The following is a 72,089-nucleotide window of genomic DNA, read 5'->3' on the forward strand; positions in this document are numbered from 1 at the left end:
GGCACAGAAATTTGACTTTCACGTTGCTTTCCACAGTCACTGAACCGGATTTGGCCTCTGCCCTGTAGCGGACTGACCCCTAGACTATATGAGGGTGGCAGACAAGAAGGGAGTGGAGAAGAACCGAGATTCTGCAGCCAGATATTGGGGATCAGATGGCTGCTGCGTGAGACTGTCTCAACCTCCCTGGGCGCCAACGACCTCTACAATGGGGCTGCGGCCCCCATGTCTGGGGTTTGTGATGAGGGTTAGAAGTGACACGCAGGGGAAGCTCGGTGCTTGGAATGAGGCGCCCATTACCAGCGTCGCCCTCTCTGCAGTGACCTGGGAGCAACCGGGTTTCGGGCGGAACCGACTCCGAAGCCCCAGCCTCGAGGTGCGGGAGGAGGGGCGGAGCCCACCCGGGGCGGCGGCACCGCGGGGCGAGGGCGGGCCGGCCGGGCTGGGCGGCGCGAGTCGGGGGCGGGGCGGCGGCGCAGCGTCGTCGTCGTCGTCGTCGTCCCCGCCTCCTCCCCAGGGCCCGCGTCGGAACCTCGGTAGCCGCGGCGCTCACAGCCCGAGAAGAGCGGCGGGCCTGGCAGCGGCGGCGGCCACCGAGACCCACCCGAGGCGCGTCCCCGTCAGCCTCCCGGCGCCCCCAGGCCGCAGCGCCCGCGCACCTTCAGCTCGCTCGCTCGCCCTCCTTCCCTGCGGCCGGCTGCGCCATGGCGTTGGCGTTGGCGGCGCTGGCGGCGGTGGAGCCGGCCTGCGGCAGCCGGTACCAGCAGGTAAACAGCGCCCAGTGTCTCCCCGGCCCTGCCCTACCCGCTGGCCTCTTCAGGCCTCCTCTCCGGCCCCGCCTGTGGCCAACTCGATGCCGCGGCTTGGCAGGCCGCGCTGGGCCTGGGCGGGCCGGGCGGGCCCCGGGCTCGAATTCGAGGCGGCCGCGAGCTGGGCCTGTCCCTCCGCCACCCGGGCCGGGACTCGGGCGGTGGAAAAACCTCCGCCCCGCAGTGTTTCTCGCATTTCCCATGGCGGGCGGGTCCCCGGTTCGGAACCCGCGACCCTCCGGAGGCGTCTACCGGGGGGCATTCAGTTTTCCTTTTTCCACCTTGAATTTGATGTCACTGGAAAGAAAAAAAAAAAGCGTGAGATGGAAAAGGAAACTGGGTGGAGAGAAAAGATTAAAATCGCTGCTACTGTTGCCGACAGCTCTCCGCAGCGAGATGCGATTACTCAGGGTTTCAGAGCCTAGTCTGTTCGTCGAAACCCATCCCCCTCGCTTGCGTTTTAAGACAAAAGTCAGAATGAGACGAGGAACAAGTCCGCAGTTCGCAGTAGATTTGGAAAAGGCGATTAACTGGCGATGTCCCTAAAATGTCGAGCTACGTTGCAGGCTGCAGGGCGTGTGCCTGAGTGTGTGTTTTCAGAGATTGGAAATGACGTTTAAAGAGATTGAATAGCATAGCTGGGGAGAAAATGTATAGGAGATGATTGGATTATTATCTCGGGTACGATTTCTAAGTTGAGGCCCTAGGGAAAAGAGCTGCTTCGTTTACTCGCCTGTCTGTAGCCGGGTTTCCCTCGGAAATTCGGGAAGACATTTTGCAGGGTTTTTAGAGGTATTTAATCTAAGACATCGTAATTGTGGGAACTGAGCCAGGTGGTAACTGATGTTGATTGGAACCGCAGGTAACTGCTTACATTTTGTTTCAGATGCTTTCACTGTAATTTGCATACAAATGGCAATAGTGCTTTTATGAAATTACATGTCCTATCATAGATGATCTACAGTTTTATATTTTAGAAGTGAGGAAAACCAGTATGATTAAAACATGTAGATTAACCCTGGTGGGTGGGGCCAATTACTGGGTTGTTTTGCTGTCGTCAGCCCTCTGTTGTAATTTCCTCCCTCCTACAGCCCGACTCCTGATATGACTGATTTTAAGAATTTAGCTTTTTGGTTTCATAAGCACGCCCAAATTGTGGCAATGCAGTCTAGTCCTTAGATCTCTCACAGCCTGGGGTACATGCTTTTTTGTATGACCTTGGGCAAGGCCCTGGGTTCCTCGCTGCTTTAGTAAAATACGATTGACAGGTATCACTTAACTGTCACCAAGGTGTTCACAAATCACATGTACCCCATGGTGTGATTTAATTCATTCTTTTCATCCTGCCTTGGATAAGGCAAAGAAGCAAAAAGCTGTGGCTTTTCTTTGTACTGCCATCTTCTTGAGCTATTAGGTAATGCTGACATAACGCTAGAATACAAAAAATTTGATGGAGTAACAAAATTACGTATTTCTCAGCGTAGTGTTTAATAGCTTTTAATATGCAGAACAGAGGTATGTTAAGGACAGGCCATCTTTTTTATTTTTTAAAACTTACTATTTTGAAGAAATCTTCAAAAAAAAAAAAGAATGAAAGACCTAATCTTCCTAGAAAAATTGCAAAATATGAAAGCCAAAAAAAAGCCAAAACCCCACACCAAAAACCTATCACATATAGATAACCAAAGTTAATATTTTGTGTATTCTTGTGGACTCATAGCTGTGTAAGTATACATGAGTGTAGATAAGTGTACATGTACAGATAAGGAAAGTTAATATTTATTGAGCATTTATTATGTGCCAGTCATGGTACTAAGTGCTTTATATCCGTTATTTCACTTAATCCTCACAAAACCCCTTCGAGGCAGTGTTTGGTGTTGTATAGATGACAAGTCAAGACTCCCTAGAAGCTCAGTAACTTGCTCAAGGTCACAGCTTCTAAGTAGTGATTACAAGGATAAATACATGCTCACCTACTTGAAACACAGGCTTATGGCCCAAATATAAGCATATGCATTAGCAGATATATACATGTGCATATGTATTTTCTTATGTACCCATACATACATATACAGGCACATCTTTGTACATACGTGCAGTTCCATGGGCCCCTGATTATACTTGCACATACTTTACATATGTGCACATGTATGTTTACATACCCACATGTTCTCAAACACATGTGCATTCACAAATTTGCACGTGTATGTATTGTGCACGTATATGTACAAAGGCACACAATATAGCTATATAATAAAATGGGTTCATATTTTAATGTCTGCAGAGCATGCAGTTGTATGGCGAACCATAATTTAATTAATTGGCTATTGTTGGTCTCTAAGGGTGTTTATAATTTTTTTCTGTCACTGAAGTTTCTTTTATATACATCTTCAACTATTTCCTTAGTATAAATTTCTAGGCGTGTAAATGCTTGGTCAGAGAATATACATATTTAAAAGGCTTTTGAATTATGGAATGTGATGAATTGTCCAGGCAACTTGATGGGAGCATGATACTCTTTGGCTGTCACAAAGGGCCGTTCTGACTTCTATTTCGTCTGGTTAGTCAAATTGAGTTGGTCCTCTAGTGAAGTAAGTGTAATGGAAAACTATATGATTCATTCATAAATGCAAACAGTGGTTTTGCCTTTATGGTATTTTGATTGGTAGAGCAATATGTGCACAACTTAGCATTACCACAGACTATACGGATAGGCTGGTCTCATAGGTTTCCTGTCGCTTTATTTATTTTTCTCTTTTTGCATTTTGAAACTGAGATTGTGTGTCCAAACATTCTGAAGCACTGTTTCAGGAAGCTCTAGGTAGGCCCAGTGTTGGGAAACCTGTTGTGTTTTCATCTCTCTGAGGATGTTTACCCTGTTCATCCATTCCAAGCCTTCTTTGCCTCACTGTAATAGATCTTTGGCTATATCATGCATTTTGCCAAATACTTCCTGAAATGTTTTGAGATATTTGGATTTAAATCCATTGACAGTAGGCAATGATGACACTGCCATATAGGGTTAAAAATAGACTGTAGAGGGCTTCCCTGGTGGCGCAGTGGTTAAGAATCCGCCTGCCAGTGCAGGGGACACGGGTTTGAACCCTGGTCTGGGAAGATCCCACATGCCGCAGAGCAACTAAGCCCGGGCGCCACAACTACTGAGCCTGTGCTCTAGAGCCCACGAGCCACAACTACTGAAGCCCGTGCACCTAGAGCCCGTGTTCCACAAGAGAAGCCACTGTGATGAGAAGCCTGTGCTCTGCAACGAAGAGTAGCCCCCACTCGCCACAACTAGAAGAAGCCCGTGCGCTGCAACGAAGACCCAGTGCAGCCAAAAAAAAAAAAAAAAGATTGCAGAATGTTTACTTTTAGATCTGACTCCCTGTCAGCTAAAGAAGTTGCTCGCTTGTGGACATCACTAATAAGTTTGTATTGTAGTCTGGTGACATTGTAAAGCAGTTTTGGGTAAGTTCTTTCAGGATTGTGAAGGAAGGTTTTGATAGATGAGGGAAAGAATTTCATCTCCGGCAGGCCAAACTTTTTCATGTTCAAGTGTTAGATGATGTCATGATCCTAGAGGAAGGAGTGAGTGGTGCCCATGTGGTTTTATTTTTTTATTTTTTTTAGTTTCAGAAGACATTATAATTATATCATGGAATGCCCCTTAGAATGTCATGTCAAGATTTTGAGGTAATTTGGTGTATTTGTGGCCTGTATTGCCAATGATCAAAGAAAACTTTTATAAAAATACTGAGAAGATGGGTAGAATTATTTCTTAGAAGAATTTTTTTAGTTGTGGTAAAATATATATGAAGTTTTACCATTTTAACTGTACACTGTTTTTAAGTGTACAGTTAGTTCAGTAGTTTTTTTTTTTTTTTTTTTTTTTGGCTGCATTGGGTCTTCGTTACTGCGCTCGGGCTTTCTTTAGTTGCGGCGAGCGGGGGCTCCTCTTCGTGGCAGTGCGCGGGCTTCTCATTGCGGTGGCTCCTCATTGCAGAGCATGGGCTCTAGGCCGCGGGCTGCAGTAGTTGTGGCAGGCAGGCTCAGTAGTTGTGGCTCACGGGCTTAGTTGCTCCGTGGCATGTGAGATCTTCCCGGACCAGGGATCGAACCTGTGTCCCCTGTATTGGCAGGCGGATTCTTAACCAACCACTGTGCTACCAGGGAAGTCCCAGTTCAGTTGTATTAAGTACATTCACATTGTTGGGCAGTCTTCACCACCATCCATTTCCAGAAATTCCATACCCCTTAAACAATAACTCTCTATTTCCCCCTTCCAAGCCCCTGACAGCCAACATTCTGCTTTCTGTCCATGAATTTGATTACTCTAAGTACCTCATATAAGTGGAATCATATAGTATTTGTTCCTTCTGACTGGCTTATTTCACTCAGCATAATGTCCTCCAGGTTCATCCATGTTGTGGCATGTGTCAGAATTTCCTTCCATTTTAAGGCTAAATAATATTCCATTGTATGTGTATACTATATTTTGTTTATCTACTTTTCGGCCATTGTGAATAATGCTGCCGTAAATATGGGTGAACAGGTATCAAAAGAGTCCCAGCTTTCAATTCTTTTGGATATATTGTTGAATTTGTATAATTTGTAGGTTTTACCATATGAACCAACAATTTGTAGAATTGTTGGTTCATATGGTATTGCTATTTTTAATTTTTTGAGGAACTGCCATACTGTTTTCCATAGCAATGCACTATTTTATATTCCTACCAGCAGTGCATAGGGATTCCAAATTTGTCACATCCTCATCAACACTTGTTATTTTCTGTTTTGTTTTTGATAAAGCTATCTTAATGGGTGTGAAGTGGCATCTCATAATGGTTTTGGTTTGCATTTCCCTAATGATTAGTGATATTGAGCATCTTTTTATGTGCTGGTTGGCCATTTGAATATCGTTGGAAAAATGTGTATTCAAGTCCTTTGCCAATTTTTGAATTGGGCAAATTCAAAAATTCAAATTTTTGAATTGTTTGCTTTTTGTTGTTGAGTTGTAGGTATAATTTCTTTTTTTTTTAATTGAAGTATAGTCGATTTACAATATTGTGTTAGTTTCAGGTGTACAACATAGTGATTCAGTATTTTCGCACTATATTCCACTATAGGTTATTACAAGATAATGGGTATAATTCCCTTTATGTGTATATTCTTGTTGCTTATCTATTTTATATGTAGTAGCTTGTATCTGTTAATCTCATACCCCTAGTTTGCCCCTCCCTCCTTCCCTCTCCCCTTTGGTAACCACAAGTTTGTTTTTTATATCTGTGGGTCTCTTTGTTTTGCACAAACATTCATTTGTATTATTTTTTAGATTCCACATATAAGTGATATCATACAGTATTTGTCTTTCTCTAACTTATTTCACTAAGCATAATCTCTAGGTCCACCCACTTGCTGCAGATGGCAGTATTTCATTCTTTTTTGTGGCTGAGTAATATTCCATTGTATGTATATATTAAGAAGATAATGGTGTGTGTGTTTGTGTGTGTGTATCTCACATCTTCTTTATGTGCATTTTCAACTTTTTACTATGAAAATTTCAAACATATACAAAAATTTAGTGTAATAAATCTTATGTACCCATCACTCAGCTTCAACAATTATCAAAAAATGGCTAATCTTGGGACTTCCCTGGTGGTCCAGTGGTTAAGAATCTGCTTTCCACATATACAATGGAGTATTACTCAGCCAAAAAAAGAAACGAAATTGAGTTATTTGCAGTGAGGTGGATGGACCTAGAGACTGTCATACAGAGTGAAGTAAGTCAGAAAGAGGAAAACAAATACCGTATGCTAACACATATATATGGAATCTAAAAAAAAAAAAAAAGGGTTCTGAAGAACCTAGGGGCAGGACAGGAATAAAGACGCAGACGTAGAGAATGGACTTGAGGACACGGGGAAGAGGAAGGGTAAGCTGGGACGAAGTGAGAGAGTGGCATGGACATATATACACTACCAAATGTAAAATAGATAGCTAGTGGGAAGCAGCCACATAGCACAGGGAGATCAGCTCGGTGCTCTGTGTCCACCTAGAGGGGTGGGATAGGGAGGGTGGGAGGGGGACGCAAGAGGAAGGGGATATGGAGATACATGTATGCATATAGCTGATTCACTTTGTTATACAGCAGAAACTAACACAACATTGTAAAGAAATTATACTGCAGTAAAGACATTAAAAAAAAAAAAAAAAAAAAAGAATCCACCTTCCAATGCAGGCGATGCAGGTTCGATCCCTGGTTGGGGAACTAAGGTCCCACATGCCATGGGGCAGCTAAGCCCGCACACCACAACTAGAGAGAAGCCCGCGTGCCTCAACGAAAGATCTTGCATGCCACAACAGAGATCCCACGTGCCACAAGTAAGAACCGACACAGCCAAATAAAAAAACAAACAAAACAAATGGCTCATCTTTTTCATTTATAGTCTCTACCATTATTTTGGAGCAAATCCTAGAAATCATGTCATTTCGTCCATAAATATTTCTGTGTGTAGCTCTAAAAGATAATGGTGTGATATTTTAAGCAGATATTATCACATGAGGAAATATGTCATGAGAGCACTTCTGTAATTTGTTATGAATATGGAACCAGGATTTGTGAGTGTCAGGAGCTGCAGATCTGCAGCTATCCGTTGTATTTGACTCACTCTCTATGAGGTGCTCTAGGAAATCCTGGCATCATCTCAACTGATGCCACCCACTGGTTTGCCTGCATATAACTTCAAATTACTTTATCCTGGACACCAGTTACATTACATTACTCACATTAAATTAGATTATAAAATAAATCCTACCATGAGAGTAATTTTGTATTTTGTTAATTAAAAAAAAAAAGAAAGATTTGAAGAAATTCAAGTGACATTCTCTGATTTACTCGTTCTTAGGGCTTTAAAATAGTTACTTTGGTTTCTTAATCATTTATTCTTACATTATCTTTGAACAAGTACAACCGTTTAGTGAAATCATATTCTTGTAGTAGTGGATAATGCCCATTTAGTTAAAGCAACTTTTAACACTTTAATTAGAGATTACTGCTGAGAATCAACTTGGTGATCTCATCTTTATTCTCAAGTCATTTTTGCCAGTATGCCAGGCAGTTGGTGAATATCATGTATTGAATCTGTTGACTTTTACACATTCCAGTTGTAATTGCTTCTTGTGGCTCTCTAGATAGAAGTACAGTGTATGTTGTTGCTTTCACCAAGTGTAGTAATGAAGCGAGTGTTATCAGACATCACTTTGCACATCCTTCTGTTACAATTAGGCTCATTTTTTCTGAATACCACAGTTTATATTAAAAGTTCTAATTACCAGCTCTAAATATTGATCCAATTTAAGAACATTTCTAGTGAAATATTTTCTTACTGATTAAAGCAGTTTCTTTCACGTGTATTATATATTTCTTCTCCCCTAGCAATTTAGTATAATCTTTGACAGTTTTTCTTTTAAATTTGTGTATTACAATAATATCAGTTAGTAGTAAATCAGAGGCTTGCATGTGATTTGGAGGTCTTTCTGGAGATTGGATATTTATGAATAGACATACACAGGTTTAGGGAGTGGTTTCTGTTTAATAACAATTTCATTTTATTTGTCATTCAGTGTTTAAATGTGGCATTAAATGTTAAACATTTCTTGTGATAAAATAGTACACAGATACATTCTTTGTATACTGGAGTCAAACAGTAACTTGTAAAGGAAAACTTGACTTCCCTTCTAGTCTCTCCCCAGAGGTGTAACTGCTTCTCAAGTTTGCTGTGCGTTCTTCAGGCTTTCTTCCTTTCCTTTAAAGAAAAAAATGTTAAAAGTGTTAAATATTTAAAAATAAACTTTACTTTTTGTAACATTTTTAGATTTTCAGAAACATTGAAGATAGTACAGTTTCTGTATACCCCAGACCCAGTTTCCCCTTTAACATCTTATATTAGTGTGGTACATTTGTGACAATTAATGAACCAGTATTGATATGTTATTATTAACTAAAGTCCATACTTTTTTCAGATTTTCAGTTTTTATCTATGTGTTTTTTCTGTTGCACATTACATTTGGTCATCGTATCTCCGTAGGCTCCTCTTGACTGTGACAGTTTCTCAAGTTTTCCATGTTTTTGATGACCTTTACAGTTTTGAGGAGTATTAGTTATTTGCAGGATGCCCCTGAATTGGGATTTGTTGGTTGCTTTTCTCATGATTAGACTGGGGTTGTGGGTTGGAGGGAGGAAGACCACAGAGGTAAAGTGCCATTTTACATCATGTCATATCAAGAATGAATACTGTCCCCATGACTTACCACTGTTGATGTTGACCATGATCATCTGACTGAAGTAGTGTTTGTCAGATCTCTCTATGTAAAATGACTCTTTCCCCCCTTTTGTACTGTGCTGTTTGGAAGGAAGTCACTGTGGTCACTGTGCACAGCCTATACTTAAGGTTTGGGGAGTTAAGTTCCACCACCTCATTGGGGGCAGTGTATCTACATAAATTATTTGGAATTTTCTGCATGGGACATTTGTCTCTTCTCCATTAATTTATTTATTCAGTGATACTAGTATGAACTCATTAATTTTATTCTTTGGGTTATAAGCCAACACTATTTTATTTTGTTGCTCAAATTGTTCCAGCTTTGGCCATTGGGATCTCTTTCAGTTGGCACTTGTATCCCTTTGACAGAGCTCCATCTTTGTGGATTTTTAAAGCACTTCCTTACTTTTTGGCACCAGGCTCACCATGTATATTTTCTGTGCCATCCTAGAATCAGCCATTTCTCCAAGGAACCCTGGTTCCTTTTATTGGAGAATGATGTTAGAAACCAAGATCTGTGCTCATTGCTGCTGGTGTGTCATTGCTTCTAGGCCTTCTAGGCTGACAGAGTAAAGAAATACACGTGTGTGTGTACATCCATAAACATTTCATAAGTAACCGTCTGTCTATATTAAACTGACTCTAATCCATTACTACATGATCACTCTAGCCTCCTCCCCTCTCATCTTTAAACTTCTGCTCCAACAATGAGAGACCTGGCTCCTCCCATCCGCCATCCGTTTACTTAGTTTAACTTCAGTTCTAATGTACATGTGTAGCAGTATCAGGTGGGAAACAGTTTTATCAACTAGAGGACAAGGCATATGTACAGTTTCTTTTGCCTTTAGTCTTATAAAGACTACTCATTTCCAGAGTTACTTAGGTACTTATGTCAGCACCTTTTCATCTCACCCTCTTTAATGAGGTTTTCATAAATTTATAATACAGTTAGATTGTTTTGTCACATTGTGCATACCATCCTGGGAACCACCAACCACCTAACTTTTTCTTTTTTAATTTCACATACATTGAAGTTCATACATTATTTCGCATACATTAAATGTTTTTTTAAATTTATTTATTTATTATTTATTTTTGGCTGCATTGGGTCTTCGTTGCTGTGCGTGGGCTTTCTCTAGTTGTGGTGAGCGGGGGCTCCTCTTCGTTGCAGTGCGCAGGCTTCTCATTGCAGTGGCTTCTCTTGTTGCAGAGCACAGGCTCTAGGTGCACGGGCCCAGTAGTTGTGGCTCGCGGGCTCCAGAGCGCAGGCTCAGTAGTTGTGGTGCATGGGCTTAGTTGCTCCGCGGCATGTGGGATCTTCCCGGACCAGGGCTCAAACCCGTGTCCCCTGCATTGGCAGGTGGATTCTTAACCACTGCGCCACCAGGGAAGCCTAAATTTTTTTTATTGTATTTCACATACATTAAAGTTCACCCCTTGTGCTATAAAGTTCTGTAGGTTTAGACAAATATAGGTTTTGACAAATGCATAGCATCCTTTTTGTTTTTTGTTTTTGTTTTTCAAACAGTACTTTTAAAGAAAAATGAGTGATTTCTCATTCTTATTTTCCAAATTTTCCACTAATGATCATGTTTTGCTTCTTTTTTAAAAATTCCTTAAAAAATTTTTTTATTTGAAAGTAAAAACTGCAGGAATAGTATAAAATAATACCCATAGAGTATATATTGCCCGGATTCATCGTAAACATTAAGATTTGATTAACAATGACTACAATCCTGTAAAAATTGAAAGCACTACAGGTAAAACTCAAGTCCTTTTAACCACCACCAATTCTTTCCCTATGGAACTCAGTGCTTATTTTGCTGTTTACTTTGTTATTAAATTTTAAAAATTTGTTTTGTCCTTGTTAAATTTAGGTGAGATTTTGTGGACTGTATAGTCAGGAATACAGTATTCTTAGTATTTTGAAGCTTTCATTTTAGGAGCTTTATGATATAACGTCCAAACTTTTCATATAACTTTGTGTTAAAAAGCAGTTTTTGAAGGGTGTGATGTACACTTCAGTATCTGGAAGGCTCAGTTTGGACATTAAGTAGAGACTGATTCAGGAGAACAAAAAAGGACTTTATCAAAACATCTAATCAGTAATATATTGCCTGACTTCTGCAATGAAGTAAGTAGTTGTCATATGACTGTGGGCTAGAACTTCAATCTCTTTCTAGCTTTATTTTCTCCTTTCATAAAATGAAGTAGTAGTTAGATCATTTTGTCTCCTTCCAGCTTTATGATTGATTGTTTTTGTTTGTAGAAGTTGGTGGCTTTGATCCAAAGAGACGGCATTCTATTGATGATTTAGCAAATTTCTTTCATGGTGAATAATTATTTTTGAAAATGATGCCAGTAAATATATATGCCCAGTAGATCTTTAAAAAATTATGCATGGTTTAAAAAAATAGAAAAATCTCCTTAATATTATGTTTTAAAAGAATGAGTCACTGGTGAGTACAGAGTACTGTTTTGTAATTTCCCACTAGTTAAAACATTCTGTTTGTAGGTCTTTCCCTTCTGGTCAGCTTCAAACAAACATGGTATATCATGACAAAATGTTAGTGATGCGGGACTTCCCTGGTGGTGCAGTGGTTAAGAATCCACCTGCCAATTCAGGGGACACGGGTTTGAGCCCTGGTCCAGAAAGATCCCACATGCCACGGAGCAACTAAGCCCGTGTGCCACAACTACTGAGCCCGCGTGCCAGAACTACTGAAGACCGTGCACCTAGAGCCCGTGCTCCACAACAAATAGAGGCCACCACAATGAGAAGCCCGCACACCGCGACGAAGAGTAGCCCCGCTCGCCGCAACTAGAGAAAGCCCACGCGCGGCAACGAAGACCCAACGCAGCCAAAAATAGATAAATAAATAAATTAAAAAAAAAAAAGTTAATGATGCTTTTAGAAATCAGGAAAGTTAATCAATAATTTAAAATGTTTTCAAATAAACTTTTTAAGAGCAATTTTAGGTTCACAATAAAATCAATAATCTTTTAAAAGGAAGAAAATACCAATTTAAAAAGTTTTTTTAGCTTTTTTTAAAAGAAACTGGCTCTTGATTTCTAGTATTCTTATTCACTGCTTTTAGTAGTTGCATTTTCAGAAGTTTGGAAAATCTGCTCATGTTTTTATAGAAATAGCATAAGAAGTATGAATTGAGGGTTATCTGCAGCCTTGGGGATCTTACACATGATTGATTGTTGATAGGAGATTCTTTTCAACACTTGTCCTTGTGAAGCAGAATTGCATTTTCAGATGTAATAGTATTTTATAATGTACATACTTAAAATCGGTTCTTCTGAGTCATGCATGTGAGGGTGAGTAGCATTAATGCTCTTAAACACGTTGGTCCAATTTCATTTTAGGTGAGAGAGTTAATTGAGGTGATCACAGTTATGTGATGTTGTAAGCTTTACAGCCATCTTGTCACCATCCAGCTCTGGCCAAAATGACTAGCTGAGTCGAGGGGGAGAAAATTATGCTGGGCATGAAAGGTAATCATTGGCTTATTATATTAGCTTCACCATTATTTGGAAGGTTAAAATATCTTATTTTCTTTGTATCAGTTAGGTTTAAGGTAATCCAAATGCCATTTTATATTTAGGACTTCACATTTTAGTGAAAATATTTAAGTGAGAATCTGTAATTGTGTTTGAAAGGATCTCAACAATTTCCAGGGTATACCTTTTAACACTGATTTTGTATTTCTCTTAGCAGGTTGCTTTAACTATTATTTAGCTGTACCTACTTAATGCTATAGTTATTTCTAAGAAGTGAACTTTTTTCCCCATGAGAAAAATATAGACTGACTTTCAAATACTACAGTGATATTACAAAAGAATATTTAATGATGAAGGAAAATTCCACTATGTAGTGAGTGAAAAAGGTTATGATTTGTATTCCCCCAGAAGGCTGGAAGAATATCTGAAAGATGGGATTGTGGTGGTTTTTATTTTCTTCTCTGTATTTTTGTCAAGTTTTCTCCTCGTGAACCTAGGAATCTTAGAAAAAAGAATTTTTAAAAATCGCTCTGTGCTGTTTATTATTATGAAAATGTTACTTTTATGCTTGTCTTATGTATAAAGTATACTTTTTCCCCCCCAGATTTGTACCTTGGTTTTCAAAATGTCAAGCTTCCATTCATCAAGGACTTTTCATCTTATGAGCCATTTGTAATCTACGTAATAAGGCATTTATGAAGTGCCAGCTTGCATGTTTAAATATTATGGAATGCAAAAGGATGTGCCACGGGCCTTCCTAATTAAAAGTTTGCCAAGTGCCTGTAGACTGCTGCTTTGTTTGTCCTCGTTCCTTCGCATCTTCCCTTCCTTTTCTTCTTTCCCTTACTTTTAGTACCCAGCACAATTTGATGCATATAGTAAGTATTCACTAAATACCTGTTGAGTGACTTCAATCCATGAGAATGTATTATGGTATTGATACAATATTAATTATATTAATTCAGAGAATAAGATAGTAGATAAAAGGCATTATCTTGAGATGGAAGAGGTCACCTACTTCCAGAGACTTCTTAGGAAGCTTCTGAGATGAAACTTGAGCCTGGCCTTGAAGGATAGGTAAGAGGTAGATGGGGGAGACCAGGACTTGGGAGAAGGGGTGGAGATGGACTCTCATGATTTGTTGTTTCCCTGGGGAACTTGTTTCACTTTCTGGAATACTCACCTTCTCTGGCCAGGAGGTCTCCTGTTGCTCTACTTCCTCTACCTGGAATGCTCCCTTCTTCCCAGCTCCCCCCTCAGTTTAGGTAGTCTGTCCTAAGGGGAGTTTGAGTACCTCCCCTCTCCCCCAGTTAGGTTAGTTTCCCATGAATACGAGATTCCTCTTTCATGACACATTTTGTAATCACATTTTAATCTTTTTTTCTTTTTTCTTTTTTTTTTAAAGGAATTCCTTTATTTTTATTTATTTTTATTTATTTATTTATTTTTGGCTGTGTTGGGTCTTCGTTTCTGTGCAAGGGCTTTCTCTAGTTGCAGCAAGTGGGGGCCACTCTTCATGGCGGTGCGCGGGCCTCTCACTGTCACGGCCTCTCCGGTTGCGGAGCACAGGCTCCAGACGCGCAGGCTCAGTAGTTGTGGCTCACGGGCCTAGTTGCTCCGCGGCATGTGGGATCTTCCCAGACCAGGGCTCGAACCCGTGTCCCCTGCATTCACAGGCAGATTCTCAACCACTGCGCCACCAGGGAAGCCCTTTTTTTCTTTTTATTTATTTTTCATATCTTACATATAGTTATACTTACATATAGGTTAGAGTCAGATAGATCTTACAGGCTTATTACCCAAAACAGCAGTCTCTTGCTTACTTGCCTGCTTCTTAGCTCTTTCTTTTGCTGTTTCACTGTTATCTGTGAAGGTAAAAAACATTTATAGGGTGTTACTTCTTGATTTTTCAGTTTTCAGGGTTTTAAAAAATTTTTTAATTGACTTACCACTAGGAGATTTAAGGATCTAGCTCTCTTTTACCACCCTCCCACAACTGCATATACTCCCGTTTCCTGTCTCTCCATTTTTCTAGTATAGTTATATTCATAATGTAGTTAGATCAGTATTCAGTATTTACAGTAATATGTTGTATGCTGTGGTTACTTTTCCTTGCCTGACAGTACCTTATTTTCCCTAAAGTTAACAACAAATTTTTTTGTTTGCCTAATTTTCTATGTATATATCATAAATTGCTTATAACATGAATTCATCCTCAGACTCTCACTTAATAATCTTAATGTTTTTTTTGTTTTTTGTTTTTTTAGATTTTATTTATTTATTTATTTATTGGCTGTGCTGGGTCTTCGTTGCTGTGTGTGGGCTTTCTCTAGTTGCGGTGAGTGGGGTCTACTCTTCGTTGTGGTGCGCGGGCTTCTCATTGAGGTGGCTTCTCTTGTTGTGGAGCACGGGCTCTAGTGGCGCGGGCTTCAGTAGTTGTGGCTCGTGGGCTCAGTACTTGTGGCTTGCAGGCTCTAGAGCTCAGGCTCAGTAGTTGTGGTGCATGGGCTTAGTTGCTCCGTGGCATGTGGGATCTTCCTGGACCAGGGCTCAAACCCATGTCCCCTGCATTGGCAGGTGGATTCTTAACCACTGTGCCAACAGGGAAGCCCCTCTTAATAGTTTTTTTTTTTTAATAGTTTTTTGATATGTTCAAACACATCAGGTATTTTATTGATTTCATTGTTGGGGGGGGTGTGTGTGTGGCTCTTTCCTGGTTTTTTGACTTGTTCTAGAAGGCTGTTTTCAAGGTCTGCTGTTTAGTTGTTATCCTAGGCATTTCCTTTTCCAACTTCTTTAATTGAAGCCCTTTCCCTTGATTCACATCTTTTTGTTTTTCTTGGTTTATTGTCTCATATCCATGGAACATACACTCCAGTATCTTTCTGAGGAAGAATGCATAGGGGTTAAACTTTTTTTTTTTTTTTGATCTTCACCCTTACTTCGACTTCTGGGTTGGAAACATTTTCCTTTAGAATTTTGAAAGCCATTTGTTCCATTGCCTTCTATGTTCCACTATCAGGAAGACTGAAGCCAGTTGTGATGTCTGATTCTTTAAATGTGGCCTACTTTCTCTGTTTCTCTGGAAGCCTTTAGGAGCTTCTTTATGTCTGCAGTGTTGTTAAATTTCACTATGTTGTACCTTGGTGTAGATCTGTTTACATCTGTTGTGCTAGGCACTCAGTGGGTCCTTTTGGTCTAGAAGCTCATGTCCGTTAGTTCTGGGAAATTTTAAAAAGTATTTGTTTGATTTTTTTTTCCTCTGCTTTAATTTTTTTTTCCTTCTCTCCTTGGATCTTGGATCTTTTGTACTGATTCTTTAAAATTGTTTATTATTTATTTAATTTTTAAATATTTATTTATTTATTTATTTATTTGGCTGCACTGTGTCTGAGTTGCAGCACGTGGGATCTAGTTCCCCCACCAGGGATCGAACCCAGGCTCTGTACATTGGGCGCGCGGAGTCTTAACCGTTGGACCACCAGGGAAGTCCCTTAAAAAATTTTTTTAACCTCTTCTCATATTTTCACCTGTTTTTCTCTACTTTCTATGAGAGATTCTCAATTTTATATTCTAACTCTTTGATAAAATTTTAATAATCTGTTATTTTTAATTTTCAAAAACTCTTTAATTGTCCCTACCCCCTATGTTAGTAGCACACTGTCCTCGTTTTATGGTTTTAATTATTTTTCTCTTATTTCTCTGAGATTACAGGAAGTTTTTTTCTTTCTTTTTAAAGTTTACACCTTTCTGCATAGTTCTTTCCTCCGTGTTGCATTTATCCTCTTTGCTTTGGTCTTTTATGACCTTTTAGTTAGAAGTATGTGGTGATCTTTGCCTGCTTGGTTAAGAGTGCACAATCAGTAAAGCAGTTTGGAAGCTCAGTATGCTTGATGGAACTTCTTGTGGGGGCTTCTTGCCTTCTAATTTAACTAGGCTGTTTCTTTGAGTGACAGTGTTTTTAGATCTTTCTTCTTGGGCTGGTCAGTTTCCCCAGAGACTAGGCCTGGCTGTTACTGTTCTGGGAGCTGATTGGCGGAGGAAGACTGGGATATCTCAAGGTTTAATACATAAACCTCTCACTTAATCACTCTTTTCTGATACGCTGTTCTTTCTCCTAAGCTCCGGTGTCTCCAGTCCAGATCTCTCCACATCAGTCTCTCCAGAGAGAGTCTTCTAATGGGGATTCCGGGAGCTGTGTTTGTTTAACTGGGTCTCCGGGCTTCCCTGGTGGCGCAGTGGTTAAGAATCCGCCTGCCAGTGCAGGGGGCACTGGTTCGAGCCCTGGTCCGGGAAGATCCCGCATGCCGCGCAGCAACTAAGCCCGTGCGCCACAACTACTGAGCCTGCGCTCTAGAGCCCGTGAGCCACAACTACTGAGCCCACATGCCACAAGTGCTGAAGCCTACGCACCTAGAGCCTGTGCTCCTCAACAAGAGAAACCACCGCAATGAGAAGCCCACGCACTGCAACCAAGAGTAGCCCCCGCTCGCTGCAACTAGAGAAAGCTCGCACGCAGCAACAAAGACCCAACTCAGCCATAAATGAATGAATGAATGAATGAATAACTGGGTCTCCAACTTCCCTTTCTGCTTTTAAATCTCATTTTCACTCTTATTTCCGCTGGTACCTGCTACCACTGATTCTTGAGCCTTTGGAGGGTATAGTGCAAGACAGGTTGATTTTCTGCTTTCTGGATTAGGATTCAGGTTTTTTGGGTCTGCTGTGTACATTGTCTCCTGTCTTCCTGCTTCTAACTTGCAGGATTTTATTGCTGCTTCGTCTCCTGTTAATCGATTTTGAATTTTTTTTTGCCTCAAATTTAATAAAACTTTAATAACATTTACATTTGAGAGGATTTTGGAAGGTATAAGAGGCAAATGTGTGTGTTTAATCTTCAACTGGAAAATTATGATTGTAATTACTTCTTTTGATGGTCTTTTCTTTGGTAAGCTTTAGACTTAGTGAGGTAAAAAACATCAGTCATGGCCTGACATGTTCTTTGAGTGGTGTTAATTATAAAATGCAAGCAATTATACACTTGCATATTGGAACATTCTGTGATGGGGTGAAGGGACAGATATGAAATGCTTAATGCATCTCCCTCTTGGTTCTCGTTCTTGCAGGAGAAGGGGACCTCATGACCAGGCCTAAGTTAAGGCAGCCTCTTGAATAGAATACCTTTCCCCATCCGTAATCTCTGTCCCAGTATGCTGTATTCCAGGCATCATCATCATCATCATATAATAATAATAATAATAAGCAAGCATAGCTGAGAGAGCTCTGGTAGCTCATGGGGCTAGCAGAGCCAAGCAGGCTGCAGTCAGCATGAGTCTCTGGATTCTAGGCATGTCTGTCACTTTCTGGGGCTGTACATTTGACTCTACTATCTTATTATTATTTTTGAAATTATAATCATGCTTATTTTTCAAAAATATTTCTTTATTTTTCAAAAATATTTCTTTATTTTTGTCTGCGTTGGGTCTTAGTTGCGGTGCGTGGGCTTCTGTCTAGTTGTGGCACGTGAGCTCAGTAGTTGTGGCGTGTGGCCTTAGTTGCCCTGTGGCATGTGAGATCTTAGTTCCTGACCAGGGATTGAACCCGTGTCCCCTGCATTGGAAGGCAGATTCTTAACCACTGGACCGCCCTGGAAGTCCCTTTACTATCATTTTAATGTAGAATATTCCATTTTTTGGATATGCCAATTGGTAGTTTTTTAGAAGGGAAAACTTTCTAGGAATTAGTGTGATCAATCAAAATACCAATTTTCCTTCGTATGTACCACAGACATTTACTGAATACCTATTTGTACCCAATACACTATGCTAAGTGTTTTATTTCCTAAGAGCTGAAGGTTGGAGAGGTCTGTTTCTCCTTTGTGTTTCTTATACTCTTGTTACCATTTCTTTTTAAAATAGGTAACTCGGGAAGCATAGTGTTGATACATGTAATGCATAGTACTTTATGAAGCATGGAGTAGTGATGGGGATGCCACCTGCTGTTGATCACTCATGGAATCATCATCACTGTCCCTTCCACAGATATATAGCGGTCATCTGCATGTGGCTCCATACCTAGCCTTATATTATTTGGTGATTTGTAAAGTAATATGAATACTTTAGATAAATGTGAACTAGTAAGTCAAGATGGCATTAAGATTAGCTGCCATTTCTTCAGGTAGGTTTCTGTTAAAGCTACACCTCCATGCTTGCTTTAGTCAACATGTGCTAATAAGGTATCCATGAAATGCCACTCACTGTTAAGTGCTGGGGTGAATACAGCAGTGAACCATGTGAAGTTCCCAGTCTGCAGAGGGCTCACAGTCTACACTGTTAACCCAGCAAGGGCTCGTGTGCCTGTGGCACAAAAAGCCAAACTCTGCCAGAGGGTGTTTGCAGCAAAATAAGGGTTTATTTGAAGGTGCCAAGCAAGGAGAACCGGGCAGCTCATGCTCAGAAGACCCAAACTCTCTGATGGCTTTCAGGCAAGGGTTTTTTTTTTTTTTTGGCTGCGTTGGGTCTTTGTTGCTGCACGCGGGCTTTCTCTAGCTGCAGAAAGCAGGGGTTACTCTTCGTTGCGATGCGCGGTCTTCTCATTGCGGAGGCTTCTCTTGTTGCGGAGCACGGACTCTACGTGCACAGGCTTCAGTAGTTGCAACACGTGGGCTCAGTAGTTGTGGCACGCGGGTGCTAGAGCATGCGGACTTCAGTAGTTGCGGCACATGGGCTCAGTAGTTGCGGTGTGCAGGCTCCAGTAGTTGTGGCGTGCGGGCTCAGTAGTTGTGGCTTGTGGCCTCTAGAGCACAGGCTCAGTAGTTGTGGTGCACGGGCTTAGTTGCTCTGCAGCATGTGGGATCTTCCCGGACCAGGGATTGTGTCCCTTGCACTAGCAGGCAGATTCTCAACCACTGTGCCACCAGGGAAGTCCCAGGCAAGGGTTTTTAAAGACAGGTGTTAGGGAAGAGGATCGTAGGATATGTGATCAGCTCCTGGACCTTCTTCTGACTGGTTGGTGCTGAGGTAACAGTGATACTTTTGGAATCTCAACCTTTTCGTTACAACCAGTTTGGGCTCTACTGCCACAAGCTCATAGTCACTGTGCTCCACAGGTGAGGGTCTTAGTTGCTGCTGAACAACTCAAAAGATATGCATCAGATTGTTATCTATATCCCTTCAGGAGGAACTAGGAGTCCTGTGACTCTATTGTCCTAATCATTAAAGGCTTGAGCCTGCTCTTTGGAACTTTTGGGATGGCCTAGGAGACTAAAGCCTTTCTTTCTGCAAACAAGAAACAAAGGACAGGCTTCCCTGGTGGCGCAGTGGTTAAGAATCCGCCTGCCAATGCAGGGGACATGGGTTCGAGCCCTGGTCCGGGAAGATCCCACATGCTGCAGAGCAGCTAAGCCCATGTGCCACAACTACTGAGCCTGTGCTCAAGGGCCCACGAGCCACAACTACTGAAGCCCGTGTGCCTAGGGCCCATGCTCTGCAACAAGAGAAGCCATCACAATGAGAAGCCTGCGCACCACAATGAAGAGTAGCCCCCGCTCACCACAACTAGAGAAAGCCCGCGCACAACAACGAACACCCAACGCAGCCAAAAATAAATAAATAAATAAATAAAATTAAAAAAAAAAAAAAAAGAAAAGAAACAAAGGACAAGAAGGGGCTTTTGTACCTGGGAAGGCCCCACAGGGTCCTGCTTGGTTTCATTCCCCCCTTTTCTTTGATAGCCCTCAGTCCTGAGAGGAACAGGGCAGAACCAGAAACGAAATAAAGTTTGGGAGAGAGATTAATCATAAACTGAGCAGGGGAACTCAGTTTTAGGGGGACTCAGTTTTGCGAATCCTCTGCCAGTCTCCTTTTCTCCCCTTGTGGAACTGTTAGTATGATTTACATACAGAAACATGCACAAATTATAAATGTGTATTGTAGTTCAGTGAATTTTCACAAGCTGAACATGCACTTTAACTAGTACCCAGATCAAGCAACAGCATTACCAGCACTCCAGAAGCTCCCTGCATGTGCCCTTCCAGTTGTGCCCCTACCCTGGGTAACCACTCAGCTGGCAGACTAGGTTTGCCTGGTTTTGCTCTTTACATAAGTGTAATCGTACAGTAAATGCTCTTGTGTCTGCTTTCTGTTGCTCAGCATTATATTTATGAGATTCACCCTTGCTGTTGTGTGTTGAGTCATTCACATGGCTGTATAATATTCCATTGTGTGAAGTTATAATTTAGTTATCCATTCTGCTGTTGATGGGCTTTTGGGTAGTTTCCAATTTTATGAATACTGTTGCTTTGAACATCCTGATATGTCTTTTGGTGAACATGTGTGTTTCTGTCAGGTTATATAACTAGAGTGGAATTGCTGGGTCATAGAGTATGTATGAATTCATCTTTAGTAGATATTGCTAAACAGTTTTCTAAAGTGGTTCTACAAATTTACATTCCCAGTTTGAGAGTTCTGGTTGTTATGTACCCTCAACAACATTTGGTATTTTCTGCTTTTTTATTTTAACTATTATCTGTGGTTTTAATTTGCATTTCTGTGATGACTATTGAAATGCAGCAGTTTTTAAATATGTTTATTAGCCATTTGGCTATCTTCTTTTGTGAAGTGTCTATTCAAGACTTTTGCCCATTTTTCAGTTCGGTGTTTTCCTTTTTGTTATGGCTTTTTAGAAGTTTTTTTTAATATATTCTGGATATGAGTCCTTTGTCCAGAAAATATGTCTTCTATTCTGGGTTGTCTTTTCATTCTCTCAGTAGGGTCTTCTGAATGAATAAAAAGTTCTTAATTTGAGAAGCACATGTGGGTGAACATCTTCATGTCTTTGTGCACAAAAAAGCTAACGATAAATGAAGAAATTGATAGTTCACTTTTGAAGATCTGTAAGATGGATATGTACTACTTCTGCAGGAACTTGCTGATAAAAATATGCCATCCCTTGTGATGACCCAAACACTAAGCTGACCACAGAGTAGAAAATACTGACATATGAAAAACAAGTAGAGCCCAGAAGAAACCAGTTACTGTACCTAAGAAAGAATTTCCTGTGGCATTTTATTATAATGGTATATAGGAAAAATTTCATTGGTAAAATTTCATTGAATGAAATCATTCAAATTTCTGACTATCCATGAGGAAGGCTGTTGTGGGCTATTGCAGAAGAAAAGGCAATGGAGAGAATGGAAAGCATGAATCACAACATATTTACATCTAATTCTACTCCTGTAGGTTATGTATCTACATTAATAGCATTTACTTTTTTTTTGGCTGCACCGGGTCTTAGTTGTGGCATGCGGGATCTAGTTCCCTGACCAGGGATCAAACCCGGGCCCCCTGCATTGGGAGCGAGGAGTGTTAACCACTGGACCACCAGGGAAGTCCCCGCATTTACATTCTAAGTACTCTTTCTGCAGTACAGCTGTTTTTCAGAAAAGTTGTACAAATCAGACTAATTTAAATATATTGCTAGATAGGCATGTAGTTTGATGATAGCCTTGCATTGTACTGATTTAAAAGGGTTGACTTCTTTTGTAATTTTAATATTGCATTATATAATTGTTTTACCAGTCAGGATTTTAGGAGAGACATATATATGTATGTATGCTATATATGTATCCTAAATATATGTATCTTTATATATATGTCTTTATATGTATACATTTACACATACGTGTATATGTGTGTATTAGTGTGTATATGTGTGTATAAAATCTTAATGGAGAGTAGAAATGTTCTGCATGCCAAGTCCAAAATCCTTTCAGTTCTGTTGTGAGTTTATAAATAGGAACAGATAATTGTAAAAAATTGTTCTTGAAATTTAAAAGAACCATTGAATAGATGCCAGTTGTAGTCCACATTCTGTTGGGACAATTTTTTTTTTCATAAAGTGTTGCTTAATATATCATTTTAAGTGGTGAATAATTAGGAATTCATTTTTGCTTTCATGATGATATTTTAGAGCTTTAACGTATCTTAGAAGAGGACAACATGTAGGGTTTTAAAAACACAAACAGTATTTTCCACTCATGGACTAGATTTTATGTAAACTATTTTGAAATGAATCTGGTCTAGCTCCTATTTTCATATTGTTTATTCTGTAAACAAAAGATGAACTGTCCTGTCAAAGGCAAGGGGAACAAGCCAGGTGTTTAGTCTCCAGTTCAACTTGTCTTTGCTAGGACGTTTAATTCCTTCTCCAAGTAGGTTCTGGAGCGCTGAACTAAGAACTGAGTTTTCTTATGGAACCAAAAAGTGGAGAAGAGGTAAGACTTAAGTCATGGATTGGTTAGTACATAGTTGGATGCTACTTCTTAAAAGATATTATGTTCAGGGGCAGAGAGACTTACCTATTTGAAAACCATGTGATTGTTCCTTATTTCCCCAATCTTTATAAAATCATGAAGCTTGGCAAGGGGTGGAGGGGCACTTATCATTAACCTGGAAGGCTCTTGGCTGTAGATTTTGCTGAAGCTAGGTGACAGAAAACACTGGGCACCATTTACTTGACATGCCTTGGTGAAGCCATCAGTGGTGAAAATACTTGGATGTAAGATTTGGATCCCAGGGGTTGGCAGGTTGATGGCAGTTTCTGGTGCCGCCCAAAAATCTCACAATGCCACTATCATAGCCATAGTTGGCTAGTTTAGTGCCTTCATTGATGAGGAGTTATTTCTCCTAGTGCCTTGGCTTCCTAAGAAAGTTGGAGTTGGTGATGAGTGGCTACTATTTTGCCTTCCTCTTTTCCCTCTGGATGGTATGCCTTCACTTGTTGTTTGGACCTCAGGTGAAAAAAAGAAGAAAAGCCATCAAATTGGTGATCATAGTTTGTAGCATTTGCTCTCATTTCTAAGGACTAACATAAATACTGAGTTAGAATATTTTCTCTCCTTCCAAACCAGATTATATTCATCAGTTGTATTTATGTATGTTAACGGTGATAACCACCACCATCTTTAAATAGAAAGCTTTACGAACTGCTGGCCTTTCTGAGGAAATTTACTGTAGTATACTTTTCATCTCTTATTGCCATTGTCTTTTTAAAGCATTATTTTAATTACTTTGCTTTGGTGAATTTTGATTTTTAATTGTGTTTTCATTTTGCTGTTAAGAGGATTTGCATTTATCTTTTCCCTCTGCCATGAGAGCTGCTGTTGGGGATAGTCTAAATCCGGTGGTTGTTTGTTTTTAAAGTTATCTTTAGGTAAACAAAGTAGAAAAAAATCATGATGTTTATTCTCAGCTCTTAAAACAGATTGTTAGTCAAAGTATCTTTTAATTTCTTGATCCTAATATTTTTCTTTTCAGGAAGAGAATATTAAGGAATTTTTTTTTAAAGGATTTGTATACCTCCATTTTTTTTTTTAATTAATTTTATTTATTTATTTATGGCTGTGTTGGGTCCTCGTTTCTGTGTGAGGGCTTTCTCTAGTTGCGGCAAGCGGGGGCCACTCTTCATCGTGGTGCGCGGGCCTCTCACTGTCGCGGCCTCTCTTGTTGCGGAGCACAGGCTCCAGATGTGCAGGCTCAGTATCTGTGGCTCACGGGCCCAGCTGCTCTGCAGCATGTGGGATCTTCCCAGACCAGGGCTCGAACCCGTGTCCCCTGCATTGGCAGGCAGACTCTCAACCACTGCGCCACCAGGGAAGCCCAGGAATTTTTTAAAAATCATGATGAGGTTACAAATCAATGTGTTATTTTTCGTTTTTATTTTTATCCATTCATATATATGTGTTCCGTGTTAAGCTCTGGAGATATTGGTGGGATCAGGACCTATCCCCTCCCATTAAAGGACATAGACATTGATTTAGCAAGGAAATATTGATTTGGAATAGTCAATTTTCAGTGTCATTTTAAATGAAATGTGCATTATATAGATTTGCAGTTTTAGAAAATACTCTTTTTTTGAGATGTAATCCACATACCATAAAATTCATCTTTTTAAAGTGTACAATTCAGTGATTCTTACTGTGTTCACACGGTTTTGCAACCATTGCCACTGTCTAATTCCAGAACATTTGAATCACTCCCAAAAGAAACATGGTCCTATTAGCAGTCCGTCACTCCCCTTTCTTCCCTTCCCCAGCACCTGGCAACCACCAGTCTACTTTCTGTCTCTCTTGGATTTGCCTTTTCTGGAGACATTATATAAATGGAATCATACAATATGTGGCGTTTTGTGACTGGCTCCTTTGCTTAGCATAGTAGTGTTTTCCAGGTTGACACAGGTTTTAGCACGTATCAGTACTTTACTGCCGTTTTTTTTTTTTTTGGTTAGGTTAATTTATTCCTATCCATCCTTTTGTATGGATATATCATATTTTGTTTATCCATTCATCATTTGATGAAGCATTTGACTATTATAAATAATGCTGCTATGAACATTCATATATAAGTTTTTCTGTGAAAATATGTTTTCAGTTCTCTTGAGTATATGTCTAGGAGTGGAATTGCTGGATCCTTTTATAACTCTGTGTTTAACTTTTTTTTGAGAAACAGCCAAACTGTTTTCCGTGGTGGCTGTACTACTTGACATTCCTACCAGCAGTATATGAGGGTTCTAATTGCTCCATATATTCAACACTTGATTTTTTTCCTTTTTTCCTTTTTTTATGGCCATATTCATCCGTGTGACGAGGTAGCTTGTGGTTTTGATTCGCATTTCTTGATGACTAATGATGTTGAGCGTCTCATGTATACTGGCCATTTGTATATCTTCTTTGGAGAAATGTCTATTAAAATTAGATTGTCTTTTTATTGTTGAATTTCTCTTTGTCAAAATTACCTTATATAAATGTCATCCCCTAATTAATTGTAATTTAGCAGAGAACTATTCTTTTTTTTTTTTTTAATTTATTTCTGGTTGTGCCGGGTCTTAGTTGAGGTAGGCGGGCTCCTTAGTTGCAGCTCACCAGCTCCTTTAGTTGCAGCACACGTGCTCCTGAGTTGTGACATGCGAACTCTTAGTTGCGGCATGCATGTGGGATCTAGTTCCCTGACCAGGGATCGAACCCAGGCCCCCTGCATTGGGAGGTGGATTCTTAAGCGCTGCGCCACCGGGGAAGTCCCGGGAGAACTATTCTTGAATGTAAAGAATTTGGTGGTGGTAGAATATTTTATAGTCAGTATACTATATACAATTAAAAATCTACAAACTGGTGGTTGCCAGAGGGAAGGTGGGTTGGGGGGCAGGTGAAATAGGTGAAGGGGATTAAGGGGTACAGAGTTCCAGTTTTAAAATATAATAAATAAGTCATGGGGTTGTAATGTATAGCATAGGGAAAACAGTAAGTAGTGCTGTAACAACTTTGTATGGTGACGGATGGTAACTAGATATGGTGATGATCATTTTGAAGTGTATATGAATATCGAATTACTATAATGTATATCTGAAAGTAATATGATATTGAATGTCAATTATACTTCAATTACAAAAAAACTATAGTCTATATACAATAGAAAATTTATAGTCCTCACAAACTTCGGCTGTTTCTGAACAACACAGTAAAATAGCATACTCAGTTGTTTACCTAAAGAAATGTGCTTGTTTACTTTCTGGTAGTTATACTGTCTCATTTGGTGGGATTTAAGGAGTACACAGAAATAGTGGGTTGGTAATGAGAGGTTTAAAAAATTGCATTTTAAGTAAAAGTTTTAGAAATTAACTCTAAAATTAGAAGTGGTAAATAGCATTTAAAGCTAAAGTTTAGGCTTTTCTGAGACTGTTACTAACTTAAAGAAGGGATTTAAAACTTAACCAGAATTTTCTTGCCGTTTAAATAGGACTCACCCAAGAAAAAAATGAGTGGTGAAAATACTTGTAACTTTATGGACTTATTGGATAAGTTCAGCATTATTTTCCACATATTTGTTGTGTTTGTGTGAATTATGAGGCATATTTTGATACTTCTCCTCGTGGATTTATGAGTTTTTGGTTTTTCTCTTTGTTGTTTAGTAGGTTTTTTTGTTGTTCTCCCATTTTTAGTAAATAGAGAGAATCCAAGAATGACTTTTACGTAAGTGCCTTTAGGTACTGCCATCCTGTACAGTTGTAAATGTTGACCCTTACTTAGGCTTAATCCTAGCCCTTGCTCTTCTATTGCTTAAAAACAGCTTATTTCTAAATTGAAGAACATCTTTAGAACTACTTATGGGAGGGCAGTGAGGAAGCCTTCTTACTGGGGTGGGAGCTCAAATAAGAATTTAAACCTGTAGGGTTTACGTGTCTTTAAACTTGTTAATTCAAGTTTGCTTCTATTAGAACTAGAGCTATGTATGATTTCTATACGGGAGATTCTGTTGTCCAACTAAAACACCATATACTTATTTCTAATAGCAACAGTATGGATAGGATACAGAGGAAGAAGAAACATCCTTTATTTTAGATGTGCTGTATTTCACAGGCTAAATCTAGAGGACAAAGCATTTTAGCACCTATTTGTAGGTAATTTTTTTTTTTTTCAACCTGAGGGCGATCAAGGCTAAGAAGTACCATAGGAGATTGTGACATATATGTAAAATGGGAATGCAGAAGAGTTTTAGGGTTCTTCTGGGGAGCCATAACAGAGTCTGCTCAGAGTATAAGCAGGAACGCAGGTAATCAGGAAAGTGGGAGTAATGGCACTGTCCGGGGAGTGGCAAAGAGAAAGACCATCTGAATTTTCACATGATTGAATTATTCCTTTGTCAGCAGTGGAGACATAGTTTTGTCTTAAACTCAGTATTTTATATGGCATGTATAGGTAATTGTATAATTCTGTTTGGAAAAACCACAGTTTAAATCTTATTTGGAGATAAGTAAAATTGATGAGAATTGTTAAAAAAAATTATGTGACGAGAAGAATCCAGAGCCGCAAAGGTATTTATTATCTGTCACAATTACGCAATCAAAGGACCACCCCCCCCCACCCCCCACAGTAGGGAGAGAGCAGAAAGTCCCACCACTTTTCAGACATGTCTCTCAGTATCCCCTACAACCAGGAATCTGTAAAAGGTAGGTTGCACTCAGGCTCCCACTGACCCAGTTGCTAGAAGAGACTGGGCATCTTTCCAACGCCAGCCCCACATTGACAGTGACACTTATTCTCTTAGCCTTGGGAGAGCCTGAGGATCCCTGAACCCCAGGGATGTGGCAGGGAGGGCCACACAGGAAAGGTTCCTAAGGACAGAAAAGGAGAACCTTAAAAATACATTTTGGGGGACTTCCCTGGTGGTCCATTGGGTAGGACTCCACGGTCCCAATGCAGGGGGCCCGGGTTTGATCCCTGGTCAGGGAACTAGGTCCCGCATGCATGCTGCAACTAAAAGATCCTGCATGCCACAACTGAGACCTGGTGCAGCCTAAGTAAATTTAAAAAATAAAGAAATATTTTAAAAAATACATTTTGGAACCAAGTAACCAATTTCATAGCCTTATAGGTAAGGCCCACTCTAGTTCTAGTCCTCCCACCTTTCCCCTCCCCCCGCCCCTGTTAGTGAGTGCCTGGCTTATTTGGCTGGCAGAGGCAAATTAATGGCAATAGAGGCCCCCAAAGTGTAAAAAGATGTATAGTTAGGGCTTCTGTTGTATAACAAGTTATTATTCAGACAGACGGTGGTCACTAAATACTTCTTGAAGGTGATTGCCTCTTTCCTTCCCACATCGTAGTGTTTCATTTTAAACACCTTTCTTGGTGGAGCCTAAATTTATCACCAGCATTATAGAAAACACCAGAGTTGGGAACCCTGTACAGTGAGGTCCTGGGATCATCCCAGTATGTGGAGCCTCCATAATCATAGTGGGTGTTTTTTCTTGGTTATGTTTTTTCATATGATTCTGAAGTGGTGAATTTTAATGGAGTAAAAATTTTCATCTGGAAATGTTTCTTTTTTCCTCATCAAAGAGAAAATGGGGGTTTCTGAGCCAAATGGAATTTCTTTGCTCTGTTATCTGTTACCCTGGTGTGGAATGATCAAATTTCACATTTCCAGGTTGCTAGGAGACAGGCAACCTATCTTGTAGATACAGGCATTAAAACTCCTTTATGCTTTATTTCTTAGAATTCTCATGCTTTCTTTCTAAAACCTAAATTATGCAGAGGTAACATGATTATTTGACCAAGCTCAGGAAATAAAAGAATTATCAAATCAAAAATATCAAGCTGGAAAAAAAAATATCAAGCTGGGTTTAAATAAAGAACATGACTGGCTACAGTAAGTTAAGGCAACATTCTTGAAAGTAAGTCTGTATTTGCCTCTGCTTTTGCTGCTGACTCTTTTTGCTGCTTTTTGCAGCTTTTTTTTTTGCTGCTTTTTTGTACTTTTTGCAGCACACAAGAGTGGTTAGATAGGAGTAGGCTGAGAGTACCCTGTCTAGAGAGCTACAGATGATGTTAAAAGTATTCCAAGTGAACATGGTCCCAGGAACTCTATTTAAATAATTTACTGATTTGGTCTCCCAGGAACATTTGGATTTACTGTAGCTATTTTGTCCTTTCCTTTCTTTTGAAAGGAAAATTCATCTTATGTTACAATGTAATTATTTTGGGAATGCCTTAGATTTAACATTAGATAACTAGGGTTCAAAAAAATGTGCCCAGATGGTAGATGTTGATGAAAATTTGGGAGAAGAATTCATTTGAAGTTGAATGCTTTGCAGTATTAATCAGAAGGGTTTGTTGGCTTCCGATTTTGAATAGCATAGAGATTGGAGGCTGAGATATTACTTTAATATCTACTTCATGTTAGGACAGGTCAGGCTTTCTCTTTTTCTGTTTCAAGATAGAGTTCTTTGCAGCAGTTGGTTTAGAGGGGTTTGTATTTTACAACTGGCTCAGTTGGCTCTATATATCTTGATGGTACACAGCTGGGACCCAGACCCCCAAGTCAGTTACACTGATAAATAACTCTGTTAGTACTTTACAGATTGACTTCCATTCTCAGCCACTTCATCTTTTTTTTTTAACATTTTTAGTTTTTTCTTTAAAATTCCTTTGTAAAATATAGACACAGAAAGCTGCATAAATCATATATATTTATATAACATTTACTAAACATTAATGGAGTTGACATTCACAAAACCAACACCCAGATCAGGTAGCAATACTTCCATCACCTCTGAAGCATATTCCCATCTGCCCACCAATAGACTGACTCTTAGCCAGTTCATCTTTTAAATGAGCTGTAGTCTGTCGTGACAGTGGAAAAATTAAGTCACATGTCTTTGTTTATGAAGATGAGTTGCATAAACTATCTAGACTGGCAATGGCAGGAGGACACTTTCAATGTCAGTTATCTAAAGTAACTGGAGCTGTAGATTTGACTAGTGAGAAAGTTACTGAGATACGGACGAGGAAGATGTATTGACAGAGAGGTTATATGTAGAATTAGGTGGAATTTTATGTTTTTGTAAATATCTCAATTATTTAAGATATAATTTCTATGCACAAACTGGATATAATGGTAACTTTGGTTTTACTGTGATTTGTCTTTGCCTTAACAGATTGTTATTATTAGATTATTTTTCTAACAGAAAAAATTAAGTGATAAATGTTCATTACAAGAAATTAGAACGTACATATACACAAGGAAAAAATCCCCTCTAATTGCATCTCCTGAGATAACCAGTGTAAACTGTAGATGTCTATCTTTATAGACCTGCTTTCCATCACATATCTGTCTTTCAAAACCAAATTATATGATTCATATGGTTTGGTAAACTTAGCTTTTTTCATGTAACAGTACAGCACGAATATCTGTTCAAGTCATCGAATTTTCTTCATTTTCATTTTTGTGGTTACTTAGTAATCCTTTGTGAGATGAACTGTAGTTTATTTAATAAGTCCCCAATGATTGGTATTTAGGTTGTTTCTGATTTTTGCTGCAATAGCATTTATGGCACCTTTTTTGCCTCTGTCTGATTACTTCCTTAGGATAAACTCCTGGGAGTAGAATACTTCGTAAAGGATTTGCTCATTTTAAGGCTTTTGAAACACATTGCAAAATAGCTTTCCAGAAAGGCTATTCCAGTTTTCAGGTTGTCCTCTGTCTAATTGGCTTTATGATGGCATTAAAATGTGAAATTTTTATTTAGTTGCAGAATGAAGAAGAGCCTGGAGAGCCGGAACAAGCTGCAGGGGACGCTCCTCCACCTTATAGCAGCATCTCTGCAGAGAGTGCAGGTAAGTGACAGGGTGAGGTGACTGCTGAGCTCTTGAAATGCATTAGCCAGAGGCTTTTGTCTGCTATGTATTTGTTGGTGTTTGTGTTTGCTTCAGCTTTCCTTAAGAAGTCTTTGACATTATTTTTAGTTTGTAGTCTGAGGTGAAGAAAAGTCACTGTTCTGAAAAACAGATAAAACCCCATTCCAATGTGGCTTTTTTATGGAACTCAGTTTCATTCCAACAGACTCTTAACATAAAGGAGGTAGAATTCAGGAACCAGGTGATCACCTGTTTTTTCTGTTGCTGTTCTTTTTGTAGTTTCCTCATTAGTTGTTTTGCTCTTTGATTCTAGTACCTATGACCTGGAATATAGTATGTTAGATATCTTTTATGCTAATAAATTCTTAGTAAAAAAACTAGAAGTCTCCCAACTCTTTCATTTTGTTTCTCATAGTTTAAACCATCCTTAATTAACCTTTCATTTTCCCATCTTATGCCAGATTATCTTTATAATTTGCACACGCATGTTTAGAAGGAATGGGGGAGAAGAAAGAAAATTGCAGTAGTCCAGGACTTTTGATAATTAGATCTTTGTGATAACCAGTTCTGCTTTAATTACTGAAAATTGACCAGTTTTGATGGAACCTCTTCCATATTTTCTGAAACAGAACTGTGGCATAGTGGCAAGTACATGGCCGATGGTTAGAAATAAGAGTGGTGCACACATGTTGGTAGGGAAAAGGCACAAGTCACTATTTTGTGTACTCACTTTACCTGTTTTAATTTGTGGTGTATAAATTTGGACAGTCTAACAAATATTGGATTTTTGTTTGTTTTTAATGTACTAAATAAAATGGAAAAGGTTGTCATTAAACTTTTCATGGAAACTTAAAATTATGTGAGGTGTCTATATTGATGGATCCCATTTTTTAAAAATCCATTGAAATAGGGAAATAAAAATGTTCTTGATTTCCCTCAACTTAAGGTAGTAAGGGGAGTTTCCTGGTGGCCTAGTAGTTAGGATTCCGGGCTTTCATTGTCGTGGCCTGGGCTCATTCCCTGGTCGGGGAACTAAGATCACGCAAGCTGTGCAGCACAGCCAAAAAAAAAAAAAAAAGTTTTCCTTAAGGTAGTAGGTATCAGTTTTGTTCATGTATTCAGAATTACTGTGGCTATGGGCGAATTCAGATTGTACCCTTCAATTTGTAAATTAACTTTTAAAAGTAAAAAGAAATTTTTAAGGAAATTATATATACAATGTTTTATAATATATACACATACATGCATGTATATATGTATGTGTGTGTAATGTATGTAAAATAGTTATTTTGACATAGAGAAAAACAAGTTTCTTGAATTGGATTAGGTGGCAGCTTTAGTTTCAATAACACATTTTCCTAATTTTCTTCTAAAACCTTTGATATTTTATTTTTCCCATTTAGATAGATAGGCATTCCGTCTGGAATTGTTCTTTCTGTGTAGTGTGAGGTAGTGGTCAAGGTTGCTCTTCCATATGGATATCCATTTGGTCCCACACCATTTATTGAAAAGACCATTCTTCTTCCACTGCTGTAATGTCACCTTTGTCATAAATCAAGTGACTGTGTGTGTGTATGTGTGTGTATGTGTGTGTGTGTGTGTGTGTGTATCTGTTTTCTGGACTAAATATTCTGTCCTTAGGTCTATTTATTCATCTTTGTGCCTGTGCTTAACTGTCTTAATTCCAGAACTTTATAATCTTGATATCTGGTAATTAGGTCCTTTAGCCTTTGTGTTCTTCAAGATTTCCTTGATACTTCTTGACTTTTTGTATTTTCATTTACATTTTAGAATCAGCTTGCCAATTTCCATAAAATGGGATGAAACAAACAAAAATTCTGCTGGAAGTTTAGTTGGGATGGCATTGAATCTGTGTATCAATTTGAAGATAATTAACATCTTTATAATGTTGCATCTTCCAGTCTATGTTAAATCCCTCCCTTTTATTAAGCTCTTCTTTAATTTTTCTCAATAATATTTTGTGAGTTTCAATATAGAGATAATTAGATTTATTCCTAGGTATTTGGTGTATTTTGGTGCTGTTATAAATGGTCCGTGTATAATTTTATTTTCTGTTTGTTGCTGGCATATGAAAATATAGTTGATGGTTTATATTAACTGTATGTTCAGCGACTTTCCTAAATTCATATATTAATTCTAATAGTTTGTAGATACTCTTGGATTTTCTACATATGTAATTATGTCATCCATGATTAAGGATAGATTTCTTCTTTTCCAATCCTTATGTCTTACATTTTCTTTTCTTTCCATATTGTATCAACTAGTAGTACCTCTAAGATAATGTTTGATTAGAAGTGGTAATGGTGGGCCATTTTGGTCTGATTCTCTAATCTTAGGGGAGAAAGCTTTTAATAATTTACCATTAATTATGATATTCACTCTAGATTTTTCATAAAGATTTGTGAGAAGATTAAGGAATCATAGTTTTCTTTTACAGTATTCCTAATTTGCTAAGTTTTTTTGTTATTAATAGGTATGTTATCAATGCTTTTTCTGCCCATGTGAAGACAGTAGAATTTTTCTCCTTTTTTTCTGTTAATGAGGTGAATACTATTGATTGATCATTTCAGTAATATACTACAGTAAAATTGGAAGTTAATTATAATTAACCAAAGAGAAAAAAGAAAAGAAAAATGTTAATCTTGATGAAGTATAGGAATTTTTTCAAAATTCTTAAGTGTTCTCAAAAATTGTATAGAAATTTAATCCATTTGTAAATAGATCTTTTCTAATAATACATATTGAATCTTTTATAATAGAAGTCAGTGAGAATGAAGATGCAGTATTAAAAAGAGGGAATGCAAGATTTCACACAAATAAATAATGGTTCTGGGGCTTCCCTGGTGGCGCAGTGGTTGAGAGTCTGCCTGCTAGTGCAGGGGACACGGGTTCGAGCCCTGGTCTGGGAAGATCCCACATGCCGCGGAGCAGCTGGGCCCGTGAGCCACAATTACTGAGCCTGCGTGTCTGGAGCCTGTGCTCCACAACAAGAGAGGCCGCGATAGTGAGAGGCCCGCGCACAGCGATGAAGAGTGGCTCCCACTTGCCACAACTAGAGAAAGCCCTCGCACAGAAACGAAGACCCAACATAGCCATAAATTAAAAATAAATAAATAAATAAATAAAAATTTAAAAAAAAAAAAAAAAAAAAATAATGGTTCTGTAACTGAACCTGTAATTACCTTAGGCATGTCACAGAAAACAATACATGGCAAAAATAATGTGAAAGAATCAAAAGAGCCAAAATCTGTGAGAAATGACTTTTAACTTTTTTTCAAGTTTATTTTCATGTTTATAAATGGGAGGACACCATGGTACAGATTTCCAAACACACAGGTGAATTATTTTTAGCTTAAATTTTACCTTATGCCATTATTAATATTACATGCCTTTTGTGAACACACCACATAAACAGCCAAAAAAAAGTGTTCAAAAGCACTTGGGAGGGCAAAGTGAATGTGGAAGTTAAATAATTGAAAAGTGGATATATTTAAAAATCATTCCCAGTCTTATGTTCATCTTTAAACACCTTTTGATTCAATTATTCTATATGTACTGTTAGAGGAATGGCTGGTTTTTGTTTGCCAGAGTTAGCGGAAATCCTCTTTCTCCTCATTTCAACTAATCTTCAGATTGTTGTGACTTCCTTTTTATTCTGCAGCATATTTTGACTACAAAGATGAGTCTGGGTTTCCAAAGCCCCCATCTTACAATGTGGCTACCACACTGCCCAGTTATGATGAAGCTGAGAGAACCAAAGCTGAAGCTACTATCCCTTTGGTTCCTGGAAGAGTAAGTCCAACTTACCATGTTACTTGGTGCTGGTTTATGGGAATTAAGTTCTTTGCATTATCCACTTTGTGATATTACTTATGATTAAATTGATTAGTAAAAGTACAGCTAGTGTTTAAAAGCAGATACATTTTCTTTTGGGATAATAAACTTATCTTTTCCTGAAAACGATGAGGTGAAAGATACAAATGAGCAGAAAAATCACTAGTCAAACCAGCTCATTTTCCCTATATCTCTGCTACTACCATCACTTTCTCAAGTCTCCTGGCATGGCTGAAACATCTTGGAGCAGGAGCTGATTTAGGAAATACACCAACTTTGCCTTGATTCTGCACACTTAATATTTTGGTGTTAGGTAGATAGCTGCTAGGGAGTCTACGGAGAGAATAAATAAGTGGAACTTCATAGAATTAAACTCAGAAGGGCTCTAACAATCATCTAGATGAACCCCATGCCACCAGCAGTCCAGATCATGCCATCTGTGGAGGCACAGTGAATTCAGATCCCATTTGGCCTGATGTTAATTCATGGGAGTGGGGGTGGGGTGTGATGAAAGCCAGTGGAGAATTTTGGACACTCTTGGTTCATGATGTCAGACCTGTAAGTGATACGGTTGTGTTTTCATAAATATTCATCCAGGTTGAAGCTGATGCAGGTGGGGCCCTGGGTGAGATATTGAGAGAAAGGAGAGCAGGATCCAGTCCCCAGAAATGTGGGGCAATCAGGGCTCCAGACCCTAGGCCTGGTAGGAAACTAGAGTAAAAGATAAGAACAAGAACAGAAGTTCGGTCTGGGCGGTGCAATGACACAAGCCCCAGAAGTTCAGGCCTTAGGATAGTAGACTGTTTGCAGATCATATTTACTATGAGAGGTGAAACTCCTAAAACCACTGCTTGGCAGAAGTAATAGTTTATAAGCCTAGTCTAGGCTGATTCTACCTGGTGAAATGCATTCACTTCTTGTAGGTGCTAGGGAGAAACTAAGAACCCTCATGCAGCTCACTGTCTAAAGACAAAGCAGTCTTAATATAGTTACCATGTATTGGAAGCAAACAACATGGTTGGTACTGTGCTTGATGCTTACATATATTTTGTATGTTGTTTCCAGTCTTCACAATAACTTTGCAAGGTAGAGATTATATTATCCCTATTTTACAAATGCAAAAATTGAGGCCCAGAGAGATTAAATAATTTGCCTAAAGTCATATAGCTAATAAGTAGCATAGGTGAGTCAAACCCAGATATTCTAGACTCCAAAGTCCTTGTATGTACTCTCTAGACCTCTTGGATTATGGTAACTGTCCCATGAAATAGACCAGGAGATTAGCTCTGATGAACCACAGAACTCTTTAGAATACTTTTATTTGACAAGTGTACACATTTAAGAACTTCTTAAGGGGTTCTTTTATTCAGCCAACATGTATCGAACACTTTTTTATGTAATGTGCTATGTATTTTGCAGTGGATAGGTGGAAGGCTTTGTATAAAGCAATGCTCCTGCCATACAAGAGCTTAAAATCCAGCTGGGGAAAAGGCCCACGAAGACCTATATCTAAGGAACAGCACAAGAGCAGTGAGCGTTAAGAACTGTGACTTTAACTTTGTGATCACGGGGAAGATGGGATTTGAAGTGGGCCCCGAGTTTTGATGGATAAGAACATTCCAGAAGGAAAAGCTCAGAAAGCAGATGTGAATCAGCCAGGTGCAAGGCAGGTTCTGTGGTTGTAGTAATTGGTTTTGCTTGAGCAAAGAGTTTGTGACCAGAACTGTAGGTTGTAGAATCTTCTGAATGCTAGGCTGAGGCATTTAGACTTACATGTAGGTCACACAGAATCTTTCAGAGTTTTTAAGCATGAGTATGATAAGACAAGTATGGTGTTTTAGAAACATTAACCTGGCAACAGTTTGTAGGAGGAATCCTGGTAGTAGAGATACCAAGGACAGAAAGAACAGCTGGAAGGCATTTGTAATATTATTAGGCATTACTTCCATGTATTTTTGTAGTACATCTCTGAGTAGTTATGCAAAAAAACAGAATTACTTTCTATTTGGCAAAGCCTATTTATCCTACTAGTATGAATTCATAATACTAGCTATTTCGTATTTTAAAAAATATAAAACAAACACATTCTTATAAATTTCAAACAACAGAGGAAAGGTGTTAAATTAGATGGAAGCTGCCACTGCCACTTCTTCTTTAGTTCCCATTCCCCAGGGGAACCAGTTGACAGCTTGTTATGAATTTCCCAGTCCCTTTTCTGTGTAGGGCAAGTTTTGGTTCTCCCTAAAGTTTTATTTATTTATTTTTTTCATTTGAGGAACCCTCACTGTACTGTGTACAAGTCTACCACTTTTACTTTTAAGCGTATATTCGTTTATTTTTCAATATCTCAACACATACCTACAATTAGTTGAAAAGGTAAGCTGCATATGTTGGTGTCATTGTTGGTCAAGATCATCTTACTTCTAGACTTGCAACACTATGTTTGCAGGTTGGGATGGAAAGGATCCTATCTGCCGACAAGATTGGAAGTGAGTTTGTTTCAGACCTGTGTACCAATATAAACAAATGGTTATGGAGCAGTGGGCAGCGCTGTTAGACTCTTCACGTACGATTACACTATCTTCTTCCACCCCTCCACCCCACCCCACCCCAAGTCAGCCTCATAAAGCACTTGAGCTAGTCAGTGGTATCTTCTTGATAGGCCCAGGATTACTAATATTCTGGGCTAAACAGGCCCTGGATTACTAATATTCTAGAATTTAAGCCAAATGTGTAAGAAAATTTTCTTTTCTTTATGTATATATTTCTTTTCTTTGTATTTATATATATATATATAAAAGGAAGAGTGAATAGTTCTTTGTGAACTTCATAATTTTTGAAGTGTATTGTTAAAGAACTTGGGTTATAAAGTGAAAAATTCCTTTCACTGAGAAAAAATTATATCTTTTACTTATAAGACAAATGAAAATTTTAACATATACTTAAAGCCTTAATGCTCCTAGTTTTGAATTGAGCCAAAGCAGTATATTTTCTCACTGGAAGTCACTTTTGTCCCTTTCTCTGTTTTTCTTGATGTTTTTCCTTTGCCTTGAAATAATTTATTGTGAATTTACCTTTTCTTTTCATTTAGGATGAGGATTTTGTGGGTCGGGATGATTTTGATGATCCTGACCAGATGAGGATAGGAAACGATGGGATTTTCATGTTAACTTTTTTCAGTAAGTATATACACACAGCAGAGCCACTTCCCACAAACCAGAGTGCTTTGGATTATGAGTGGATATGACTGAATTAAAAGAACTAGTTGAGCTAATACATTATATTTATTACATATATTTAATACATTATATTTATTTTAACACATTTTATTTAATGTATTACATTATATTTATTTGATGCCTTTTACTGAGATGTTCAGAGCTTAGTACACTTTTATCTTAATATCCTTTCTCTTTGTCTTCTATTTCTGTGAATACCTATGCAAAATATAATTAAAGCAGTTTTTGGGGATGCTTCATTTTTACATGATCTAAGCTTCATTTTTGCAATCTTCAAGGCCCCTTAGTATTCCTCCTACTCATTCCTGACCGTGGAATAGGAATTAAATGGCTTTGATGAATTTTGTTTTGCAAGCTTCTATTTTCTAATACATCAAAGTCAACCCCATTTTTCCCCCTTGATGTTATTTTGCATTTAGGTTTCCATATGCCTGACTTGGAAGTGAGCAACAATTTCTTTAATTTGCTATATTAGAAAGATGTGAAGCAAATGAAGTGCTTTTAGAGGTGACGTGTTACATAAGCTGTCAAAATTCATAGAAGCAGGAGATGAATGACTTGAATCAGATTATTTGGGGACACTAATTTAATGTTCGAATAATGTTTATTTACTCAGGTGTAACACATACAGTAAAGGGCACAAGTCATAAGTATACAGTGTGGTGATATTAAGGCATTTTTGAAAGCATATAGCAGTAGATGTAATAATATAACACCTGATATTCAGAGACTGTGTTTTCTTGTTTGCTTCTGGGAGGAAGACAGAGGATGGATGTTTTGGGGAAGTGGGATAAGGGTTTTGGAGGGTGGGCTAAGCCATTTAAGCAGAAGCAAGTACAGAGGGCACCCTTAGGGCACTCTTGCTCCTTGGGTAACAGGACATGTCTGACCTCTTTTTTTCTCTTGGCTTTTACAGTGGCATTCCTCTTTAACTGGATTGGGTTTTTCCTGTCTTTTTGCCTGACCACTTCAGCTGCAGGAAGGTATGGGGCCATTTCAGGATTTGGTCTCTCTCTAATTAAGTGGATCCTGATTGTCAGGGTAAGTTGTGCACCAGTAATGATAGTCTGTAGAGAAGCAATAAGTAGAATAATTTTGAATATTTGATTTTTTTTTCATCTGCTTTTTGGAATCATTTAAAAATGATTTTTGGTTTGTCTTTGTTCTGGTTTCATGAAATTGAACCTAGATCAGTTGCAGTTGGTTCATGCACCCAAGTTTTGTAGTCAAGTCTAGTGAACATTGGTGGTCCAAGGGCATCTATCCTTGTTCACCGGCTGCTTTCTCTGTTTTTAATGTTTGTAATGTGATAATACATGTATTTGTTCTGAAATTAGTTGTTTTTATAATAAAAGAAAGACTCTGTCACCTCTCTGGTATCTCATCAAAAGCAGACATTCCTCTCATTAATGCTACTGAAGTTTTAGTCTTTCTTCTCTCCTTTCCTCTCTTCTTTTCTCCCTCCTTCCTCCCTCCCATCCTTCCTCCCTTCCAGGATTGGTTATCAGTAGCATCATTGGTTATGCCAAAATGTTTGGAGAGCCAAAACTGTTTAATTGTTTAACAAGCACTACTCCATTAGGGGCCATTATCTCTAAGGTAAATTAGAGAGAGATCTTCAGTGATGTAGGAGTTACCAGTTAGTTAGAATTGCATGAAGTAATTTAAAGTTGTAAAAGATCTAGTCTCTTAAAGTGTCCTCTGATTTCAGATAGGTTTACTGCCATTGTTAACTTTATATATAAAACCAATGTGTTTATCATAAATTGACATTAACTAATTATTGGGTGTTGACTGAGCATTGGAGTTTTTCAAAGTTATTTATTCTAAAGGAATTGTTAACATTTTTAGAATTCCAGGTTCCTTTGAGAACCTGATAAAAGTTACAGGCTTTTCTCCTAGATGGCTAATGTATACTCACCTAAAACATGGACTTTAAGTTAAGAACTCAAGCCCTAAAGAGGTTTTTCATTCCTTCTCTATAAACCTTGTTATGTTATTAAGAAATAAAATACTGTATTTAATGCTCAAACTGTGCTGAAGTCCACAGTGTGTTAAAGCCTCCAATAGAAAACAAGATCAAATTAGTTACCAGCCTTTTTATTTTTACTAAATTTTTAACTGAATTGAATGAATCAGCTTGTATTAGTTAGGATGGCTTTTTGAGTAACAGAAAACCTAGCTCAAAATGGCTTAGAAAACAATGGGGAAACTTTATTTCCAGTGAAAATAAGTCCTGACACGGAGGTTAGTTAAATGTTTCACTGACATCATCGAGGACAGCTGACTGTCTGCTCAACATGTTGGTATAGCTGCTCCACCCGCAGGGTTAAGATGGCCAAGGCAGTTTCAGGCATCACATCAGAAACACAACAGTGTTCAGCAGAAGAAAGGGAACTATTTCTTCTCCTCCTTTTCTTTTTAAGAGCTAGGAAACCTTCTCAGCAGCCCTCAGTTCCCATTGGCCAGAATAACACTATGTGCTAGTCCCTGGCAAAGGAATGTGATTATCATGATGTACATGATAAAAGTTTCCAAGGTCAAGACATGGCTGGAGGCATAGGAACAAAATCAGGCGTCATTAGAAAAGATAGTTGGGTTTGGCACTGGGTAAGCAAAATGAAAGTTATCATCAAGACATATTTCTACAAGGGAAAATAACATGTGGGCAAAAAAAAAAATTTTTTTTTAAAAACAAGCAGGTTGGGCACTTTCAAAACAAGGCGTATGTAAAGCCGAAAGCTATCATATTTCAAGATTGCTTTTCCATGAAAGAAAATATATTTGCGTATATCGTAATCATTGCAAATCTGTACTATGTAAAATACTTTCACTAACTTTTTAGAAATTTTTGTAAGAGCTAAATGAATAACATTAGTATACAAGATAAAATCTTGTGTTTTGTAAACTCTTAAGCTAAAATGTGAAATTATATCTGCTGAGGTGCTCTGAAGTATTTTGCTTTATTTTTCAGTTTTCCACTTACTTCCCTGGATATTTTGATGGTCAGTACTGGCTCTGGTGGGTGTTCCTGGTTTTAGGTAAGTGCTCTTAACAAAGACAAAGGAGAGGAAAGATTATGTTAAATTTTAGAAGTAAAATTACTTTTAGTAAACCCTCATCTCACTTACTATACAGTAATATATTAGCAATAATAAGTATAATTTTTAAAATATTTCAAAGATTAGGCTCGTCACCATCAGAGTAACATACATGTTCATAGAACGTCTCTTAGTGGTGATAAATTTCTCCTAACCCGTCCATATACACTTCTCACATTTCCTTTGTGGCCAGAGGGGTACACTGATAAGATGACTTTATAGTCCATAGATCTTTTTTCCCCTTGTGAGTTATTGCCGCAAAGCGTTCACAAGCTCAACCCCAAGTTGCTTATAGGTATATTGTAACCAGCTGAACTCCTCACGAGTGTATGTGGCCTATATTCAGTTGGATCTGTCAGTAGAAAACAGAAAATGTATAGCCTTACTAGACATAACTTCTGGAAGAACCGCCAGAAGTTATGTCTAGTAAGAATTGGGGTTCCAGAATTCTTTAGTTTGCTGTTGTTGAGAATAAGAATTATTTTGTGATGAGAGGGAGGAATTTTTTTAAAAAAATATACCAGCCATTTCAGGTTGTTGGTCTAAGATTATACTTATTACTCTAAATTTTTATTTTAAAATCTTTTCTTCCAAGACATCTTAAAGCAAAGAAATGAGCAGTGTGGTGAATACTGCTGGCTTCTTCATTGTAGAGAAAATACATATGATACGGTAACAGACCATCATCACTGCTGTCATTTCTGCAATAGCAGGGACATCCTGTAGCTGTTAAAGATGGTATAATTGCCTTACTCTGCTTCTGTGACATCATTTTCTCCTATCCTAACATTTCTCTTGTTTCAGGCCTTTTTGTTGTCTCCTTGATTAGGATCCTTGGTTCCAGGGCTGCTAATGGGTCTGGCTAGCACAGTGTAGAACCCATGCCCAACAGGTGCTTAATATATTCAAGACCTACCTGTTTTACCTAGGGTAATAGAGCCATGTATTGCTGACCCTAAATTTTACTTAGAAAATACGAGTCATCCATGATGCCATCCCCCACCTCCCCAGTAGCGTCATCTGCTCTACTATTGGTCATTGGCATTCCAAGGAAAGAGAGACAGTGATTTTTACCCCTTCCCTTGATTACTGAGAAACTTATTTTAAAAATGACCTACAGGAGAGTTACTTTAGAGGAGTAGTTCCTTGACTTGCTTATTCTCTAAACTGTATCTTTAAGAGAAAATCTGACTCCTCATCTTCCCCCAAGCTGCCTAAAGTCCAAGCAAATCCTGAATAGACCAAAGAAGAGTCATTAAGCATAATTTTAGGTTGATTGTTGACAGCGTTGATAATTTAAAGAAATTTAATGGGCTGATTTCCTTCATATATTAAAGTTTCATGGGAGATGAATTTATAATACTTTGTAATTGATCATTCTTGCTATCTTACTGCTTACTGATAAGCAAAAAATAGTGAGACTTTGGATGTACTTAGTGTATTTGTATCCAGTGTTTGAGTCATTTTTGGAACCTCTTGCAGAGAGAACCTTTTTTTTTTTTTTTTGAGTTTTTCCTGCAAAGAACAGGTCTGTACAAAGTTCTCAAGCTGGCAGCTCATAAGCTATAACTAGCCTGCAGTTGTGGTTTGTATGTTCCACAGTTATTTTCAGAAGTTTTTTTTTATTATTATTAGTTGTCTTTGTATGAAAATCAAGAATTTTCATCTAAAATACCTGAATTTTTTAAGTTTTCAAAATTGAAATGTCTAGCAAAACTGACCTATATTCCCACATGGCACCCATCCTTTGACTGGAGCTGGCTTGTTGATTTTGGTGCCAAACAGGATGGTGTTGTGCTCAGTGCTGATGACTCTTGGTTACTGCCAAAAATCATTTCTGAGTACAGAGTCTTCTACTACTTGAGTATATTTTAAAATGTATCCAAAAGAAAGTGGTTGCTTAGAGCTGGGGAGATGGGAGGAGGGTAGGAAATGGGGAATGGCTGCTTAGTGGGTACAAGATATGTTTAGGAATGACAGAGTTCTAAAATTGGATTATAGTTTTAACTGACTAAAAGCCAGTGAATCATACACATAAAACGGGTAAACTTTATGGTATGTAAATTATATCTCCATAAAGGTGTTTTAAAAAAATGTGTCTAAGACTCAGGGACCATCTCTGGAGGAGGAGGGCCAGGAGTGTGTGAGCTACCATTGGAGGGGGCTCGTCACCTTCCCCGCTGACTCCAAAATTAAGAGTAGAGAAATACAGTTGAGAATATGAGAATTGCTGTAAAGGTAAGGGGAGCCTGACATCTAGTGGACAACATTATGTACTGTCTACAGGAAAAAAAGAAGCCCATGGCAAGAAAGGATGGAATTTTTTTTTATTTGAGAAAAACAGTTTATAACCTCTCTAAAAAGAGTATATTATCTTGGAATACTTTTTTGGAACTCAGAAGGTAGGTTTTGGGAATTGCCTGGTGGTCCAGTGGTTAAGATTCCGCCCTTTCACTGCTGAGGTCGCAGGTTCCGTCCCTGGTTGGGGAACTAAGATCCCTGGAGCCGTGGGGCGAGGCCAGAGTCGGGGCAGGGGGGAGGAGGTAGGTTTTGATAATGCTTCTCAATGAGGCTTCCAAATGTAAATGCTTGGCCCCATCTTATTTTTGTTTCCTTTTTAGACCAATTAGATTCTGAATGTGCAAAAGAGACTTTGTTTTGGCTCTTGAGATTATGTATTCTCATTGAGAAGTGGAAAATTTGGTGTGGAAATCCTTTGGAAATTTTAGAGGCAATTGTGTTTTAATAGCTTTTAGTAGAAAAATGATGAAGTATTGCTATCAGGAGGGATATTTCTGGGGAGTGGACTTAATATGGGAATTATAAACTCATTCTTGACTTTTCTTTTTTAAATTAGGCTTTCTCCTGTTTCTCAGAGGATTTATCAATTATGCAAAAGTCCGGAAGATGCCAGAAACTTTCTCAAATCTCCCCAGGACCAGAGTTCTCTTTATTTATTAAAGGTATTAAAGAAAAAAACTTTATTCTAGTCCCAGTGTAATCATGTGATGCATTGCAGATTACTATTCAGGTTTAGAGTAGAGTGTACACCCTGTGATAGGGGATATGGAGAAGGTAAGGAAGCCTTGTCTTTTAGTTTCTAGTTTAGTAAGGGGTGTTTCTATGAAAAAAACTATTAAAAAAGGCAAGTTAGAAAAACTGCCAAAGGAGAAAACATCTCATGTTCGGACAATGCAGAAGAGGCTTGACTGGAACTCAGGGTCCTAGATCTTTGAATCTTGAATCCTGAAGCCACTGCTGCAGTTTTACCGGTTCCAGAGGACTGTAGCGAGAAGGAGCCTTTCAGGCCTGATCACTCAGCTCGGTTATGTGGGGCCCTAAACCCCAGAGCTGGCAGGACCGTGAGTACTTTAGGAACTCCTTTTGCCTGGCCACTGACAAGCCCATCAAGGCTTCCGTCTTCTCAGATTAGTCAGAGAGGCTTTCCTGACTCCTTTTCTTCAGGTTCCCATCCTGATGTTACCATTCTGGTGGTAGGGTCAAACCCCAGGAAAGGAAGGGGAGGAAAGGGCCTTTTCCCTTGCAGAGAACAGGAGGACTAAGCCTTGCCAAGGCTCTTTGGTTCACCCGTGGTTTTCCCCAGAGGCTGACTCCATCTTACATCACTAGCTACAAAAAGGAGGAGATAGGGAATCTTGGGAAAGAGTACACCAGAGAGAGGCCCCTGGTTACAAGATCTAACGGGCCTTCCTGGAATTGACTCTTTGTTCCTTAAGACTGTTGAGGGCAGGTGGACCAGGCTGGTTGAAGGCCTCGAGCAGGGATTTGTGAAGGTTGTGGCAGTTGAGATAAACCTGAAATGATAGGTAGGAAGTGTAAATGATCGTGGAAATTGTTGGGTGGGGAAGCATTTCAGAGTTACCTAAGGCCAAGTGTTGAGTAGGAACAGAGGCAGAGAAGTTACGGAGCTGGCTTAAGGGACAGCAGTGTGATTGTAGCATAAAGGAGTGTTGAAGATTAAGGCTGGAAAGCCAGGCGGAGACAGTGTTCTCAAATATCTTGCGCACTAAGCCCCTTTGCAATGGAAGTGTTGAACTCATAGAGCAGCCCTTTAAACCCAGTGACTTGTTGGCTCAACACAAGGCTGACTCCATGTGAGCATCAGTTTGTTCTGTATTTGCTGTTGGGTTATCATAGTTGATGTAAGTAATCATATGCTAAGAGTGTAGTTCTCAGTTTTGAAGATCTGTGGTGATCTTAGGATGCAGAGTAGAGTTCTCAATTTTGAAGATTCGTGGTGGTCTCAGAATATATGCTTCTAGAAAAGAAAGTACCGTATTTAATTTGCCAGGTGGTGAGATGGTATTGAAAGTTTTTAAGCAACAGAATAATATGATGAGAACTTCTTCAATGAAACAAAAATTTTTTCAAGCATGGCGTAATAGTAATAACTAATGTTTGTCAACTTTTTGATATATCAGATACTGTACTAAGCACTTTACATGTATAATTAAATGTTCTTACATAAGTAACAAAGGTTACAGTGACACATAAGCTCAGATACATGCATGGTAGGGTATATTCATAAGGCATTTCTTATAAAAGTTAAAGCATGGAAAGAACTTAGGTTCTGTTGGTTAAAGTCAGTTTCTTCAAAGGAGCGTGCACTTTTATTTGAGAGATAATTTTAGCCATTAAGAGTACCGCTTGTGTTTATGACTTTTTTTTTTTATTTTTAAGAAAGGGAATGTTTTGTTGCATGTTTAAAATGTCCTGAGTGGTGTGTCCTGAATTTGAATTCAGTTACACAGTCTGGGCACAGATGGGCACTGACACCAGTGGCCTAGGCCCTAATGCCTGTGATGTGCCTGTGTTTGTGTCTGGGACATCCTAACTTTAAGAGGCTTGTCAGATATTTTGTGTGGTTTTATTGTAGTTAACCATTGTCATCTTTTTTTCTTCCTCTACATATCTGATTATAATTTGCAGTTACTTCTAAGCCCTAGGTTTAACTCTTACCTACCATAGATTCAAAAGTTAATTCTTTGGGGTCACCACAGTTCTTCTTAGGATGAACGCTTGAAATCACCTACAGATTTCCCCTAATCCATTGGTGCCCAAAATATCCTGAGGGGACAGATTCCTCCTGCCCTCCCTCCCTCCCTTCCTTCCTTCCTTCCTTCACAGATTCTATAGATCTAGTCTAATGGTGGCTTTGAATTTCTAAATGGAATGAGGCCACACCTCTGTCTGTTCTCTTCATTCTTCTGTTAGAAGGCAATTTCAGGCTTTATTAGGGGATGGCATACATTCTTCATCTTGCTTCTAATACATGACAGGTTGACATGACGATACAGGTTGAGAGAAAGCCTGAACTTCTCAGTTTTCCTGTGTTGTTAGGGACTTGGAGGGTTTTTTGGTTTATAAAATTTGTTATTATTGATTTGATTTTCTAAAACTTCTGAAATGCTTTATGGGTATATTCTAAATGTAAAACAAAGCATCTTTAGGGTTATGATTTGAAGTAGGCAGCCCTTAGTTAAGTAATAATGCTGTTGGAGGGGTGAAGGGGTATTATAGACCTGGTATTCTCTGTGTTTTGGAGTCAGAGGCCTTACAGTGCTTTAGGCATTGCAGAAACTTAGAGGTATATGAATAAAGTCCCACACTGGAGGGATAGTAGGGTTTCTTTGCTTTCCTGTCTGACTTTGATATCCTAGTTGATTTGAAATTGTCCCAGACATGCCCAGAGGATTTAGAGCTCCAAATTAGGGGTTTAGGGACTTAGAGCAGCATTTAGAATTTTAATAACTTCCTTACTAATTTTCAGTATCCCCAGAGGGAACCCAAAAAGCTGTAATATCCCATGGGACTGAATTTCCTTTGTCCATTTGACAGGGGTAAGAACTGTCCATCCAGATCCAAAAGTAGATGTTTTCTTTCTCTAGTTCAGAGGAAATTTAGTTTAATTTAGTCTGAAGATGTACTAGAAAACCATCATGTAAGATGTGAAGATTTTCTTTTCTTTCACTGAGACCTCTTACTTTCTTTACTGGAGGTATCACTAGTTAAAAGCTAGCTGTGGGCTTACTCTTTGCCAGAAAGCCACAGGTAGGGAATTTCTAAAATAACTTTGCCATAGAGAAAAATAACTCAATTCCCATGCTAAGATCTGGCACTGTACTAGAAAAAAGTATAAGAATAGTGACTTTTCTATTTAGGCAGCCCAAAATATAGTGTGTACACACACACACACACACACACACATACACATACACACATACACACACACACACACACAAATCGTGAAATGACCTCAAAAGGCCTTCTTTCTAACCAGCCAAAGTAGATATTACAAGAGTTGAACACTAAAGCTCACGTACTACTATCATAGGGCAACCCTCAGGTTCCCTTTCGGAGCTTATTTATAAGCTTATAAAGGAAATTTGGTTTCCTGCCTCACAGCAAGAAAAGCCAGAAGGAACTGCTAGAGCTGGGCACAGTGGCAGCAAGAAGTGTGTGACTGTGAGGAAGCAGGAAAGACAAAATGTTCCTTCTATGTTGTTTAAAAAGAAACAGATACCTTTTAGAAACGTCTTTATCTGAAATGGTCAAAAATGTAAAGTGTCCATACTTTATCTTATTTACCAGTTAACTGGAAAATAAATTTTTATGGAGTACCACTTCTTTTGATGCTGCCAGGTAATTGAGGAGCTAGTTATAGTAACTGTAAGGTGGTAACACAATTAACTGATATCTAACACTACTGCAAAAGCACTTGTATATACGAAGTATAATGGATCTTAAATTTGTTACTTTAACCACATCTGAAATAGGAGGGAAGAAAATTTGTAAGCCCTCGCGGCATTAATGAGATAGGGCCCTTCATAATTAGACAGTGATTGCTGTGACCTGGTGAGCTATACATATGAGGCATCAAGTATCTTCTTAACTTTTTTCCATATGATGTTAAATGTTTTCATTTCCTTTTTTCTATAACCTTCCCCCTCCTTCTTAATACGTCTTTATTTTTAATTCACCTCAAGTTAGTTTGACTTATTTGGACTGTGTTGTAAAGTAGCAAGACAGTAGAAAATGTTTCCAGAGGAATTTTTGCTTAAAAAAAAAAAAAAAAAAAAAATCACACAGTGTCCTAGAAGGAATTGTTGTCTTCCTCTTGAAATTAAATGATCTATAGGCTGTTGGATTCCTTTTGTTTCTGAAGTGATCTAATCTAAAGTTTAGTAATGATATCCACAGTCCCTAAAACATGGCATTCCATCATTATTTTTGTAACAGCTTGTGAGTCAAGTTGATCTGAACAGACCTCTGGGTCTTAGAGAGCAGTGAGTGCCTCTCTAGCAATCTTTTTCATTTGGGATTTGTATGGTGATTGAGATCACCCATTAGTAACCTATCTAGGGCCTCTTAATGGATTTTTTTTTTTAATATTATAGTTGATTTACAATGTTGTGTTAATTTCAGGTGTACAGCAAAGTGATTCAGTTATACATATTCATATATCTATTCTTTTTCAGATTCTTTTCCCATATAGGTTATTACAGAATACTGAGTAGTGTTCCCTGTGCTATACAGTAGGTAGGACCTCTTAATGCATTTTTAATGTTTGTTGGGTGGCTCTGACTTTGAGGGATCTATTAAAACTAATTTACCTCCGTTGAAGCAGCATGAACTAAAGTGGCCAGGTGAACTGTTATCTGAACTGTATCTCATATTCTTGCAAAACTCTAGTGTTTTGACCTGATAGTAATCATTCTATCAATTTTTATCTGTTAATGGAAAGTGATAAAACTGAATTTACTTAGGCTTGTAATGAGTCTAGCTAACCTCATTGCAAAAATCTCTATTTGACATCTGTCTACCAATTTTCTTTTTGGTTCTACTTGGCCTTCAGGATTCCTTATATTCTTGTGTCTTTGTCCCTGCACATTCTGAAGTCTCTGTAAAGAAAAGTTGCTCTTATGTCAGTATCATTGGTTTACTTCAAATCAAAACACCAGTGTCAGTGAATTTGGGGTTTGGGAAATATTAAGTGTTCAAAAAGAACATGTTGATTTCCTCCAGTGTTGTAGCTTCTCTGCGTCTTGCCAGCCTTTTAAAGATGTATACAGTAGTCTAATCAGAAAAGATACAGAAGGGCTGCTTGTGGCTTTTACAGTAATTTGGAAAGATGGAAAAGTGAGCTAGGGGCCTATGTATGAGCCCATCCAACTCTCATTCGGTGTAGGGTATCACAGCATAGTTTCTCAATAAATATTTGTTAAGTTGTTAATGTATCTGTTTAGAGTATTTTTTTTTTAGCAGTAATATAGGGAGTTATTTGTATTTTTTCCATTATTTCCATGAGAACCAAACCAATTTATATGCCAAAACAAAAGTGCCTCAGAGTATTAGATGAAAACTGCATTTAACAAAATAGATGGACATCATTTTGAGAGTATTTATTTTAGTCATGTATATTGCTTTTTTAAAATGGGGGCTATATACAGTCCTCCCACCCCGAGATACACGCCCCAAAATACAGTCACTTTTTTTTCTAATTGATTGGAAAAAGTCCTTGTGGTACCTGTGAGTTTATAGTTGTTTTCTAACTTTGCCCTGCTTCAAGTATAGACTGATATCACTGGCATCCTTATTGGAAATCTTCCTTGTGTGAGATTTGGCAGAATTGGCAGGGTAAACAGCTTCGAGTGTGCATGGAAAATTACCTATGCGTTTGGATTCTACTGTCTCTTTGTCCCCAAGTTTCAGTCATTGCTGTTGAGGTTAAGTGTAGGATGAAGTGCTACTTGAATTCTGTTCTTTTGTTAGGAGGTTTAGAGAGAGAGAGAGAGAGACCCCTGACCTCATGGGTTTTAGAGAAAGCATTCAAGTTCTTTCTAGTTCTAGAGTCCTTGATAACTTTAAGAACCAAAAATGTAACGTTTATTGAATACTATGATGTCAGTGTATAGTAATCTTAAAGCTATGTAAAAATGTACTTCTTGTGTCTCCAAACATCCTGCCTTCTTTTGTGACTACATCCTTCTTTTAGCCAAAATAACAACTTAACCAGAGTTTCAATATTCAATATCCTTCTCTGGCAGATGTTTTCTGGCAGAGGCCTTCCTGCATTTATGAATTCTCTCCCAAGAAGCAAGAGAACACCTGCAGGAAGTGAATCAAGAGGCGGAACACAGAGGAATAATCACCTGCTTTAAAAAAATAAAGTACTGTTGACAAAGATCATTTCTCTCTATTTGTTCCTAGATGTAAAATTTTAATAGTTAATGCAAAATTCTGTAATCATTGAATCATTAGTGGTTAATGTTTGAAAAAGCTCTCGCAATCAAGTCTGTGATGTACTAATAATGCCTTATCTATTTGTAGTCATTTTAAATAGCATGAGCCTTGTCCCTGTAGTCAGTAGGGGGCAATCTTGCTTTATTCATCCTCCATCTCAAAATGAATTTGGAATTAAATATTTTAGTGTAAGATATGTACAATGCTGGCCATTTAAAAAAGGGGTTTTCTCAAAAGTATAACTTTTGTTATGACTGCATTTCTGCACATAATCCATTTCGCTGTTAAAATTAATCTAGAAATTTATTTAATTGTACTGTGAACACCTAGAAACAAAATCATAGTGCAAAATACATTTAAGGTGTGGTCAAGAATATGTTCTTAATTGGTAAATGATAAGCATTAATTTTTTATAGTCTGTATTCTAATTTTGCTGTACCTTATTCTGTTGTGTACCTAAGGGATTGTAAAGGTATTATCACTGTATAAAATAGAAAGGACAAGGACAAATGCAGCATAATTACTAATAAAATGGAATTCGTGATACTTTCTGTGATTAGAATCCCTACCCCTTTTTTTTCTTTTTCTTTTGTCTCCTGATGATTAGGCCAGGGGCTAGGAGTAGGGAGGGGATTAGGTACTAGGAGCAAAGAAAGAATTAGCTTGGAACTTTTGAGATGATCCCTAACATACTGTACTACTTGCTTTTACAATGTGTTAGCAGAGACCAATGTGTTATAATGTAGAGTGATGTGCTTTCTGCCAAGTGGTATTCACCCTGGTTTGCTATGTTAAAGCTGTAAATACAACAGAACATTAATAAACGTCTCTTGTGTAGCAACTTTTGCTGTGGATTAGTGTTTAATATCTTGGTTTGCACTTGTTAATTGCTAAGGCAGTTTTTTCTAATCTTCATATAGATTCATACAGAATCATTCAGTAAACAAAAAAAAAATTGGTCTTGGGCCAATTTTTTTCCTCTTTTTCAGCAGGGGAAGTTTCTTTCATATCATACTCAATATATTCCTTAAAATATGTTAGTTCTTCAAAAGATAATGGGTTAGAATAGGAAGGAATTGTAGAGATCTTAAATCATTCTAGAATTCCCAATTATGCTTCATTTTTTAGACATAATCTCAGATAATTTATTTCCAATGTTTTCTCCGTGTTCCCTGCATTTGCCCTTTTTCTCAGGTGAACACAGCCAACTGGTTTAAGTCCTATGAGCATCCAGTTGAAGCTAAAAATGTCTCATTCCTCCTGATTTCTATTTTTGTCTCAATTGTGTTAAATTTAGAGACCAGTGGTTCTTACAATATCAGTCATTTGATATTTTTCCCCTCTTCCACTTATTCAAAATATAAAGAAGAAAATGTAGCAAGATGGTCCAATAACTACACAAACCAGCACTAGCATGGTATGATAGCTGCAGATACTCATTTATCTGCTGCATGTGAACATCCAGGATCAGCTTAGGAAGTCTGTTCAGGGGTGTCAGTATGTAGTGCACAGAAGTGTACATTATTTGAAAACCAAGCAGGAAAACAGTGCCTCCTGGATCAACGTTTCAGTGATCATTCATTCTAACTCGTTTATTGATTACTATAAGTAATAGTATAGTATGTTTCTGTTTAAAAGTTATATTTTACAATAGATTAGCGGGGCAGGGTTTGAAAGTCTCTGAAGATTTTTTATATTTTGAATTAGATTATACCAACAATATAGTTTGGAGGAGTTTATAGCCTATCGTGTTCTATGTTTCAGAACGAATATATCTCTAAACAGTCTGAATAAATTTGGACATGTGCAACAGAGAGAACTATTTAAATTATCTTACAGGACCAAATAGAGGGGCCCTAAATCACATGAACTAAAACATTGTAGTCTCGCTTTGTGTTTATTCTTTAGGTCCTGTGCCTTATTTGGCTTTGTATATTTGAGGACTGAAATATTTGGAATTCTTATTTCTGCATATTTGGTGGTCCTTAAGACTCTGTCATATGTAAACCTACAGTTTGCTTTGCTTTAAAATTAATTAGGAGGGTGATTTCTCTCGTTTTAATGTTCTAAAGATTAAAGTCTTTGTAGATATATAAAGTTGATACCATATGTTACCTAGAGTCCTTACTGTTAGGGTGGAAATGTTTATCCTGCACTGTTACTTTTTATTTTTGTCTTTTATTCTTTTCTGTCTCCCTTTGGTAGGTTCATTATTAAGAATAACCCTTTCAGATAAAGGAGTGTTTAAATTATTTGAAAGGGGATAACTGAGGAACCGCTGTTATTTGCGTAAGGTTATGGAATAAACTGGCTTTGACCTTGGGCTAGGGGACAATTAGGGCTCATCCATGACTACAGAGGTCCCTCATGTCTCTTACTTGTTGCTGCCATTTGGAATGATACAAACTAAGTAATCTGACTTGAGCTGTGTCCCACTGTGAGTCATTTATAACCCAGATGAAATTTCTTTTGGCCTTCATTATATTCTTATACTGTGTTTAAAGGAAGAAATAACTCCTGAAAGGGAATTTCAGGGCCAAGTGATAGTTCAAGTTAAGTGGTTGCCTGAGGTGGCAGCGTTCTAGGTGAGAATCAGGAAAAATGTACGCAACAAATGGAGTGTTGGCCTCAGCTTTGAGTCCAACCCTACCACCTCTTCTGGATGTCTGACCTTCTTGAACGGTTGGAATAGTAGATGTTGAAAAATCACTTGGTCCTGATGATGCTGGTAAACACCGATAATCAAATTTTAACTTAAAACATGCCAAGAACAGACATAGAACTGTATGTTATGTACAGTATGAGGGAATAATTTATGAAAAAGTAATGTGGCCCCTACTACCTACCTGAATCTGGTTCTTGGTGAAACCTCAGTGATGAATACAGGAAGATCATGTGCAAGATGTAGCTTAATAATTTTCAGGTTCTGCTGATGTTTTTTAGCTATTTAGATTTTCACCTTTTCAGGCTTTCGGAAGATGATTTGAAGGGTGATGAGAGGCGTAACAAAATGCAAATATGTTTCTGTAGATGGTTTGTGGGTTTAAAAAAATCTTGTTTTGCGTATCTTTAAGCCTAAATAGCATTTATAGTCTGTAAGGCCGATTAGGTGGATGGAGGGAGAGTGGTTTAGCGTTTGCTAAACCACCAATACTAAAGGTAGGTACTTGAGGTTTAACTTTCCCTTTGCATATACTGTATGCTTTTGTACAGTGTATGGTTGTATTCATTTAGAGCACCCACAGAAAGTGCTCTCTGACAGGGAACTTCTGTGTATTGGTTCTCTGTAGGCTCTGCTGCTAAAATGGAGGACATCTCAGAGAAAGACACCAGGAATTCTTGAAGGGGAGGATAAGTTCAGGTTGAGCGTAAAAGACTTTCAGGAGGAAAAGAGTTACAGAAACTGATTTTGTGTCATTCTAAAAAGGGGCTCTTTTATTACCCAGTTTACTTCTTACAACTTTCTTACTTACAACTTTGTGGCCTATAGAAAGACCTGCTCTTTGGACAACCTAAATGGAGAGCTATCCTCCTGAAGGACAGTTTCTCTGACTAGAAATTGGAAATAGTCCCGTCTACTGCCTGGCATTTTGATCCCCTCAGCCCTCCAGTTATTCTCAGAATTTGTCACTTGTAGAATAGATACATTACTCAAGTTTTGGTTTGATGCCTGTTTTGCTGAAAAGTCTTGTTTTTTCTTTACCAAAAAGCATTGTGTTCTGATTTTGAGAGTTTTGAGTCAATTGGCAAATTAATAAGATGTAAACTGAAATGCAAATCTATTAAACCTGAGTATAGAATATATGAAATAAAGAGAATTCTCTTGCATTTATGCAGGATTTCATCCAGGTCAGAAACTGAGATGTAGTTGTATGAAACAGACGTCTCCCAACCCTGCTTTATATGTTGTTCATCCTGCTCTACAAGTGAATAGTTTTTATCATTTATGTGAGAAATGAAATGTTTCATAAGCTTTTCCCCATCCATATGTGATTGCAGGTTTATAGACAGCAAAACAGAGAAAAATGGTTTTCTTAAATCTTACAAAGATTAGTGCTGGAGTGCTGAGAAGACGGTATTCATTGTTATTCATTAGTTGACTGGAAGGTTCACCATTGGGTCAAAAACCTAAAAAAAAAAAAAAAAATCTCTCAAATAGAGAAGGTGATTTCTTGCTGCAAAGCATCATCAGCTAAACTATAGAATTAAGGAAGTGCTGCCTTCTGACTGAAACCCAGCCTGACTCTTTTCTGAAATTCATCCCAAGCTGCACTCGTTTTTCACCATGCTACTAGTTAGGGTTTGCAATCACATCCCCTACTGAGAGCTGCTTACCCCATTTAAGCCCGTTACTTCCTGAGTCAAGGAGAGAGGATTGGAGCAACCTATCATCATAACTCGGCTAGAGTTACACTTGATGAAACATTCTTTTTTTCATTTGCACAACAGTCCAAAATGCCTAAAATGTTCCCTTAAAGTGAGGTTTTAGAAAGAATTTTGCCATCTGCTTCCTGATTCCACATCTTTATTTTGACAGAACATTTCTCAGGCCGTATTTGGCAGTCACTAGGTTTAGTCATTCTGGTCATTTTAGTATGTTGTTTTTTTCTCTGATTATTGACATTGAGGATTTTTATATTCATGATTTATTTCCAGTTAGTATTTTAACTAGGATTGCAGATAAATTACTAAGCGAGCCACTGGATGGATCAATATTTTCACCAACCCTTCTATCACTAGCATCATTTGGTACTATATAGTTCTTTTAAAAAGTGGGCACTGGTGGGCTAAAGAAGCAAAATTAGCAGTCCATTTTTTCTAGGTTTGGCTCAATAACTCTCAAACCCTAGATCTCTATAATCACGGTCATGTGTATGAGAAAAGCCCTTTTTGGAGTAGTTGTATATATTTTCCCTGTGGCTATATGTGTGAGATGCGTTTTAATCTGTATTTAGGTCTCCCAACTAATTTTGACCTTAAGCCCTTCTGTGATATAGCAGTTTCCAAGATTTAGGTATTGAAACTAAACTTACGTTTTTCTAATCCCCATCCTGTAGAATTTGTAAATGGTCAGACTTGGTTCCTGCTGCAGTTACACAGAGCTTCCAAATAAGGATAATGGGTAAGTACTCATCTCAAACGTTCACTTTCCATAGAAGAAACCTGCAGAACATGTATACCTACACTTAAAATTATGAGTTAATTTTTCATTAGGGTATTTTCATGGCATCGATTTTTGGGTGAAATGAAGAGTTATTTTGTCTTCATGTAGATCTTCTCAAAGCTCGTGGCTACCATAGTTTCTTCTTTTTATGGCAAGACTATGGGAAGGAATGTGTCTGCAGAGCCATGGGGAAAGGCCATAGAGAAAATGATTTCTAAATATTTGGCTGGCTAAGAGTGATTGTGGACTCTTCCTTGGAGGTCTTTAAAAATAGGGTCGATCCTTCTCTGGAATGGTTTAAGGGTAAAGGAAAAGGAATGGATTAGCAGGCCCCTTAAAGTCCCTCAGAGCTCTAGAGGTTTGTATGTGGCCCATGTCAGTGACAGATGGAACAGTAAGTTCAACAGATGTCACGTCTGCCATTCCCAGGCTGTGCTCTCTTTAATGTGGTGACCTTCTGTGAGCACTGTCCTAAATAGTCTGCAAGAGGGAAGGGAGTGTGTCTAAACTTCTGGGAAACCTAACTTGGGTGGCTTATTACCTACTGCTACCTTTTATATTAAGATCCAGTTATCAAAAAAGTTACACTTTGTCAGAATCCCAAAACAAGGACTCAAAAAAGCACCCTCTAGTTTCTGCAGTCATTTTCAACCTTTGTTATATTCTGAAGGAATTTGGTTTAGATGGCATTCCCTAATGTTACATTTAAGAATCTTTTTCCTAAGGGACCGTGGAAGGAAGAAAGAAAGAAGATTAGGTGGGTAAGGAGGGCCCTGGAGGAAATGAAGTCTGATTTGTTAAGAAGAGAGGGGACCTGTGGAAGAGTGTAGCAAATCGGTTCCTTTTGTTCTTCGCTTCTGCTTTAATCCTTTAGACTCACAGGATAAGATTGCCAGCTAATTGCTAGGAGCCCCCTATAAAAGAGGATTGGGCTAAATTGGAGAATAAATTTAAAGAGTGACTAAGGGTTTTTTTTTAAATCCCTCCTTTATTCGGGTCACTTTTCTTTACATGTGATTATGTCTCCAAGAAGTGGTTGGATACCTTCTTGAGAGGTTTTCTTAAAAAAAAAAAAAAAAAAAGTCTGGAATTCCAAAGACTCCCCCCACCTCCACTGTAGGATTTATGTAAGCGTGTGATGAACTAAATTCACTAGACTGTAGTTTAAACTTAAAAAATAAAAAGACTAATGTGTTTTATTGGTGGCATTTTTATACAAGTGGCTCATTGGTAGAAGTATGTTGACCATTTTAAAATGCAGTTTGATCTTTTAGGGTAAGACATTTAAATTCTCTGCGTACAGACACTGTACTTAGGACAAATTATTATGTTTGTAACTTGGTGCCAATCTCAATCGTGTCTTCATTGGGTGCTTATTTTCAAACAGTACCTGATCCATTCAAAAACAGTATACTAAAAATTGGCATTAAAAACGTATCAAATTTTGGGCTTCCCTGGTGGCGCAGTGGTTGAGAATCCGCCTGCCAATGCAGGGGACACGGGTTCAAGCCCTGGTCTGGGAAGATCCCACATGCCGTGGAGCAACTGGGCCCGTGAGCCACAACTACTGAGCCTGCGCATCTGGAGCCTGTGCTCCGCAACAAGAGGGGCCGCGATAGTGAGAGGCCCGCGCACCGCGATGAAGAGTGACCCCCCCCACTTGCCGCAACTAGAGAAAGCCCTCGCACAGAAACGAAGACCCAACACAGCCAAAAATAAATAAATTAATAAATAAAAATTAAAAAAAAAAAAAAAAAAACAACGTATCAAATTTTAATAGTAAAGCATGGATACTTTTACTGCCTTTTATTTATTGCTGGGTGTATTTTATTAGAAGGAAAGGTAAATAAATGTGTTTTGCAGAAGATATGTAGTGCAAGTCAGCTCCAGTAGCATTTATTATTTTTTAACTAGATGGTGGAGCATTTACACACTTCGTTTATTAGTGACCTTCCCATAAAACTTTTAGGAACACAGGGCAAAACAGAGGTCATAAGTTTACCCAAGCTGGCCCTCTAGAGCACCGCTTTAGTGACATCAGACACCTGAAGGGAAGCCAAGACACCTTCCTGCATCTTCACATCCCAAGTAGCCTTGGCTTCGCCTCCATCTATGTATTTTATTCCCCTCAGAAAGAATTACAGGTGAAATTTAGACAATCACCTGTGTGTTAGAAGTGATAAAGTCCACCTTCTGAAAAATAGTTTCTGTATATTATACATACTTTTGATCTGGACTTTTAATTTTATTTGTTGTAAACCACTTTATTGAGATAATGATTGAATACAAAAAGCTGTACATATTTAATGTGTACAACTTGATGAGTTTGGAGATAAGTATACATCTGTGAAACCATCGCCACAATCTGTGCCGTGAACATATCCATCACCTCCAAAAGTTTCTTCTTTTATTATTAGTATTATCATTTTTTTTTGATGATAAGAACGCTTAACATAAGATCTACCCTCTTAGCAGGTTTTTAAGTACACAGTAGTGTTGTTAAATTACGGGCACTATGCTGTGCAGTAGATTGCTGGGACTTACTCGTAATGGAAATGCTCCGGCTTCTTGAATATAGATGTTTTAGGCCTTCATTTGATAAATATTAATTTCTAGCTGATTATGATGTGTATGACCTTGTGCTGGCTATAGGGTATGCAAGATTTGTGCAAGGGAGCCCCTGGGCACAAGGAGGTTCTGGTGAGGGAGAGGGCAGGGCATAAGACAAAGTGCTTTCCTGTCCAAGAAATCATAATACACCATAATTTTCTCTGCCTTATTTGCATAGAGGTGTAAGAAGGTTTTTGCATTTTTCAAGTTGTGATGACCTGCCCCTAACTTAGTTTTCACCAGAAGAGCACTAAAGTCTTCCTAAAACCAATACACTCCAAGGAAGGAGAGATTCCTACCACCTGAAGAAGCCAGTCCCCAAAGAAGGATGGACGGGAAAGCATCCCAGGGCGCTTGTGAGGCTGGGACCTGGAAAACCACTGCGAGGGGAGATGCGCGCATGTGTCCATCCCACGGGGCCGGAACCCTTGCTCCCCACTTGCCAGCTTTGTTGTCTTAGGTCATTCAGTTGACCTATCCAAACTTTGGTTTTCTAATCTGTGTTCCAGAATCTTTTCTCACCCGGCTGCTTTTAGTTCTAAATGGGATAATGTAGTTAAAGGGCCAGGCACTTAGGAGACAGCTCTTCACAGCTCTCCAGCCAGCTACAGCACTGGATCCAAGGGCAGGACGTTAAAAACCCAAACTTATCATTCAAACCCAGGCATTCATTTCCTTCTGAGGACCACATAGCTTTCATAAATTCTGCCTTTCCTTATTCCTTCCTTCGTCAAGGCTGTCGTTAGACCATCCCTGACAAATCAGACCGCTCTTTTCTACCTAAATTCCTGCTGCCCAGATGAGAATATGACCTCCTCTTGCTTTTCTGGTAATACCATCATGTGTTTCTGTAGGCCCTTATATTTATATCCATGTTCATTTGATCCTCACAGATTACTATAAAAGGGATCATTGCGCGTTCTTTACCGCCAAGCCACCCCGGCAAATAATTTTTCATCACTCAGTCACATCAAAACACTCTATAAATCCAGTAAACTCTGATTCTCATTTCCTGAGTTCTGTAGGCTGAAATTCTGGCCTCCTTTTTTCTTGGGCCATTTGTATTATATGACAAGATTTGCCGTACACTATCTTTGTGTGGATTTACGTCTTCAAAGCGTCCTTTGAACTTCTTATCCTTCGCCTTGTTTCTTTCTGCACTCGCCTTAAATTCTTCGCTGCTTTCCCTGCTCTTCACCAGATCCTCTTTACCTGCCGCTCTGTACCTCCCCCTAACAAGGTTTCCAGTACTTTAGGTCACTCTGCTTGGCTTTGCCTTTTCCTGAACCAAATCCCTACCAGTCTCTTCTCTCCCACCGTAGAGAGGGCCATCTCCTTGGCGGTCCCCTTACCCTTTCCTTTCTCTACATCTTGCCTGGGCCACGGCAACTCTAGTTACTCTCTGCCTTCTTTACCTTCCTGCTTAGCCCCACCCGACAAGAAGATCACATGCTTTATTTTCCTTCCTGAGCCCACCAGGTAGGATTCCTGAATGCCCCCAGGTAGATGTTCCCAGCAAATCCAAGCCCATCCGGTACGCCTGCCTGTTTTCTCCTTTCATTTGGGACCTGGAGAGCTTTGCACAGATGAGACCTTTGTCACAGTGTCCCCAGACTCGCCTCTTCTCCATACCCCTCTGTGTTAGTTTGGTTTGGTCATTAAACAGAAGACATCGGGGTGTCTTCTGCTCACTGTTCCTCCTCTCCCTACATGTACACAAATGACTTCTGCATGCAGCTCTGGAAGCTGTGGTCCCTATGGAAAAGTGCCTGGCAGTCGGCTAGCCCTAATCTTCACAATCCTCTCTATATTCCTGAACCATCTTCCAAGAAATACTAGGATTCTGTGTTTTTATTTGGAATTTTATCTTCTAAAAATATTTTTAACTGTTAAAAAATCGAATAGAATGTCTTTATTGAAATGTGTATGCAACCAATACACATTTGTGCTCTCATTTAGAGACCTACATGGAGCAAGGATTAAAACTGAACCTATAAATGAATTTATTCAATAAAAGCAACATTTTATCTGGATTATAGATGGGGGTCTCAATAAGATTTTGTTTACAAAATGTGTTCCACAGCCGAAAAAAAGGTTTGAAAAGCACTGCCCCAAATCATCTCTCACTGTGCCTGAAACTATCAGACCATCATACATTTTTCCCCCCTTGATCTTACAGGGCTTTCAAAAATACCCTGATTTTGCAAAAAAAAAAAAAAACAAAAAACCAACAAATCTAAAAATCAACTCTAATCCCACTACCCCCCAAAAGCAACTGTTTTGGGGGGTTTTTTTTCAGCCTTGTTTTTGTGGCTTTATCATTTTTACATAGTGTAGTACTAGCCACCAGTATAGTCTGGTGAGATGAGGTCTCTTATTAAGCCATTCTGGTTATGTTAGACATTAAAAAAAACTTTTTACAGCCTTCTTGCTACAGTGGAGATTATCTTGCTTTGTCCTGCTTTTCAGCGAGTTCTGATGAGTCCTAAATGGTTATGTTTTTAAAGCCAACTTTTCTTCAGTACTTCTTTTTTTAATACGTATTTATTTATTTATTTATTTATTTATTTATTGTCTGCACCGGGTCTTAGCTGCGGCACATGGGATCTTCTTTGCCGCGTGTGGGATCTTCATTGCAGCATGCGGGATCTTTAGTTGCTGCATGAGAACTCTTAGTTGAGGCGTGTGGGATCTAGTTCCCTGACCAGGGTAGGAACCCAGGCCCCCTGCATCGGGAGTGCAGAGTCTTAACCGCTGGACCACCAGGGAAGTCCCTAAAGCCAACTTCTAATGCCTCTTCTTTCCACTGTTTCATTCCTAAGGAGAATGACTAGGCTTTTGCAACAATTATAACAAAGGCTTCCTATAATCTTAGTCTTTCACTCATAGGATGACCAAAACATTTCCAGTTCTCTGTTCATCTGAAATTCACATCCAATTCCTTGGCCCCAGGGATTCAACCTACAGTAAAATTGCTGTGTTGCAGACGCCTATCGTAAATACGTAGTCATGGGTACTATTTATGGAGCATTTACCATGTGCTAAGTACCCTGCTTTATTCTTTATACACATTACCTCATTTAATCATCATCCCAAACCTTTGCAGTGGGTAGTACTATTATCCTCATTTTATACTTTAAAAAAGGGAGGCCCAGAGAGGTTAACTGACTTGCCCCTTAGAGCTCTTAAGTGGTGAGGCTGAGACTGATTTGGTTGGTGTTGTCAGAGCATGAACTCTTAGCAAAGATGCAGCACCTATCCTGGGAGTGCACCTGCCCCTTCTTGATCCACAAACACTATTTCCCTTGCCCCAGGCTCCCAGCCGCCAACTCCCCTTCACTGGAGTGGCAGTGGGGGGATTCTGGCCTGGAGGCACAGAACATCTACCCTAACACAGCCGTTGACCTTGGCCTCAGGCTCCCCAGCTCGTACCCCAGGATTCTTTAATCCCCCCTCTAAGCCAGTGAGGCAGGCCTAGCTGCTGATGTGGATCTTTCTAGCTACTGCTCAAATGAAGTGATTCCCGCAGGCTCTCAGAGACAGGACAAGACCCAGGTGTCCTTCACTCTCTCGCTCTCAAGTTACACAGAATGACATCTTGAGACAGTATTTCAATACTAATTTCTTATGAATGGCTTACATTTATTCAGCACTTAGTGAGTCCAAGTGCTGTTATAGTGCTTTTCATGCATAATATCTTTTAATCCTACAATAAATCAGTAGTAAAAGTTCTGTTATCCCCATTTTACACTGAGGGAGGAGTAACTTAGGTAAAGTCACACAGCACACAAAGCAAGGATCCAAATGCAGGCACTCTTTTTTTTCTTTTATTTTTCAGCTTACGAGTTTTGTTTTTATTTTGAAGTATAGTTGGTTTACAGTGTTTACAATGTGTTAGTTTCATGTGTACAGCAAAGTGGTTCAGTTTTATGTATATATTATATATAATATACATGTATAACATATATATATATATTCTTTTTCAGATTCTTTTCCCTTATAAGTTATTACAAGATATTGAGTATAGTTCTATGTGCTATACAGTAGGTCCTTGTTTATCTATTTTATACATAGCAGTATGTGTCTGTTAATCCCAAACTCCTAATTTATCCCTCCCTCCCCCGCTTTCCCCTTTTGTAACCATAAATTTGTTTTCTATGTCTGTGAGTCTATTTGTGTTTTGTAAATAAGTTCATTTGTATCATTTTTTTTTAGATTCCACATCAAACCTGGCCACTCTCTCTTTTTTTTTTTTAATAAATTTATTTATTTATTTTTGGCTGCGCGGGGTCTTTGTTGCTGCCCGCGGGCTTTCTCTAGTTGCGGTGAGCGGGGGCTACTCTTCATGGCGGTGCGTGGGCTTCTCACTGCAGTGGCTTCTCTTGTTGCAGAGCACGAGCTCTAGGCACACGGGCTTCAGTAGTTGTGGCTCGTGGTTCTAGAGCGCAGGCTCAGTAGTTGTGGTGCATGGGCTTAGTTGCTCCGTGGCATGTGGGATCTTCCTGGACCAAGGCTCGAACCCGTGTCCCCTGCATTGACAGTCGGATTCTTAACCACTGCGCCACCAGGGAAGCCCCAAACCCAGCCACTGTTGACCACTAATCAAAACATCTTCAACCTCCTCTGCTTTTTTTTTTCCAAAGGTAATCCATGTTGATTATAGAAACATTTACTCTCTGATTTTGTAAAATTCGCCTTCTGTCAATAATGCTAAATCTGAAGTACATTTTTAAGTTCTCAAAGTGCCAGTGATTCACGTGTGTACAGCTGTGAACCTTCATGGGAAGAGCATGTATTGTAGTCTTTGGACTGCTAAGAAAAGTCCTGTTTTCAAGTCAGAGAAGGGTGTGTGAAGCTGCCCAGCTGATGTCATCTCTACTGAGCTATTCGTGAGAAATATGTCTTCATTTAGATTTGAGAACTGATTACTGGAAGCAAAAGTTAGAGGTCTACTGTTATCAGTCTCCTTCTTTTAAATTGAACTTTATTTTTTAATACTCGATATTTAGGTGAAGATCTGTTGCAAACCTGAAAGGAAATAATCCATTGCAGTTTTATTATCCTCTAATAGACCTTTCCAAGAGCTTTATAAATACTCTAACCAGTGCTTCTCAAACTGTAATATGCATATGCATTGCCCGGGGATCTTGGTTAGAATGCAGTTTCTGGTTTAGAAGGTCTGGTCTGGGCCTCAAGATTCTGCATTTGTAACAAGCTCCCAGATGATGCCCAAACTACCCATCCGGAAGAACCGTACTTTGAGGAGTGAGGCTCTTACCATCTTAATATTCAAGAGAGAAATTCAAATTCAGAATTTGAATTTACAAACATTGTTTACTAAATAAACCACAACTCAAACAGTCGTGAGAAATAGGCTCTGTCCTCCGGCTCCACAGCAGTCTGACTTTCTTGGAGTTTCTTTGGGCTTGACCTTGACTCCTTTTTTGGTTGATGTTAGTGCATGCGGGGAAACTCACCAGTTTCCGCCTCCTTGCTTCTTTGTGAGCTGAGTCAGTCATCTTTTACTTACTGGTGTGATGTGGGTGGGTCATGGCTTGAACTAGCCCATGTGTCCTGCTTGAAGGATCTGCAGTCAGTTTTCTAGAAAACATTTTCTCAGTCTCAGTTGTTAAGAGAGCACTGTGAGGTGGGGCAGGGGGCAGAGAGAAAGATGTGGAGCCCTTAGGATTGAAGATCAGCTTGGTCCTCCCCGTGTGCATTTGTCTGATAAAATGCAGGCAAGGTTTGCCTCTCTCCCACCCCCACTCCGCCTACTCCAAGCCTTGGCCATGTCCAGAATGGACTCCGGATGGCAGTTGCGGACGCTCAGAGCACAAAGAGTTTCTTGTTTGTGCAGGGGTCTATCAGTGTTTAAATAGAACGGACGGAAGCGCAGGCACACCATATCAGCAGCTTATCGGGGCCCCTGGTTTTCCATGTACATTTGCTGGTCTCTTGAGTTTACCCAGCTCCATTAGCACCGAGTTAAAAATTGCAAGGCCAGGCTGTACTGCACCGAGATAGGGCAGGGAGAACAAGCCGGTTACTGAGTGTGGTGGTGGTGCCGGGGGCGGTCCTTGAGATCTTATTTGCATTCTGCCCATGTAGAGAGTAAAGCTGTGGTAGCCTGTGTGTTCAGAGGCAGCCCGAGAGAACCAAAATCTAGTTTAGGAATGCATCCAGGAGATGGGATGACGCCCGGCCTCCCTGGGGCAGAGGTAGTGGAGATACCTCTTGTGACCCTCGCTCTCCATCTTAGCTTACCAGGTCTGCAGTCAGCTCAGGAAGTGGTTAAAGGAGGTGGCAACTGTGAACACCTTAAAATTGTATGCAGTTTTGGCATTTGCAAGCATGTCTGCATGCATATTTCTCTGGGAGCAGATCCATGACCCAAAAGGCTAAATGTTCCTGTACTATTTGGGTTGCATCTTCCTGGAAGGAACTCTTTAGGACAGATAGATGAGTAGCCTGCTTTAGAAATGAATCCTTTCCCTCTATGAGCCTCTCCTTTCGAAGCACTTGCTATATGCCAGGTGCTGTGCTAAAGACTTTATAAATATTACCTCATTTAATGATCAGAACAATCTAATGAGATAGGAATTTTCATTTCTGTTTCACAGATGAAGAAACTGAAGCTTAAAGAGTTTGAATTTGTCCAAGGTCACAGAGCTAACTGAAGGATAGAGCTAGCATCTGAACCTGGGCTTTCTGATTCCATAGTCCTTAGCACCGTGGAAGGCTGTTTCTAGTGTTCTAATATACTTGTCTAGCCTTTGCATATACATTGGTTAATTTGTCTAACTGGCACAGAGTTGTCCCAAACTTTGGTCTTCTAAAACTTGGCTTCATGGATTTTGTCCTATTTCTATATCACCTATATTATTAAATTACTACTTAGTTTAAAATTTTTATTATTATTCAATTTGTTATTACTTAGCCTCATCCTAAACAACATCCATGAAATAACCACTGATGTGCTAATTTCATTTTTCTCAAATTCACACTAAAATAAATACATAACCACTAAAATGAAAAATGTTATGCCCCACCTAACATCATTTAAGGTACCCTCAAGGTATGGGTACTGCACTTGGAACAATCCTGATGTAAGATGTAAAGGCTGTGTGTCTCTATTGCTGCAGAACTGTGGGTGAACTAAAATAGCCTTTACTCTCCCACCCCAGGCAGCCTTTCCCACCCAGGCCCGCCTCATGGAGCATGGTGCTGGGAGCCTCCGAGAGGTGGCTGGGTTGACTCCAGGGAAGAAGCTCTTCTGTGTCTTTCAGGGCCTGTTTTCATTGCGCTAATGAGGCAGCAGTGCCAAGAAAAAGCATATTGCTTAGCTTGCCTTGGGGGGGTTGCAGGATTCCAGAGACTGGGGCAAGAATCTGTACTCAGTGCTGTGTGCTCCTCCTGAAAGGGAACTGTTGGGATCCTGGGGATTATGGAAGAAACAGCCTTGCCAGGGGCAGAATTTGGGTGGTAAGGGGTCCCAGCCTCAGATGAAGGACGAAAGAGGCCTCTTAACTAACTAAACCCCATTTGTTCCCGTTTCCATTCTAACCAAATGTTCCTCCCCAAATTCCATCCCCTCTGGGCCGTAAATTAAAGGGAAATTTGGAGTCCTATTGTCTGAAGTTGTGTGTGCATTTGACCTACAATGCTGTGTCTTTAATATAAGCAGCTAAAGAACAATTCCTCATTTCCTGACTTCGCTGTTATGCCAGAAACGTGCTAAGACCCTCAGTGACCGAGCATTCTCATTTTTTTCCCCCAGTTAAGTCTCAATTTACATGTTAAACTTCCCAGTCTTGGACCTTTAGCAACTTTGTCACTTGGCAGTCCCTTCAACAGGCAAGTAAGACAGAGGAGGGCCTGTGGGGTGGATTCCAGGAATCTGTCTTCCTTCCCCGGCCTGGAGAAATCAGAGTGAGAAAGGTTCTTTTTGAGGACCAGCTGGTTCTGGTATCTCTGACTAGACCCACCTGTAGCGGAAGTGACGTTGGTCTGCCCCACAGCTGATCCGGTACCTTGATCATTCCAGTCAGGGATTGCCTCACGGTGAGTCAGGCTGTTAATATTTCAGTACCAAGATGTGAAAACAAATCTGCAAAAAAAGGAAGAAAGAAAGAAAAGTCTGCTCTCGGATTGGGCTGGGCATTTCGCATTCTGACTGTCCTCATCCTTGCAGTTCAGCAGTAGCTGAATCGGGCTACTCCTCTGGAAGCTGCAGTAGTTCTGGTCCTGCAAACAAAATTCCAGCTCGCTGGGGGTGCAGTTCCTCTACTGTCTGTACCGCAAAATGGCATGGCCTGACCAAGGATTCCCAGGTATGGGGCTGTTTAAAATGCCTCTCGCCGGCCTCCCTCTTCACATCCCGTCTTCCACCGACGCCCTCCTCCCCCCAGGAGCCAGTGGCTGGAGTTTACACAACACCAGGCGCACATGGAGCACTGCCAGTCGCAGGAGATTCCGAGGGAGATAAAAAGCACATCTTTGACCACTTCTTTACCAAACAGACCCGAGATGTGTAATTAAAGGCCCCGGGACTCTGTTGGAAATAGGTTTAAACTTGAGGTAATCCCTTCTGGCACTTCCTCTTCCTAATAACCATCAACAAAAATCACACAAATCCACCTGGCTCCAGCCAGTAAGTCTGTAACCAGCAAAGGTCACGGGAGGAGCGATAAGAGAAGAAAGCGGCCACAAACAGCGTTACTGGAAACACATGTCGGGGCGTGTTAGAAAGCGACTCCTGCCAGCACCATCCTGGCCCTGAGATGGGTCGGCTCTGCTGTCGAGAAACTCATTCTCTGCCACTGGGAAGGAATGTCAGTGACACTCACGGGAGGGGAAGGCGCGTTTGGGGAGCTCCGCCCAGCCTTCGTCTCTTCTCTCTGTAAGATGTGACTCAGCCACAGAGACTAGAGGTGAGGCGATTCTTCATGGTCTTTTGAAGTTAATTTCCTTCTCTTTCCAAAAGTAATGCATGACCGTTATTGAAAATACTATTGATAAGCAAAAGGAGGAAGAAAATGATTTCCCCCAGTTCCACCGTGCGGTGACTGCAGTTATGTTTTTGGTGCTTGTGTATGTATCTAGGTGTGAAATGTATAAACACATAGGCGTGGGAAAGGTTTCTGAAAAACTTTCAAACTGCACGACACTGTGCAAACTCTTTTTAGCCTGCTTTTTGTTTCAGTCTATCCCGAGCATCTCCTTTCATTGCCTGCATCTCATCATTTTAAGTGTGGGTCGTATTCCATCACCTGACTGTACCATAATTTACTTCAATAATCCCTTGTTATTGAATGTTTAAGTTGCGTCCCAATTGCCATCCCTCTTCTCCCCCCCGCCCCCAAGCTATGTGGTGGAGACATCCTGAATCCTGGGATTTGGGCTGAAAGGGCGAGCAGTTGGCTGGTCTGAGTCCTCCCAGGTGAGCTCAGCGTCCTCTGCCTCCGCTTTGGAGGGAAGGAGACTTTGGTTTCTCAGAGAGAGTTGGACCCTCACTGGGTGGACCATGTTCGGGGCACCTTGAGGACAGCACAGAGCAGCCTTGCAGGAGGGGGATGAGGGCCAGCCAGGCCCTCCCGCGTGCAAGGAGACATTGGCTGCGGAGGCCCGGTGGGGGCGGGGTGGGGGTTGCTGAGGGCAGTGAAATGCAGAGCTTTGAGAGCTTGAAAGAACAGGAAGAGTCTTCCTTCCCTTCCTAGGTGTCTGTGCTCCTCTGGGTCCATGCCAGACCGAGGGTCGTGATGCTAAAACATACTTGGGTCACCGGGGAACTTGGCCCCCAAGGTTATGCAGACTGCTTGCCTATTTGTTGCCCCCATGTGTTTTCTATCTGTGACGTCGGCAGCAGGGGATTGCAATTAGGGAAAACTGCCAAGTCAGGACAAGCAGAACAAAAGGAGCGGTGAGCATGTACAGAGCACCTGCTGTGTGTTGGGCTGGGGCCTGTTAGCTTCTCCGTTTTCCAGGAGAGGAACTTTAGGTGGAGAAATGTTGAGTTGCTTGCCCAAAGCCATAGAGCTGAGAAGGTGGAGCTGGGGTTCCATTCCAGGTCAGACTCCAGAGCCTGCCCCAAACCATCCTGCCACGCTGCCTCATTAGGAAGCATTTACAAAAGCTTTCTAGCTGGCAAGGTTTAGAGATACAACTTAATTATAGTTAACAGGACAAAATAAAGTTGTAAAAAGTGCCACTATTTGTTGGTATTTAGGCAACTAGCTTTGCACAAAAAGCTGGGGTTGGAGGCGGGGAGGGCGGGTCCTGGCAGTATCCTCGTCAGAATAGTTTTATATGAACTTGTCATATAAACAACAGGAAGTAGGACTAATGCGGCTTCACTGAGTGTTGGCATCTTGGGCTAGGATGCAACTTCAAGTGTTTACTATTTTGAACTGAATTTTTTAGTTCAAATATCTTTGAGTATAAATATGTAACCTCAGAGTTGTTCCATCTCAAATTTGAGTACACATTCCAAAAAAGTTGGAATATGGCCTTAAAAACAAACAAGGACAGAATTCCAGGTTTGTGCTTTTCCACATTTTCTTCTGCCTTCAAATCTGGCCTGTGACACTAATAATTTTGACCTGTTTGACGAAAATGAAAAAAAGGCTTTGGAAGGCAAGAATGTGCTTGGCAGTACGTGTATGTTGCAGCATTTAAAAACTGTGTCGGGCTTCCCTGGTGGCGCAGTGGTTGAGAATCTGCCTGCTAATGCAGGGGACACGGGTTCGAGCCCTGGTCTGGGAAGATCCCACATGCCGCGGAGCAACTAGGCCCGTGAGCCACAACTACTGAGCCTGCGCATCTGGAGCCTGTGCTCCACAACAAGAGAGGCCGCGATAGTGAGAGGCCCGCGCACCGCGATGAAGAGTGGCCCCCGCTTGCCACAACTAGAGAAAGCCCTCACACAGAAACGAAGACCCAACACAGCCAAAAATAAATAAATAAATAAGTAAATTAAAAACTGTGTCAGTGAATAGCATACGGTGAGGAAAACTGGACTCATTACAGCCACGTGGGAGCCTGGAGATCGTGTGTTTTCAGTGCCATCCCCGGGAAGGGGGGAGGAAAATGTGGCACCGAATGAAATGCCAGCCCACAGAGGCATGGACGTTGTGGGGAGGGAGATTTCCCTACGTGCGTCACGCTCTCGTCCCGCTGGAGCCCAGAGGACTTGCTGAGGGTGGGGGGCAGGCCTGACCCCGGAAATGGTCTTAGCAGCATCGCTCTGCACACAAACAAGCCTTTATCCTGATGGGGGTCGGGGTGGGGGCTTCCACTGGCCCAGGTCTCGGGGCTGGATTGGAGGCAGCCGATCCCGTCTGCCTGGTGAGTCCCTGTCACCCATGGAGAAAATTGGATGGCCTAGCAGCCAGGGGCCGGGGAAAACGGGGACCAGCACTGACAAGGTACCCACCTGCCTAAGGACAGAACAGCCAGGCGGGGCTCAGGGCCTGGAGGTGGCCTTTGGTCGGAGCAGATTCCCGAAGGGCCCTTAGCATCTGTGTGGGGCTCTGGCAGAAGTGACAGCACATCCTCCAGCAGCTGGGGAGGAAGTCAAGGGAACCCAGGCCCCTTGGAGGGATTCTGGAATGACTGGGGTGGGGGAAGGGCAGATAAGGAGGGGGAATTCGGGCCATCTCTGCGCACTTCGTTGCACTTTCCCACCACATTCGGCATTGCCCGCACCCTCCCTGTGCCGGGCAGCACTGCAGGTATTAAGTGCATGAAGATAAGACACGATCTTGAGCTTAAGGAGCCCGTCATAAGCTGCAGAGGCAGAGAACCCTCTCTAAATACGTCCTCACTTGCATGGTAGCAAGAGGAACCAAGTGCAAAAGGTGTTGGGGGAGGTACCACACAGTTCGCCTTGTTACTCCTAGTTACGTTGCGTTTCTCAGTGTTGTCTCCACAAACGGCTCGGAAGTGCCTTTAGGCCAGAGGCCAGGTTTCTGCCGCGACTCCTGCGTGAGCCTCACCCAGTTTAGAGTTCCTGGTAAATGGGGGTCAGTGCTTCCAAACTGACCAACCAACCTTGAACCCTGTGGCAGGAGTAGGGGTGGGGCTGACGTATTGGGCCAGCCAAAAAGCTCATCCTGGTTTTTCCTCAAGATGGTACGGAAAAGGCCGAACACAGTTTTTGGCCAGCCCTCTGTTTGGAGGTGACAGCCCCGCAGTCTCTCTAGCGGAGAAGACAGATTAGCTTCCATGGCTGGTTAACTCAGGCTCTGCTTTCTGAAAAATCCATCGCACATCAGCTGAGCTGCTTTAGGCAAGTTACTTAACCTCTCTGAGGCTGTTTCCCTCACTGTCAGTGGAGGATGGTGCTGACCTCACATGACCTGAAGGGCTGGCTGCCTTAGTTTTGCGCCTGGCTGTGCTGGGCACTCTAGGCAAGGCTTGGTTTCTCGGGCCTCCAGCTCTGAGTCTCTTTCATCAGGCATTGGCTCTTTCTAGGATCGACCTCCTCCCTTCTGCTCTGAGCCAGATTCTGTGCAGGTCCAGAAAGGGATTCATCCTAGAGGTTTGCTTTTAACGAAAAAAGGAGAGTTTAAAAAAAAAAATGCTTCGACCTCCTGTTGGCTTTTTGGAAGACATAGGGTCTAACTAGGAGTAAAGACCGAGGGACAGTGTGTGACCAGAGGAGAGTTTAGTCTTTATTATGAAAAGTAGAAAGTAGAAACTAACAGAAAAGTAGAAAAAATAACAGTGATATAATGAACACCCACCACCTAAATTTTTTTATTGTGATAAAGCATACATAACATAAAATTTACCACTTTAACCATTTTTAAGTGTAAAGTTCGGCGGCATGAAGTACACTCGGTGTTGTGTAACCATCGCCACCCTCCCATCTCCAGAACATTTCCGTCATCCCGTACTGTAACCCCGTATCCATTAAACAGCCGCTCCCAACTCCCCCCTCCCCGCAGCCCTTGGTAACCACTATTCTCCTTTGTCTTTATGAAGTCAGCTCTACTAGGTACCTTATAAGTTCACCACCTAAATTTAACAACCGTTAATATTTGGTTCTATTTGTCATATCTTTTTTTCACTGATGTATTTTAATGTATATTACAAACATCATGACATTTCCCTAAATATTTCCCTATACGTCTCTAGGAAGTAAGAATATATTCCTAAGTTATCTTAGGACCGTGTATCACAACTTATAAAATTTGCATTCATTCTTTAATATCATGTAATACCAAATCAATGTTCAAATTTCCCGAGTTGTCCTAATAATATCTCTTACAGCTGGTTTATTTAGATTAGGACCACAAATTGTATCTGGTTGTTATGGCTTTTAAGGTGCTTCTATTCTAGAACTTCACTCCCCACCTCTCCACACCCTGTGAGATTGGCTTGTTGAAGAAACCAGGCAGATTTCCTGTAGAGTCCCACCTTCTGGATTGGTCTGATTGTTGATTGTGGTGATGTTAACTCCTTTTCCATTGGCCTCTTTTCCCGTAAACTGAAGTTAGACCCGGAACCTGATTCGGTTCAGGTGTGGCCACGCTGCACACTTCTTTTTGCCTAGAATCGGGAGGTGTATCTTGTCTGGTGGTTCTAACTGTGGGTCCCTCTGTGCCTGGGGCAGAGATTGATTGCGGGGTAAGAGATTCTTGCCTGATCCTGCCACTGTCATTTTCCACGCTGCTACCAGCAAACAATTTGTGAGGTGGACTTTGGTCCCACGTTGAATACTATCCAGTTCACCCCAAACCAATGCATCCGTTGATGATCCCTGACTGAATCAGTTATGTCACTGGTGTTGCAAAAGGTGATTTTCTAATTTTTTGTTCCTTCTACGTTTATTACCTAGAATCTGTAAAGAAGAGCTCTCCCTCCTTGCATGGCACTCTCTGATTACCCTGAAAAACAGTGCCTTCTGAAAAGATGGGATAAATGCTAGATTCTTTCCTTTTCACGACCAATTTTCAGAGTGAGGAGTGGGGGAAGTGTTTGGCATTTAAGGGACTGAAGATTGAATATAATGAGGGGTTAAGGTTTT

The 72,089-nt window shown here is 39.8% G+C and overlaps 1 protein-coding gene across 2 annotated transcripts; it reads left to right on the plus strand.

The window, feature by feature from the left end:
• Positions 1-493: 493 nt before the first annotated feature.
• Positions 494-51,131, plus strand: NDFIP1 (Nedd4 family interacting protein 1). Of its 2 annotated transcripts, XR_005019290.1 has the most exons (9): positions 494-767; positions 30,719-30,806; positions 34,510-34,640; positions 37,774-37,861; positions 38,838-38,962; positions 40,896-40,962; positions 41,618-41,760; positions 43,880-43,985; positions 50,091-51,131. XR_005019290.1 is itself a non-coding variant. In XM_036846870.1 (8 exons), the coding sequence occupies exons 1-7, from the start codon at positions 705-707 to the stop codon at positions 43,981-43,983; spliced, it is 666 nt and encodes a 221-aa protein (XP_036702765.1). In that variant the 5' UTR covers positions 499-704; the 3' UTR covers positions 43,984-43,985; positions 50,091-51,131. The 2 variants fall into 2 exon arrangements, 1 of the variants encoding a protein (XP_036702765.1); XM_036846870.1 differs by lacking the exon at positions 41,618-41,760 and having other exon boundaries at positions 499-767.
• Positions 51,132-72,089: the final 20,958 nt, after the last annotated feature.

The sequence above is a fragment of the Balaenoptera musculus genome, chromosome 3, assembly GCF_009873245.2.
Source record: "Balaenoptera musculus isolate JJ_BM4_2016_0621 chromosome 3, mBalMus1.pri.v3, whole genome shotgun sequence".
Lineage (NCBI taxonomy): Eukaryota > Metazoa > Chordata > Mammalia > Artiodactyla > Balaenopteridae > Balaenoptera > Balaenoptera musculus.

What these genes read in the sequence shown, in the direction of transcription:
- NDFIP1 (XM_036846870.1), top strand. Translation starts at nt 705, where the DNA reads ATGGCGTTGGCGTTGGCGGCGCTGGCGGCGGTGGAGCCGGCCTGCGGC. An exon ending in GCGGCAGCCGGTACCAGCAG is followed by an intron (nt 768 to 30,718) that starts GTAAACAGCGCC and finishes ATTTTTATTTAG; the next exon opens with TTGCAGAATGAAGAAGAGCC. An exon ending in TTTCATGTTAACTTTTTTCA is followed by an intron (nt 37,862 to 38,837) that starts GTAAGTATATAC and finishes TGGCTTTTACAG; the next exon opens with TGGCATTCCTCTTTAACTGG.